At 37.0% G+C, this 72089-nt stretch overlaps 2 protein-coding genes across 5 annotated transcripts; one reads left to right on the plus strand and one right to left on the minus strand.

Annotated features, from left to right (window-relative positions):
- The first annotated feature begins 2186 nt into the window (after positions 1 to 2186).
- Positions 2187 to 2939, plus strand: LOC123886463. The gene has a single exon (XM_045935778.1). The coding sequence runs from the start codon at positions 2187 to 2189 to the stop codon at positions 2937 to 2939; it is 753 nt and encodes a 250-aa protein (XP_045791734.1).
- Positions 2940 to 21816: 18877 nt separating this feature from the next.
- Positions 21817 to 29463, minus strand: LOC123883380 (CTD small phosphatase-like protein 2). Of its 4 annotated transcripts, none has more exons than XM_045932159.1 (7): positions 29230 to 29463; positions 28008 to 28265; positions 27199 to 27299; positions 25360 to 25453; positions 23804 to 24253; positions 23024 to 23361; positions 21817 to 22309 (listed from the first exon to the last, which is right to left on the minus strand). In XM_045932159.1, exons 2-7 carry the CDS (start codon positions 28174 to 28176, stop codon positions 22151 to 22153), a joined length of 1311 nt encoding a protein of 436 aa, XP_045788115.1. In that variant the 5' UTR covers positions 28177 to 28265; positions 29230 to 29463; the 3' UTR covers positions 21817 to 22150. The 4 variants fall into 4 exon arrangements, with proteins under 4 accessions (XP_045788115.1, XP_045788114.1, XP_045788113.1 ...); XM_045932158.1 differs by having other exon boundaries at positions 25354 to 25453; positions 29230 to 29461; XM_045932157.1 differs by having other exon boundaries at positions 23735 to 24253; positions 29230 to 29456.
- Positions 29464 to 72089: the final 42626 nt, after the last annotated feature.

Here is a 72089-nt window from a genome sequence, read left to right on the forward strand (position 1 = left end):
TCAGATGATGAAGTCTTCAGAACTTCTCGAGTGACTAAAGCTTCATCAACCTCTGAAGATCTTTTTGAAAGCTGTAAAGATTCCCTTTGCAAGTCAACTCTTCTACCAATGAAGAAAAGGACCTTTCAAGCCTGATCAGAACAGCTAATCTCGTTTTGTCTGTCCTTACTTGAGAACGTGGGTCTTCAGACTTGTTAGCTGAATAAGGAAAGTCTACTCTGCAGTAGTCAAAGTATCTGAAACTCTTACTCAGTTTAGATACAAACAAACTGCATCAAGACAGGCTGCTTGAAGACAAAAGATTATCAACTCCAACGGTTCTTTTTGCAACGACTCTTTTCTGGTGGTATATATACTAGAAGGATCAGTTGCATAAAAATAACAATTATTAAGGATTGAACGTGCGCTGAACAAACTCTGAATTCTGTGTATACAAGCTCTGAACCTCTTATCAAGTGTTTTTGCACTTTAGTCAAATACTCTGTACTCTTTGTATTTGCTCTCGTTAGGTTCTTCTAAGAGCATCTGTATACTTTCATATACTTTACAATTACTTGAGGAAACTTAAGCTTGTGTGCTTAAGTGTGAAGTCTTAAGCTTGTGTGCTTGAGCATTGTTGTGAAGTCTTAAGCTTGTGTGCTTGAGCATTGTTGAGAAGTCTTAAGCTTGTGTGCTTGAGCATTGTTGAGAAGTCTCTTGCTTGTGTGCTTGAGCAGGTGTAATCTTGTGTGATTATAGTGAAATCCCTTGGAAGTGCAAGGGGACTGGACTACTCTCGTTTTGTGAGAGGAACCAGTATAAATTGCTTGTGTGATCTCTCTCTCTCTCTCTCTCTTAACTTGTTTTATTGTGTTATTTATCCGCTGCTATTGTAGTTAAGTTAAGAACTTGAAAAAGTTTTAAACTTGGCTAAAACACAATTCAACCCCCCCCCCTTCTTGTGTTTTCACACCTTCACCAACAATGAGTCAGTCCAAGTGATAAGAATTTTGATCCCTTAAGCACGTGGTCATAGGTTTGATTCATAATTCATGGTATAGAGAAAATTCAGTTGGGAAGAGAAAACCTAACCGCGGTGAAAACTTTGTGTCAATAACAACTTTGTGCACCATGGTTATTAGTTATCGACACGTTGATTAAATTGTTGTTGATGAAAAAAATTAAATTAACTATTATACACAATGAACAAGTTGTTGCTAATGAAAATTTTATTTAAACTATTATACATTAGCGGGCCAGACAGGTGCGTTCCACGTCTGCCTGTGTCTAACTTATGTAAAAAAAAAAAAAAAACTCTTATGTTATGAAATTAAAAATCAGAGATTAATAAAGTTTTGCAATTAAAAAATGTACCTTATTTAAATTTCTGCAAGAATTGTGATAGTTGGAAGACCTTAATAAAAAAGAACTATTGTGTTATTTGAATTTAAAATGAAGGGTAATTTGGACAATATAAAAAATCCAGCCTAAACTCACCCATCCTTTTTATATATTGTTATAGATGAAGAACAAATTGTTGCCGGTGAAAATTTTAAATAACTACACACAAGGAACAAATTGTTACAGGTGAAAAATTTAAATAACTAATAGATCAATTTTTTAATTATAAACAAAAATATTTCTTAATTAAATTGTCAATTTATTTTTTAATAAAGTAGCTTAATCATTTTTTTAATAAATAACGTAGCTGTGTATATTAAATAATTTTTGAAGTAATTTTTCTAAACAAGAATTTATAATATAGCAACAAGAATTTTCTTAAGACACATGCTAAGGATATATATAACTAAATTAATATAAGTTCATCTGAGCTTAACTCAATTAATAGAGATATTTTATTATATATGTAAAAGTCAGTTTGAATTTTAAGAGTAATATTTCTAACCACTAAACTACTTAAAGAAAATAAATATTAAAATTTGGAAACAAATAGTCACCAACCTTTACCTTTCGTTTGCTATGATGGAAAGAAAGTGGAAGGAAAGAAAATTACGCAAACCAATGAACGAATTTCGACAAAAGTATATAGTACATACAAATATTAGCATATAAGAGATTGTTTGATTTGTATTTTCAAAATATATGATTTTTATAATTTTTAATAATAAATAATTAAAAATATTAACGATCAAAGTTGTACATCGACAAATATAATGGTGATCAAACATGTCATTTATTTTATTAATATGTTAGTGGAGGATGAGCAGAAGGGGGAGTGGAGGTTAACATGTTATTATGGATATCCGGAGCGTAGTAGACGGAGACATGCATGGAATCTTTTGCGAGAGTTAGTTAATGTGTCCCTTGTACCCTGGTGTATAATTGGTGATTTTAATTATCTACTTTCACAGGAGGATAAAAAGGGCATTCACCCACATCCCAATTGGTTGTGTATGGGATTTAGACAAGCTATCGCTGACTGTAATTTAATCGATATTCCTCTTGCAGGACACCCATTTACTTGGATCAAAAGCCGAGGTACACCTCATGTTATTGAAGAGCGGTTGGATAGAGCTATGGCTAGTACGAGTTGGCTGCATCTCTTTCCTGACGTAAGACTATCTAACCTCTTGGCCTCACATTCAGATCATAGTCCAATTTTACTTCAATGCTCTCCTACTATAACAGTCCGCTTCAATGGCTCCTTTCGGTTTGAGAATAAATGGCTGAAGGAACCGGATTTGGAAGAGACGGTGATTGATGGTTGGGGTGTGAATGACAATGTTGCGATAGTTGATCGTGTTGCTCGGTGTGCTAACAAGTTACAAAGGTGGGGCAAAAGGAAAAGAGTGAAGTTTAAACAGGAGATTGCAGAATGTGTCCGTGAGATGGAGGCGTTGAGGGATAATCAGGGGGAGGTAGAGAGTAGGAGGTTTCAGGAATGCTCTAATAAGCATGCTACTTTACTGGTTCAGGAGGAAGGGTACTGGAAGCAGTGAGCCAAGATGCATTGGCCTCAAGAGGGTGACTTGAATACTCGATTTTTTCATATGTCCGCTTCAGCTCGTAGTAAGAAAAAAAAGATTACCAAACTTATGGATGACGCAGGTACTACAGTTCATACTCAAGAGGATTTTTGCGGGGTAGCTAAGAATTATTTTAATGCTCTCTTCAGAAATATAAGTGGTATTCATGAACCTGTGCTTAATCTTATCCAGCAAAGGGTGACAGAGGAGGATAATCATTTACTTATGGCACCCCTGACCAAAATTGAATTACAGCAAGCTTTATTTCAGATGCACCCGGATAAATCACCAGGTCCTGATGGTTTCAACCCAGCTTTCTACCAAAGGTTCTAGGAACATTGCGGAGATGATATTTTTGTAGCCGCATCTTCCTGGTTAGATATGGGGTATTTTCCTTCTAGCCTTAATGAAACTAATATTTGTCTCATCCCTAAATGTGATAATCCTACTTCGATGAAAGATTTGAGACCTATCTCTCTCTGTAATGTCCTCTACAAGATAGTCTCTAAAGTACTTGCTAATAGGTTGAAGCTTTGTCTGGATAAATGTGTTTCCCAGGAGCAGTCAGCTTTTGTTGAAGGTAGGTCGATCCTTGATAATGCCCTTATTGCTATTGAAGTTATACATGCTATGAAGAGAAAGACTAGAGGATATAGAGGTGAGTTAGCATTAAAAATTGATATTAGTAAGGCTTATGACAAGGTGGATTGGGGTTTCCTTCGTGGTATATTAGTCAAAATGGGGTTTGGAGAGAAGTGGATACAATGGATGATGATGTGTGTGAGTTCTGTTAACTATTCAGTGCTTATGAATTTTGACAAAGTTGGTCCTATTACTCCGGGAAGAGGTTTACGGCAGGGAGATCCATTGTCCCCTTATTTATTTATTCTTGTGGCGGAATGACTGACCGCTCTAATACACCAAGCTGTTAGTAAAGGAGACATTCATGGTGTGCGAGTTTGTTGAGGCGCCCCTGAAGTGTCTCATCTCTTGTTTGCAGATGACTGTTTCTTATTTTGCAGAGCTAATGTAGCTGAGGTGACCCAACTTTTAAGTATTCTACAAACTTATGAACGGGCCTCGGGGCAGGAAATTAACCTATCTAAGTCTGAAGTGTTCATTAGTCGCAATATGTCACAGGCGGCTCAAGCAGATTTAGCCGGTATACTTGGTGTGCGACATGTGTTGGGCACAAGTATTTATCTCGGCCTACCGTATATGGTAGGTAGAAGTAAGAAGGCAATTTTTTCCTATATTAAAGACCGTATCTGGAAGAGGATAAATTCATGGAGAGGACGAGCCTTATCGAAAGCTGGAAAAGAGATTATGATAAAGTTAGTGCTTCAAGCCATCCCAGCTTATGTTATGAGTATGTTTATCCTCCCTTCTTCTTTTAACGATGATATTGAAAAAATGATAAATTCCTTTTGGTGGGGAGGTGGTAATGGTAATAGTAAAGGTATTCATTGGTTAGCATGGGAGAGACTTGCTTGCCCCAAAGATAAAGGGGGTTTGGGTTTTCGGAATTTTGAAGCCTTTAATATGGCTATGGTAGCGAAACAAGCATGGAAAATTTTACAAAATCCAGATACATTGGTGGCTAGACTTATTAAAGCAAGGTATTTTCCACGATCTACTTTGTTGGAGGCGTCCCTGGGCTCTAATCCTAGTTTTGCATGGCGTAGTATCTGGAAAGCTAGACAGGTTCTGTTACTTGGGTGTAGGTGGAGGATTGGTGGTGGTGACAAGATACACGTAATGTCAGACCCTTGGTTACGTGGGAATGGAGAACGCTGGATTCCTTCGCCTCAACCTGAAGGAATGTATAACTTATTTGTTAGGGACCTGATGATAGATAATTATAAAGCTTGGAATGTGACTAAAATTCGCATGTTATTCCCAGTCCAGGTGGCAGAGAGGATTATTGCGACACCTCTCATTGGGTCGGTTTATGTGGATAAAATGGTTTGGGAGGAGGAACGAAATGGGTGTTACTCTGTCAAATCCGGGTACAAGCTTGCTATGAAGTGTATTTTCCGTAATGATAAATACCATGTGAAAGGTAATTGGAAAGAAATATGGAAAGCGCATGCTCCACATAAAGCGCGTCATCTTCTTTGGCGATTATGTAGGGGATGTATTCCAACGAGGCGTCGGTTATTAGAACGTCATGTTGATTGTGATGTTCATTGTCCATTATGTGAAGATGAGGTAGAAGATGATGTACACGCTTTTTTCACCTGCGCTTCTGCTCAATCCAGTTGGCAAGAAGTTGGACTGTCATCTGTCTTGGGTTCCACAGCTTGTCAGCAAGGTAGAGCGGCAGATAGAGTGTTTGCCTTGTGTCGGAATGAGGATTACGCTACTATAGGTAGAGTGGCTATGCTGTTATGGAGTATATGGCATAACCGGAATGATAAAATTTGGAACGATAATGTTAGAAGCCTAAACCAAATTGGTCGGGCTGCGTTTGATCAGTGGAATGAGTGGATTGCCTTCCATAAGTTGCGAAGTAACGATGATCATGATGTTCCGGTTGTCAGCACCATTCGGTGGGAAAAGCCTCGTATAGGATGGTTAAAGTGAAATGTAGATGCAGCATTTTTTGTCGGTGCAGGTAGGACCACGATGGGTGCTTGTTTTCGTGATAATTTTGGTGAGTTTATGGCTGGGATTACGCAGTGACAGCAACTGACTTTATCAACAGAGGAGGGTGAAGCATGGACACTATTGCAAGCTTTGAATGACTCTCAAGTGTTGGTTGAAGCTATTCGCACCAAACGGCGAGACAATTCAGAGTTTCTTTCAATCGTTAATGAAATCATTCTTGTTATGTTATCATGTGTGAACTTTGAAGTTAAGTTTATTAGGAGACAAGTGAATTCGGTTGCTCACACTTTAGCTAGGGCGGCCAATTCCTGGACTAGTTTCCATAGATTTGAGATTATTCCTTCATGTATTAAACTTTTGATAATTAATGAAATGCAGTAAGTTTATTTGATTGAAAAAAAAAACATGTCATTTATTTTTGGAGATATTACTAAATACATAGTAGTACTACTGTAGTTTAAGGTAAATAATGCAATTTTCTGCAACCAAAAAGCCTACCTACTCTGGGACCCACTCAAAGACTTGTCTCTTTCAATTCAATATTCCTATACAATTCACCTTTAGTTTTTTCATTTAAAAATAAATAAATAAATAAAACAGGTTGAAACGTATTATAACAGGTCATTTAATTGGTGCAAGATACACCAATGGTCCGTTTGGTTTGAGTAATGAAAAATGAGAGGAAAGAAAATTACGCAAATTAATGAATGGACCTAAACTAATTTTAGTCCAAATTTATTCATTAATTTGCGTAATTTTCTTTCATCTCACTTTCTTTCCTTCATACCAAACAAACCCCAAAAAATAGAATCATTCCATACTAAACGGACCCTTTTCGGGATGTCCTTTGCCAAGGTCTAGTCTAGAATAAAGCTTGTTTCAAATCAAGTTATACAAAACTAAAAATAAATAAACATCACCAAACGTTTGGAAAATAAATAAATAAATAAATAACAACAGACTTTTAAATGGCTAATGTTTCATTCATATTTTGTTTTTATACAAATGTTTCATTCAATTTAAAGAAGACAATATGAGATTGTGTAGTATTGAAAGACAACTTGTTTGTTGTACACAGCACAACATAAATTTAAGCGAAAACAGTGGAAATAAACTTTTAATAATGCTAGACATTTTCAATCATGATAATTTTTTTTTCCTCCATGTACAGTAATTTTTCTCCTTGTACAGTAATTTTTTCTCCTTGGAGAAATACTTTTTCTCCAAAAGTATTTCCTCTAGCATTTCTACAAGATGATGTTTCAGATCCTTTTGGATAAATGAGCTTTATATCTTGCAATTTGAAAGCGCAACATGGGTTGCTTTGGCTGCAATCAAATTTGATAGCTGATCTTAACTGTTGATCAGAACAGGTGGAAGGCCAGCTGGAAGTCCGTTGAGCAGGTGGTAGGCAGCAGGTCCGAGCAGATGGTCCACGGAGGGGGGGGGGGGTTGTACCTGCAGGTGCTCCGATGCCTAAGTCAGTAAAGGAAGAGAGCAAAAGAGATACTAGAGAGAAGTTAGAGAGAGAGAGTAATTGCAATAATGAATAGTGTCTACCTTGCTCTCCCATGAGGGAGAGTATTTATAGCCCCCAGCTCTGGGCCAAAGGTGCTCTTAGTGGGCTGAACTAGCCAAGGCCCATTAAGAGGGACTGCCAAGATATTACCCTTAGATAATGGGTAGAGTAGTAATTTTACCCTATCTTGGTGGAGAGGTTGTGCCATGCTGACATGGAGGTGGTTGGGCAAGCCATGTGGACTTTGTGAGGGTCTAGGTGGACTAGCATTAATCTAGTCCAGAACAGGAGCCCCCCAAGTCGTTGCTCCTAGGCATAGGAGTGATGACTTTAGATGTCTGCCCAAGTGCAGAAGGAAATCTCCTTGCAACCTCTCTTGAACAAAAGTGGACGAGGAAGTTGCTCGTCAAAGCCTTGCTCGTAGCAAGCATCTGCAATGTTTTGCTCGAATCGATTTTTCGAGGATGTTTAATATCTTGCTCGTAATTATGGTTACGAGGAAGTATGTGTTGCTCGTATCTCCTGCGAGGAGATATTGCACAAGATGGAATAGTTGCTCGTTGCTATAGCGAAGAGATAACAACGAGAAGTATTGTTGCTCGCAACGATGACGAGGAGATGATTTTCAAGAAAGAATTGTTACTTGTTGATATGTTGCTCGTTGCTCTGGCGAAGAGATAGCAGCGAGGAAGTTTTATCGCTCGTTGCTATGACGAAGAGGCTAGCAACGAGGAGGCTTTATTGCTCGTTACTATGACGAGGAGGTTAGTAACGAGGAGGACTGTTTGTTGGGAATGTGAAAGGGCGCATTTACTGCTTTGATTTTTACGAGGGAGTGTAAGGACCATTGGATCAAAGCGTCTCTTCACTTTCCTGGCTTGATCTATATAATAGAGGAGAGTGAATTTCATTTTCACTTTTCACTCTCTCTCTTCAATTATGATTCTGGATATTCTCTCTGAAGTTTCAACTTGCTTGTCAGATCGTTCTTCAGATTTTCTTCATATTCAAGGTAATTCTTCCAAATTTTGTTACTTAGATCCATTTTTTGTTGTTCCTGCCCAGTTTTGGGCGTTTTTTTTTTTTTTTTTATATGAATTTATGAACATTAGGATGAATGTGCCGGGCACCGTATGAATTTAGTGCCGGGGAGCTTTCCTCCCTTTTGAAACTCTAAGTTAGATAACTAGTGACGGGGAGCTTCCCTCCCCGTTTCGAACTTTGATGGTTTGTTAGGTGATGGGGAGCTTCTCTCCCCGTTTCAAACTTTGGATAGTTTATTAAGTGACGGGGAGCCTATCTCCCCGTTTCAAACTTTAGATAGTTTGAATATGCCGGGGAGCTTTCCTCCCCTTTTTAACTTAGAGAATTTTGCTGAAAATTTGTTGTTTAAATTTCATGCCGGGGAGCTTTCCTCCCCGTCTTTGTCTTAGAGAATTTGCACGAAATTTGCTGTTAAAACTTTAGTGCCGGGGAGCTTACCTCCCCGTTTTGCCTGCCTTACCCTCCTCGGTTTGATTTTGATTGCCATTTGAAAAGGGCTTTGGTCGGGGACAGCGTCCTCGTCCTATCTTGCGCCCTTTCACTTGAATTGCGGTGAAAGGGTGGATTTGATCATCGAATTCACTTTGTTTTTACTGCATTTCAGGTTTTAAAATGTCAGAATCCGAGGAGGTTGTGGAAGTGCAGGGTGCGGAGAAATATACGCTGGTCGACTGTATAACTGATCCTGCACTGGATTGGGTTGCTCCTGAGCCCCGGGGAATAGCTTCGGTGCTTACTCCCGAGGATCCTAAATTGCATACCACTGTCGAGCAGAGGAGAGCAAACGAGCCCAAACACTGGTCGACCCGTCTACCCGGGGAGGATGAACGGGTGTGCTCGTCTTTTGACGGGCACGATTTTGCTATGTACGAGTTCGTCTTTAAAGAGATGGGGCTTAGACTGCCGTTCAGCCCTTTCGCGGCGAGTGTTCTCAAAGCCTTGCAAGTGGCTCTGTCACAGCTGCATCCTAACTCCTGGTCGTTTATAATGGCGTTCGAGCATCTCTGCGTGTATAAAGATGTTCGTCCCAGCGTTCCCCTCTTTTTTAGGATCTTCAAAATTCAACGCAAGCCGACGAAGGAAGTAGGACGAGCACCTCGTCAAAACTGGGTTTCGTTGAAGCATCACGAGGATGTCAAACTTTTTAAGATGTTCGTGGACTCCATTAAGGATTTTAAGGGGAGGTATTATATCATCCGGCCAGAGTCTCCTTCTGCCCGGGAGAGTTTATTGGAACTTGAGGAAGATACAGACGAGCAAGGTGTTGCTCGTAAGGATGCCAGCGGGCAAGTCAGACTTCGAGCAGTTCCTAAGTTCCCGTTGAGCTGGTCGTACACCCACTTCCAGAAGGAGCCTAAGGAGTATACAACCGGGGACGCAGATTTGTCTCCCGAGGACAGGGCTGCCTTCGAGAGTTTGAAGGCCATTGTGGCCGGTTTTACTCCAGGGGTCTGGACGACTCGTAAGGAAGTTATAATAAGGGACGAACACGGGAAGCCGAGGGCCTCTCCTCGATATATTAATACTAGGACCCTCCTCAAGTGCAAAAATGCCGGGGAGGTTAAATTGTGTTTGGGTATTGTTTCCTTTCTTTTTAACTTAGAAAAATTTCTGTTATTGTTGTATGTATTCCTTGTCCCTTATTAACTTGCTCGTCGTTTGTTTGCAGACGAAATGGAAACCATTGCTGAGCGAATGTTGAAGGCCAAGCAGGATGAGAAGGCGAGCAGATCTGGCTGAGGAAAGAAGAAGATTGTTGGGAGCCCTTCCGTGCAAGTGAGGCCGGGGACCCCTTCCGTGCAGATTGTTGGGAGCTCGATGGGTGGTTCGGGCACTCCTACCTCAGCTGCCCGGCCTCCTCCAGTGAAGAGGATGAGAGAAGAAGATCCCCCGGTTGAGGAGACGGGCATGGGAGGATGCAGCAAGTTTCCAGTTCCCCGGTGCTATACGGTGGAAAAAAATTTTGAAAAATATCCTCCTGAAGTCTTTGATGCCGAGCGGTCAGCAATTCTTGACCAGGAGCCAGAGGTCCGTAAGCAGCAGCATGCTCGTGACATGGCTGCTGTGGTGCGAATGATCTCGAGCTCCCTTGTCCTTGGTGACGAGCGGGAATCTTTACTCGAGCAGCTGAACAATGCCCAGGCCAGGCACGAGCGGGCTAAAAGTCGGATCAACCAGCTCAAGATTGATGTGGATGACCTCAAGGAGAAGCAGAAACGCTGGGGTGACCAGGTGGAGGAGCACCGTAAAAGGAGAGAGGAGTTGGATGCTGCTCGGGCTGAGATTGAAAGGCTTACTGCTGCTATGGCGCCGGGCGAGAACGAGCACAAGGCTGTCGAGGGCTTGACTACCCGAGCAGACTTGGTCAAGGTGATTGCTCAGTTGTCCCATGACTTTGTAGAGGGCACTGAGTACGCCTTTGAGAATGCCGTGCAGCAGATTAAGTGCCTTAATCCTGATGTGGAATTGGTGACCCGGGGAATGCATATGAACGGGGAAGTCAAAGATGGCCAGATTGTTATCCCTGCTGGCCTAGACGTCTCTGATGACGAGGAGGATGATGCTGAAGTGGTGCACGAGGAGGATCATGAAGACGAGCAGGAAGATAGGTGCGAGGAGTAGTTGTCCCTGGTTTTTCTATTTGTAATTTGTTTTGTCTTTTTGAATTTTGGGGCCTTTGAGCCATGGTTTGTAATATTGGAACAAGTGGGCTTTTGTCCCCGTCTTTTATTTTTATGACAATTCCGGGCAGGTGCCCGTTTATTTATCTATGCTTGTTTATAACTGCTCGTCTATACCTGCTCGCATGTATGTTTCCTCGTCTTTTAACTTAGAAAATTTTACGAAATTTCGTTGTTTTAAAATTTCAACCGGGGAGCCTCCCCGTCTAATAACTTAGAAGATTTTGAGGAAATTTCGTTGTTTAAAATTTCAACCGGGGAGGTCTGGTCCCTACTTTTAACTTAGCAAAATTTTATGCTAATTTTTTGCTCAGAATCTGAGCCGGGGAGCTTGTCCCCATTTTAAACTTAACGAAATTTGCTGTTTAAACTTCGTGACGGGGAATTTCTCTCCCCATTATTGAGGTGCTCGTCTGGGTATGCTGGTATGCTCATTCGAGCAAGTTGGTGTGCTAAGTTTTGCCTGTTTATTTTTATGCCTGTTTTGTATACTTATCATATTTTTGCATGTATGAATGCTGCGCTCGTTGTTATTTTGCCGGGGAGGTTTCCCCTGCTTGATACTGAGCATGTTTTATTGAGGGTAGTTTCCTCTGTTTTGACTTAAACAGTTTAGGGAACTGTATAAGCACTTAGAGTTGTTTCTAAGTTACGCGAATACGAGCACGCTAGTGTACCTTTCTTCGCAACCTGAACCTCCCATCGCGAGCTGGGTGCTAGGTCGTGGCACGGGGACGATGGGCTCGTTTCGAGAGTTATCCTCGTCTAGCAGGAGTTCCATTTCCCTTATGGTGAATTAGTTCCCCTGCTATGGTTTTAGATGAGCACGTGTGCCATGGTGCCCTCCGTTGTTTAAGGTGTTCGACTCGTTGTGTTCTGAAGTGCGAGCAGCCTTTTTTGGTGTGGCAATAACTTAGCTGTAATATTGTTTCAATTTCTGGGCATTCCAAGGTCGAGGAAGTTTCTTTCCTCGAAGGTCCTCGAGATAGTATGCACCATTTTCTGTTTTGTCAATGACGCAGTATGGTCCTTCCCAATTGGGTGCAAGTTTGCCATCCTGGGAGTCTGCATTGCGTCTTAGGACGAGGCTGCCCACCTCGAATTCTCTTTTGATGACTTTGGTGTCATGACGGGCAGCTATTTTCTGCTTCAGGGTGGCCTCTTTTAAGGAAGCTCCCGTTCGAATTTCTTCGACGAGGTCAAGCTCCTCTCGAAGTGCTTCGTCATTTTTCTCCTCGTCTAGAGGTTGCTCAGTCCGACGAGATGGTTCCCCAATCTCTACGGGGATAACTGCCTCCGTTCCATATACCATTCGGAAGGGGGTCTCTCCGGTTGTGGAGTGTGGGGTTGTTCGATAGGCCCAGAGTACATTGTCAAGCTCTTCGACCCATTTCTTTTTGTTTTAGTCGAGTCTTCTTCGTAACCCTCTCAGGATTACTCTGTTGGCTGCTTCAGCTTGCCCGTTGGTTTGGGGGTGCTCGACCGATGTGAAGTGCTGCTTGGTGCCCAGGGCAACAAGGAATGCTTGAAAATCTTTGTCTGTAAACTGTGTTCCGTTGTCTGTGACTACCACTTGTGGTATTCCGAATCTAGCTAGCACATTTCTTTTGAAGAAGCGCAGGATTCTGAGTGATGTGATGTCGGAGAGGGGTTCGGCTTCCACCCACTTTGTGAAGTAGTCTACTGCTACTATTAGGTAGCGATTTTGATAAAGTCCTTTGGTAAAAGGACCAAGTAAGTCAATGCCCCACCAGGCGAAGGGCCAGGGGGAAGACAAAGATTTTAGTTCTCGAGGGGGAGCTAAGTGCATATCCCCATGCCTTTGGCATTTGTCACATTTTTTTTACGTGGTCTTTGGCGTCCTGTTGCATAGTAGGCCAATAGTACCCCGCTCGTAAAGCTTTCCTGGCAAGTGACCTTCCTCCTAGGTGTTGGGCGTTAATACCCTCGTGGACTTCGCGCAGGATGTAATCTGCTGTGTCCTCGTCCACACATTTTAGGAGAGGAATGGAAAATCCTCTCCTGTATAATTTTCCATCAAGGATGACATAGGAGCAGGCTCTTCGTCTGACTATAGCTGCTTGTTTCTGGTCGTCAGGGAGAGTTCCGTGCTCGAGGAAGTTGTATACTGGAGTCATCCAACAGTCTTTGTCGCCAATGACGTTTACGTCCACAACCTTGCTTGGTTTTTCTATGCTTGGACGAGGGAGTATCTCTTGGATGACAGATTTGTTTCCGCCTTTCCTTTTTGTGCTTGCCAGCTTGGACAGGATATCTGCCCTTTTGTTATGCTCGCGGGGAACATGTAATATTTCAACAGAGTTGAACTTGGTGATCTTTTCCTTTACTAGCACTAGATATTCAGAGAGGTTATCATTCTTGGTCTGGTATTCTCCTAGCACCTGTGAGGCGACCAGTTGTGAATCTGTGTAGATTTTTATCTCCTTGGCTTGTACGTCCTCGGCCAAACGTAGTCCAGCAAGGAATGCTTCATATTCTGCTTGGTTGTTTGAAGTTGGGAAGGATAGTGCTAGGGACACCTCGATTAGTAAGCCATTCTCATTTTCAAGAATGATGCCTGCACCTGCTCCTGTGGCGCTTGATGCTCCGTCCACAAAGATTGTCCATTTATCTGCTCCGTCCACTGTAGGGGAGGAGCTCGTCATCTCTGCGACGAAGTCAGCTAGGACTTGGGCTTTTAGAGCTTTTCTGCTCTCGTAACGAATGTCGAATTCTGAGAGTTCGAGGGACCATTTGAGCATCCTGCCCGCCATATCTGGTCGGCCAAGCAAAGATTTGATTGGTTGGTCTGTTCGGACCACAATTGTATGAGCCAAGAAATAATGTCTTAGTCTCCTCGCAGCATAAACTAGTGCAAGGGCTATTTTTTCAATTTGTTGGTATCTTAGTTCAGGACCTTGCAAGGCTTTGCTCGTAAAGTATACTGGTTTCTGCCCTTCGTTTGTCTCACGAATAAGAGCTGCACTTACAGCCTCTGAGGCGACGGAAAGGTACAGGTATAATACCTCCTCGTCATTTGGTCGTGAGAGGACAGGTGGCTCTGATAAGGCCTTTTTCAAATGTTGGAGAGCTTGCTCGCACTCATCTGTCCATTCGAAGACTGCTTCTTTCTTTAGTAATTTGAAAAAGGGAAGTGCATGTTGTGCTGATTTGGATACAAATCTGGAAAGCGATGTCAGCATTCCATTAAGAGTTTGTATGGACTTCTTATCGCTCGGAGTGGGGAGCTCGGCAAAAGCTCTGCACTTGTCAGGGTTAGCTTCAATTCCTCGCTCGGTTAGGTAAAACCCCAGGAATTTTCCTGCTCGGACCCCGAAGGTGCACTTCTCTGGATTAAATCTCATGTTGTATTTCCTGGCCTGCTCGAACACCTTTCGAAGGTGCACGACATGGTCGAGTTCCTCGGGGGATTTTACGATCATGTCGTCCATGTATACCTCGAGCATGTCTCCTATTTGTCCTCGGAAGACTTTGTTCATCATTCGCTGGTATGTGGCTCCTGCATTTTTGAGACCGAAGGGCATTACGTTGTAGTAATAGTTGCCCGACTCAGTCATGAAAGCTGTTTTTTCTCTATCTGCCACTGCCATTGGAATTTGGTTATAACCTGAATAAGCATCCATAAAAGACAATAATTTAAAGCCAGAAGAATTATCAACAAGTCTATCAATGCAAGGTAAGGGATAAGAGTCTTTAGGGCAAGCCCTGTTAAGATCGGTATAGTCACAACACATCCTCCACTTCCCATTAGATTTTTTGACGAGTACAACGTTGGACAGCCAGGTTGTATACCTGGCCTCCGAAATGAAATTTGCCTCTAAGAGGTCTTTTACACATTTTTCTGCAGCCTCCGATTTCTCAGGAGACTGCCTACGCCTACGTTGTACAATGGGAAGTGCAGTAAGATCAATAGTCAGCTGGTGACATGCTACGTTGGGGTCCAAGCCGGGCATTTCGGAAGCGTGTCAGGCGAACAGATCAGCATTTTCCTTCAAGCAGGCTTCAAGCTGCTTCCTAGCAAGTTCGGGGAGCCCAGTCCCAATCTTTACTGCCCTGCCCGGGTCTTCTCCGAAGGGCATCAGCTCGAACTCCCCGTCTGGAACTGGACGACGGTGCTCTTGGCTTGCCTCGTCGTCTTCCTTCTTCTCTTTGCGGAGCTTCTTCTCATCCTTGTTTTCTTGTTTGGAAAAGCGGCTGTCGAGGTCGATGGAGCTGATTTCTGGCAAGGGCAGGGAAGTTGTTGCCTTGGACTTCTTGGACTCGGGGAGCTGCCCGATATATTCATTTCCTTTGGAGGAGGCATTGAAGACTCTCCTTGCAGCTTCAATGTCTCCATGCAGTGTCGCAACTTGGCCTTTATGAGTATAATACTTCATCTTGAGGTGGGCAGTTGAAGGGACAGCCATTAAGTCAGCAATAGCTGTCCGGCCCAGGATGCACTGGTAGAGAGAAGGGCAGTCTACTACCAGGAATTTCACTTTGATGGTTTTTGAAGTTTCTTCAGAGCCAACGGTGACTAGCAGGTCTACATAGCCCCATGGCTTAGTTGTTGCTCCATTAAATCCGGAGAGATCAGATCCAAAGTAAGGAGTGAGGTAGGTCTCATCTAGTTGCAGAGTCTTGAAAAGTTGGGAATACATGATATCACAGGAGCTTCCTTGGTCGACCAGTACCCTGCGGACGTCCATATTTGCCATGTCCACTCTGATGAGCAGGGGTATCTGGGAGTTTGCAGTTCCACCGGGCAGCTCTTCCATATAGAAGGCTAAGGGCTTTGATTGCCCTTTCGGTTTATCCAAAGTTGCATTCAGGTTGGAGGAGCCATCTATCAATTCTTCAAATTTTCTCTTGATGGATCCCACAGTTTGTTTGTCAAAACCTCCACCAGAGATAACCATAGCTTGGGCAAGTGCGTCCCATTTGTTCAGTGTGGGAGCAACATAGGTGTCGTCCAAGTAGTCAGGGACAAAGAAGTCTTCAGGTCTGGAGATGGCAAGAGCAACTGGCTTGTGCCCGGATGTTTCTGGTGCAGCTTCTTCAGTGTTGCTGGTCTCAGCAGCTTCTGCCCGGGGAGCATTGCCCCTCTTCACGTATTGTTTGATTTGCCCATTTCTAATCAAAATTTCAATGGCGTCTTTCAATTGGATGCAGTCGTCAGTCAGATGGCCGTAGCCTTTGTGGTACTTGCAGTATTTGCTCTTGTCTTGGCCAGGCTTTGTGGGTTGTTGTCTTGGAAATTTAATTCCTGCTTTAGTGAACTCAGCTGAGTTGCACTCTTTCCAAATTTCGTCCCGAGTTTTACTAAGGGGAGTATAGTTGCTGAATGTGCTGGGAGGTCCACGGGGTTCTCTAGGCCTTTCGCCTCTTCGTCTTCCTCCTCCCCGGCTGGACTGTTCAGCATTTGAACGAGGAGCAGGCTGGTTGTTTCCTGCTCGCCCATAACGGGCAGCATCTGCAGCTTGTTGCTCCTCATATTGGATGTAGGCTTGAGATTTAAGGAGGAGGTCGCTAAAGGTGCGCGGTTTTTCAATTCCAACGGCTCTTGCAAAGTCACTGTTTGGCCTAAGGCCCCTTTGGAGCAGGTACTTCTTCATGTCATCGGTTGTTTCTACCTGGACGGCTTCTCTGTTGAACCTCTCTATGAAACTGCGGAGAGATTCATTATCAGCTTGGAAGATGGCCTCCAGAACTGCCTCGGTTTTTGGTTGCTTGCGGGAAGCAGTGAAGTGCCTGCAGAATTGGTCGGTCAGATCCATCCATGAGATTACGGAGCGAGGAGCTAGGCTGTGGTACCAGGCCATAGCTCCCTTTCTCAGAGTAGTTGGGAAGATTCTGCATCTAATTGCTCCGCTGACCCTTAAGAAGTTCAGGGTAGCATTGATTGATGCGATGTGTTCATCTGGGTCAGTAAGTCCATCATAAGCTGGGAGAGCAGGTGGTCGTTCAAATCCCTTTGGAACGGGTGCTTGAAGGATGTCGTGAGATAAAGGGCAGCGGGGATCCTCCTCGTCGCTCTCTTGTGAGTTTAGGGGAGGTGAGCCCTCACGATTAGGAGTTGGGCTCCTGGAGAATTGGTCAGTGTGATGGCTTCGGCTTACTGGCTGCCCTTGTTTGGTCATCAAGCTGAGTCCCTGGGGAGAATGACGACGAGGAGGTGTTCGGTCCACAATTTTTCCTTTTTTCACATTTGGAGAAGATATACCCTCGCGGGGAGGGGAGACATGGTCTCTTTTCTTGCCAGGTTGCTCAATCCTCTCGAGGGCAGGTCGTCGTTATCTGACAGTTTCTTGACGAGGAGGGGATTGAGAAGTAGGAGTTCTCCTCGGGGGAGAGTTGTTCCTTGAGAGTCGCTGATTCCTTTCCAAGCGATCGAGTCTCAGATTCTGCTCGTCCATTCGGCGATTCTGGCCTTGGAGAGCTTCGGTGGTTTGTTTCAGGGCAGCTATGAGTGTTGCTAGATCAGCATTGGTAACTGAAGCAGCGGACAAGTCGGTCTCTGCTGATTTGCCCTGCTCGGACTGAGGGCGTTTGCCTGCCTGCTTCTCAGTCAAGACGACCAAGTCGCCATCCTCAGAAGTCCAGGAAGTGGCCTGCCCGTCTCTAGGGTCTGACTCGGGGAGGGCCTGGAGGTCAGTGATGAGAGCAGGAGACAGACGGGGAGAAGATGGAGGAGCAGCGTCCTCAACGTCATTGTTGAAATGAGATGAACTGGCCATGACGAAGAAGTGATTGATTGGTTTTGTTCTTTAGTTTTCTTGTTCGAAATAAAGAAGGGGAGAACTCAGATCCCCATAGTCGGCGCCACTGATCTTAACTGTTGATCAGAATAGGTGGAAGGCCAGCTGGAAGTCCGTTGAGCAGGTGGTAGGCAGCAGGTCCGAGCAGATGGTCCACGGAGGGGGGGGGTTGTACCTGCAGGTGCTCCGATGCCTAAGTCAGTAAAGGAAGAGAGCAAAAGAGATACTAGAGAGAAGTTAGAGAGAGAGAGTAATTGCAATAATGAATAGTGTCTACCTTGCTCTCCCATGAGGGAGAGTATTTATAGCCCCCAGCTCTGGGCCAAAGGTCCTCTTAGTGGGCTGAACTAGCCAAGGCCCATTAAGAGGGACTGCCAAGATATTAACCCTTAGATAGTGGGTAGAGTAGTAATTTTACCCTATCTTGGTGGAGAGGTTGTGCCATGCTGACATGGAGGTGGTTGGGCAAGCCATGTGGACTTTGTGAGGGTCTAGGTGGACTAGCATTAATCTAGTCCAGAACAATAGCTATTGGACTTGCTGAAGTTCCTTTTATGTGTTCATATGATACACCGCTTATCTTCAGAACTCTGTTTTCAAATATTATATTTTATACACAATAAATAAAACAGAGGTACAATAAATATTATATTTTATACTTCAAATATTCTTGCAAGAAGGTACCCATAACGGGACCTGGATTCCCTATAGTAAACTTTTAACACAGATTCCTGCTGTAATAAATCCGGACCGTTCATTTATGATCGGACGATACATATTTCATACACAGTTTCATACATCAAAATAATCTGAACCGTCAATTTCAGATCGAACGGTGCAGATTTGTTACAGCAGGGTGCTGTTACAACATCAAATCCGTGTCCCTGATAACGTGCACACATACAAAAAATGGAACAAAGTTGGACACATAGGTAAATTCTCTCCTTTCAAATTTTCCTTTTTTAAAGGTTTTATTGTATTTTTAATGTTCCAAATTTTATAATTGTGCAATTTTGATCCCTCAAATTCAAAATGTGTAATTTTGGCATATTATACATATAAGAAGAAAATTGATACAAAAGTACAACGTGTATCAGAACTGAAGTACTCAAATATGAAATCACATAAGCAAAAGAAAAAAAAAAAAGAAGAGAAAGACAACAAATAAACAAACAAGGAGAAGGAAAGAAAACCAGTGAAGCCAATAAGGAACCAACCGAACAACAACTAAACCAACCTATTCAGATTTATCAAGTGTGAGTTAAGTCTCACATTGGTTGGAAGAGTCGAGATTGAACACTTTATAAGTAAGAGGACCAATAAACCTAATGTTTTATGATTTTGGGTGAAAATGTGGTGTTATAGTCATTTGTGTGGTTGCTCTTAATTATAAACAAAAATTGATCATAGATATATTTGGTTCAAAATTTGGAGCTAATACATCAATTATCTTTAAGACAAATAAATCTTATGTCAATGAAACATATTTCAGTCTATATAAAACTGTAGGCATAAGATAATTTGATTTCTAAAATTAACAACATTTAAAAATGGTTATTGAATTAAAATTTGTCAATGAGTCAGTTTAGTTTCTAAAATTGTAACACCTGGTGAGGACATTCCCTTTTGGAGCAGTATCTTTGATCAATAATGATGGGATTATAAACATTTTGCATGATGAGGTTCCTAAACTCAATGTCTCTTGCATATCCATGGTGGCCATTCGTTCAATTTACAGCTCTATTAACTATAGCCTAAATAAAACAATATCTGGTATACCACAGTATATCATTATAGCCATCATCACAAATAACAAATGCGCAAAACCGAAAATTGTAAAGGATTGTACACTTCAGGTAGGTGTTTACAATTTTTGCATCAACTTGCTTAAGGTTTTGAAGGTGAAACGTGTAAAATATTATGGCAGCCTAATTAACAAATACTTGCCAAACTCCTAGGCTAAGTAATAAAATTTTACATACCTACCGGATAGCCAAGAGAGGGATAATCTAATAAAAAAAATCCTTCACAGACCTGCAGACAACGGATGCAAAATCATAAAAGGATGATAGCGAGAACAAGCACACAATCATAAAATCAGTGATAGCCAGCTATTTTATAGTACAGGTTAAGTCCAAATAATTTTAACAAAAACTACTGCTCTTCAATTCTAGAAGGAACCATATCATCATCACAATGTATCCTTGTAGCAAACCTACTTGCCTCCATATCTTTACATTTGCTCACATACAGTCGCAATTCTAAGTTTCATATTGATATGCAGGTCTACTCAAATTAATCAACAATACTAGTTATGTCACCAGACACCACGATCAGGGAAGATAAAAATAAGTTTATGGCTTATAAAGAGCATAGCAGTATAGTCAGTTCTTGAACCAGAAGTCAAAAATGATAATCTTAAATAGAAAATATATAAACTAGTTAGTTTGTTCAAAGTTTAGGAATAGAAGTTAAAGCAAAAGAAGCTAGTTTACCTCTCAGATTGATATTGACAGCTCATTAGAAGTTATAAAGGAGGAAGACTTCCAACTCGGACAGAATAGATGGCCAAACTACTTTATGAATACAAAAGCTGATGAAGACGACAATATGTTTAAACAATACAAATGTAAATATCATGTACAGAGATTCAAACATTTGTGTTTCTCACAAACACATCGCACTTTTATTGAACACATGTAGAAACAATGTACTCCCTCCATTCCTTTTTACTTGTCATTTTAAGATTATTTGCACAAATCAATGAAATCAATAAATTTTGTTACTTTAGAAAAAATTATTTTCCTTTTCCTATAACACCCTTGATTATTTATTATCTACTTCCACATATTTCTCTATCTGCAATAAATATCCAAGGGTATTATTGAGAAAACAACAATTAATGCTTCATTAAAATTTGAAAATGACAAGTACATAGGAACAAATATTATCTATAAAAGCGACAAGTAAAACGGGAGTATTTCAAAGCACGCCATCCATTTTATCAAAAACAAATTTCCATCCATAAATGCCCAACATGAAATGGAAGAGAAAAAATGTATTAAAAGCATGATGAAATGATAATTAGTTTCTCACGATTGTTGACCTAGGTACTTCTTGTATCTAGTCATACTAGGAGACAGCTATTCACTAAATCATGTGGAAGATTTATACTAGGATATGGGTTGAAGCATCAGAAATTTAATCAACCAGATATTAATCAAGCTTCAAAGCTTCCGAGACTCCTTAATGATGAGAATATGGGAGCCTGGTGGCCGAGGGATATCCTTAAGAAATGCTAACACACTCTTTTGGACACACTATTTGTGATTGCTCAACTTTAAAGAAGTCAAATTAGTTTCCTCCTAATCCTAAATTGACCACAGATGGACCAATCACAAAGAGTGCGTTAAAAGAATGTTTCTAACATTGTCGATCCTTACAACAACAACTAAGCACTTTTTCTCCACTAGATGGAATTGGCTACCAACGCCTTAAAATGCTGTCATGTATTGGGTCAAGAGATTTATCATTTGCCCTATAGTTTTACTTGGTAGTCCTCTATCTAAAACTATTGGACTATCCATCTGCTATACCTTCTTTAATGGTGCTTCTATAGGTCTTATCTACACATACACAAACCACTCTCTAAATTATGATTGTAACTAATTTCACATTCATCTTCTGAATTCTCTTTTGCATGCATCAGAAAGGTTGAAACCTAAAATGAAATAAGATTATCATTATGAAAATACTCAATACTACACTATTCAGTTATTCTCATAACATGTCGATGTTTCATACCTATGACTGTGATCATATATTTCATCACAGTGCTTAATGTTTCAAATTTGTTACTAAGGATAATAGCCATTGCCTGAAAGAGCTATACACATGCTATTCATTCTTATCCATGCAACTGTTCTTGATTTTTGTAGTTTCAGTTATCTTTAGACTCCCTTCAATTTGTTGTACTTCCTCACAAGGTTTTTCCTAGTATTGTTACAATTGTTGAACAATGTGTTCAATAGTTTCTGGATGGTTAGCTAATTTTTGCCTCCTTAACCACACATGCATTAATGATACACATAATAATACTTGGATCACAATTTTAGATGATTGTATGGCAGCAAAATGTCAATAAACAACAACGACCAAGAAAAATTAATGACATAACAGTTTCCATTTCTATTAGCAGACAAGTTGTTGTCTCTTGATATGCAAGATAGAAAACGAAATATGTAACTTCCAGAACTGTATTCCATAATATGATAAATTTCATGTACACCAGCACATAATATTCAAGATTCAACTGTACAAAGACTAGACGGAAAGAAGAAAAGGAGATGGTTGCTACAACTACCTTTCAAGAGAAATAGAGAAATCCAGATCTGTTAACTGAGAGAAGAAAAGAGAACAAACTGTGGACTCAACAATAAGACAACCAATAGTTTATTGTATAGGTTAATGCATCTCAACTCGAATGGAAAGGAGCTTTAGCAACTAATTAGAGGCTAAATTTCCTAAACCTAGAGAAAGAAAAAGTTGCTAAATTTGGTCTAAGGAGAAACCTTATTCTTTGTTACCGTATCTCTTTGCAATGATAGGACGCACATCATCGGCATCAGCCAATGTGTCTAGAAACGGAAGTAATGACATCAGCGCACAATCTAATGGATCATCAAACCAACTCTTTATGGGGATACCATTATTCACTTGCAACCGGAATACCTGAAATGGATTATGAGAGTGAAAGGATTAAACATCAAATGATATTATTTTTCTTCCCATCCCCCATCAAGGCCAGACAGTAGTAGCCTATGGATGTTTTGTGCGGGAAAAGGGACAGGGGAAATAAAGATAGTTATTTCCTTTTTTTTATTGTTGAAGTGAGCATAGAGCATTATTTTCCCTTTAAATTTAAAATAAGTCTTAAAACCTGGGCCAAAGTTGAGTGGGAATTTTTTTGAAGATTTGTAGGGGAAGGAGGATGAATACTTTCCCCTCCTTCCCTTCTCCCATTTTAGAGTTCCAAACAAGGGTTGAGTCGACTTCTCTTCCTTTCCCTTTCTTCACCTCTCATCCAACCTTATGAAGTTATTAGTACTCATTGTAGGAATCTCAGGTCTATTCCCTTTCTTTTTCAGAATTGGGAGAAGTCAAAGCCTAGTGCTCATTGCAGGATTCCAAAGATAATAGTTATGATTATTTTACCATACCTAAGTTTTATCAATACTTTTTATGTATGTATCTAGATGTGTGAGAGAGTGTGTGTAACACTATCGGGAAAATGAATACTTGCTAAGTCCCCAGAAATTCAAAATAATATTGTCATGAGACTTCAATACTTTAACAGAAATTTAAAACTTCTTATAATTAGGGAATTAAAAGAAAGATATTTAGTTGAAAGCTTGAACCAACAAAAGAGATAGATAGATTGTATACCTGAGGTGAATTATCAATTATGACAACTTTTGCAAGATCAACACCCAATATAGTAAGATCTTTTGTGTAGTTTCCATCTGAAAACAGGCACGATTCTCGATACACACGGCGAGAAATAAATTTTTCATCTGGATCCAATATATCAAGTAGTTGCTTTGCATATATGCTTTGGCTGGCAGTAAAAATAACTACTTCAAACATCTCTGATACTCTCTCCAAGAATGTGTGCAGGAAAGGCCTCTGTTTTACGTATACTGTGTAATCTTTCATATTGAAGAAAATGTTAAAAGTGAAATCTGCATCGTCACAATGTTCCAGTGTAGAATGAACAAGGGTCTCTGCACATAACAAAGCGTGACAGATGGCTAAGGTGAATAGGATTTTCAACCGTAAATATTTAGGAAATAAAACATCAAGGAAAAATGAAAAATCTCTTCTTCAAAGCAACAATGATATATATCCATCCAGTAGAGATGCTGAAAGTTGTTAGTTGAGCTAAGTGAGTTTTAAATTAATGCAATGAATTCAATAAAAATTAGTTGTGTCTACTGCACACATCAGGGAAAAGTGAAAAAATGAATTCATAAATGGTGGACTTGACCTATGACACAGACAGCATTTATATAAATGGTATCAGTTTATGCCAATGCTACTTTAAGTAATTATAGATTATTAGTAACCACTAGTAAAAATGCTAAGATAATTTATTACCATCTAAATCAAGCACTAGAGTTACTGTCTTTCTTCTTAGAGATTGCTTAGGAATTAGTGTGTGCTGACCATTTAATTCTACTTCTGATAGTTCCGGTAATTTCTTGATAAATGATTGTGGATCAAAGCACTCTGCCTTATCCAAATCACCTTTAACATCAGAGTCCTGGTTGCAGGATCTTATCTGAGCTATAGCGGAATACAAGCGAGCACTTTCATGAACCATAATGGTTTCTTCACATGACATGGTATCTGTAGTACAGCCAACTTTAGCATCATCTTCACGAGCAGGCAGGATCATGTACTGCTCAGAAGAACAAAACTCGGATGGCTCGGTGGATCCATATGCAGATAAGTAGTTGGTTTCACCAACATCATCCAAGGAACTTCCATAAAAAGGTAAGCTTGTAATGATCATGTCAGAAATGTAAAAATCGGATACATCACATGTTTCAAAGTGACATATGTTTTTTCCCTCATCAGCTCCCACTCCTGCCATGTTAGCATCACCAAAGCTCCCTATAAGACAGTCGAAGTTGTCAGAATATAAGCAATAACAATGAGATAGGCATAAAGTAGCCGTACATTGTGATGCCGTCAATTAAATCTAAAAGACACTGGATTGCTGTAAAAGCTTAAGATATTATGTGAAAACACATGAATGGTTATATCTAGCAAGCCCCCTAACACGTGATCCTTTTGGGCTTAAATCGTGGACAACACACAAGTTCATCCAAGCTTGTGCTGAAATTTAAGTTTTATTCAGTTAAGAGGCTCTGATACTGTATTATGAACCCAACCAACTATCCTAAAAAGTCTAAGCTATTAGGTGAAAGCATGTGAATGGTTTTATATGTAGCAGCCATGAGGTTGAAAACCAAACATATTAATTTGGTCTACTATGGAAACCGGGCTGAATTGTAAATCACATACTTCAAGATTTAAATATTTTGTTTTAAAAGAATGATATTTTTAATCGTAGTGGTATTTTACTATTTATCTATTGGTGTCTTAAAGTTAATTTCAGTCAATCCTGTGTACAGAGTTTTGCGAGATTTTATTAATTTGTACTAGATTTTCCATTGCTAGTTTTGTTCTGTACTGATTTATTGCTTGCGTTTAAGACTACTTGTCCCTATGTTTTGACTAGTCCCATTTTAAAATATGACAATCAGCTCATAAATCCCCAACCACCAAGCTATTATTGACCATCATGCATAATTTTCTTTGGCTACAATCATGATATGGAAATTTAAACACAATCTCCAACAAACTGCAGTGACCCTTTTTATTCTCGTATTTTTCTTGGAAACCAGCCATTCCACCACATAATAAAATCTTTGAAGAATTTCAAGACACCCTCTTTTAATTCACAAAGCAAGAGTCGGATAGGAAAGAAATTAATATAGTGCAAGTTTAGGTTATATGCAGAGTCAACTAATAAAAGTTATTAAGAAACAATAAAAAAAATCATGATTTATTAAGAAACAATAAAAAAAATCATGATAAATCTTGTTTTAAAAGAAAAAAGAAAGCATTGCCAATCATGTTCTATTAGAGTGCCGGCAGGAAAGAAGAACACACACACACACACAGCACAAATAACAGACATTTCGTACCTGTACCTTTTTCGGTATAATGTGGTGAACGGACATCAGTGGGCTCAAAAGCAGGAGAAAAAATTGTTTCTAAGTTTTCTGGACAGGGATTGTTCAGTTCCTAGAAAAAAGAAAATGAGTTATGACAATTGTTATAGAGATGAGATTATATAATAACATTTCAATAGAAAAGTTAAAACTTATACTTGAAGCATCTACAAGCATCTATCTATTTGAGAAATGGGTAATTTTCTTTTATTTACGAGAATATAAATCTCATAGCTATGTTTATCAGTGTATGCCCAAAATTAGTTAACAGTGGTGTTTGGCAACCTTCAAAAGGCAGATAACCGTGTGATAGGCTGGTTTTAAAATCCTGCTCTTTGATATTTTCTAAAAATTTGATTCTTATTTAATTAATTTAAAATTCAAACTAGATTAAAACAAATAAAGTTAAAAAGTTAATTTTAAAATAACCACTGTTTTAAAATCCTGCACTTGGATAATTTTTTTTATTTACAAGAGAATATAAATCTCATAGCTATGTTTATTATTATTAGTGTATGTCCAAAATTAGTTAACAATGGGGTTTGGAAACCTTCAGAAGGCACATAACCGTGTACAGTAGGCTGGTTTTAAAATCCCTCTCTTTGATATTCCGTAAAATTTGATTCTTATTCAATTAATATAAAATTTAAACTAGATTTAAACAAATAAAGTTAAAAAGTTGGCTTTAAAATAACCAGTGTATATATTGAACTATAAGTTATATGATTTCTGCCTCCTTTTAATTTATTTGAAATTTAAAAGAAAGATAAAAACAGACACTTATTTATTTGAAAATATTTACTACTAGTACTAACTTAGTCCGTGCAAAAACAGACACATTCATGCATGCATTAAATTATGGTCATTCTCCTTTTAAGTGTAGATATGAGAGGGGGAGTATTTCTTAGCTCTTACTTGATTATGTTCTGTTAATGCCGAAAAACAATGACACTCAGACACTCACTGCAAAAATATATCTTTTAATATGCTTAATTAAAAATATTTTGTCAAGTGCTAGAGTGAACAACTAAAAGAATAACAGCACTGAAGAAAATATTGAGCAGAGCTATATAAATTAAGGGAAAATTATATCTTCAACCCCATGGCAGTTTTAAGTTTTCCACAAAGTTAATAAAGCTCATGAAATCTTCAGATTTGACTGTTGATTTCTCGCATCAAGTTTGTAAATTCTAAAAGATGAGATTTTTAAACAACTGAATTTATGACATGAAAACATATCCAGAACAATTCAACCAGCTACTCTCTCTGACACATAGAAACAAAAATCAACTTATAGACTCACATATAACTAAATTCAAACTAATTTTGCCATATTTAATTTATCATTTTCAAAATAGCCTTTAGTTAATATTCTCAGGAAATAAGTTTCATAGAAATTTAAATGGAGAGATAGTGAATACAATGATGTTTTTTATTAGACCAAGTAAATTAAATGATTTAACTAACAGTGTTAATTAGTGTTGTACCAAAAAAAAAAGTGCAATTAGTAATTTTTTCCTTATATAATGTGTCCAAAGGGAGTACTTCAATAAGGATAGTAAGTAATGTGGCATTTAAGAAAGGCAAGGCCTAGGCCTAGCAAACTGTGAATGCATTAAATCCAGGATAACATGTATAGAGGGGTCATATTAAACAAGACTCCTCTGTTTTTGACTAACGTTAGTTGTCTTGATTGTTGCAGTAATTAATACGAAGGTATTAGTAGCACACAAGAAAAGGTAAACTTCCAATAAATAAATATCATGTAAATCAAATACAACCAAACTCTAACATTCTTTACAGGACAGAGGAACATACAGAAAATTGGTGTTGGGATTCAGTATTTTCATGATCCAGAAATTCTTTGCTGTCAGTAGATTGATCACTTGCAATGTCTTTGGGCAGCGACCTTGAAGAAACTATAGAGAAATAATAATAATTATCAAATTGATGGGATTAAAATAATTTCAATTTAGACACACCCATAAATCAAGGAAGATTGTAAGCGACAGAAAGTGATACTACCTAGAGAAGAAAAAAAATTAAATAAAAAAATAGATCATGAAAAAACATTTCAAAGTTCAGAGCAGTAACAAAATTTGAAAATTCCACTCGATGATCAATCAATAATAAGATCACATTACAGACAGTTCTTTTACCGGATAAAGCAAAGACTAATAAACCATTTCGTCTATGCGAGAATTTTATTTTCTTTTTATTATATCATGCATTCATGCTTCTGTATTTTTCTCTCTGCCCTCTGATGTGTGTCATGTAGTGAGAGATTGACATTAAGACCTTTAATAGAACAATTTGTGAGTAAGTGTAGAATGTCATAAGGCATGTATATCATAGATCAGTCTTCCTTTAATTAAGATACAAATTAAGACTATATGAGCCGAGCAAATCACCAATAAAGATTCTATTGCTTGCTTAAAATCAATGATGAAAGGTCAAAAGCAGAAGAACGTTATATATTATATATGTTGAAAAGCTCCAAAAAGAAACCGAAAAAGAAGCAAAAACATGGATCCTTCTTAAAGGCACTGGTAAGGAAAAACATTTACATATATACTTTAAGTCTTTGACAGAAACATCAAATTTAAGCAATTAAAGTAGCTTCTTACCATCTATACAATTTTGAATAGTTGCATCGATCTCTACTTCTTGTGCAGAAATCATGATTTTAGAACATGAGGTTTTGGAAATTACTTTTGATTTTGGACAGATTTGAATATCCTTTCTCTCTGTCAAACAGCTCACACTTACTTTGCTCTTCATTTTTAGGGATGGCATTTGAATTGTGCTTGTAATAGGTACAGCAATGTTGCCTTCGGCACATCTGTGGTGAACCAAGGTCCTTCTTGACAGTCAAAGCAACGAGGCTATTGCATAAGAAGAGAACAAAAATACCAAAATATGAATTACATAATCAGCAGACGTAAAATATTGATTGCAGAAATTTTAAAAGAAAAAGAACTGGTACACAAGTAGCAACTAGCAAGCAATAAATTAATACTCGCAATAAGAAATGTGCATTTAAGAACAGGAAACTGAAAATCCAAGTCTTTCCTTCTTTAGGTTATAAAAGATGATGATATCGTTAAGCAAGAGGTACAAGAAAGTACATAAGTATCCATTTCTTGCCATTAATTAGAACAAATTACTCAAACATAGAAGACACGTCCAAAGACAACAAAAAAAAATGTAGAAAAGTAAAATTCAAGACCTAATAATTATTTTACCAGGAAGCAAAGAAGCCTAAAGGAAAAATCCATTCAACCAGTAATTTTATCAAATACTACAAATTCAATCAACTAGCTTATCCGCTATAAACTAACTTATCAACTATCCACTATTTTTTGCCAAACAGAAACAGAGCCATAGAAGGCTCAATTAAAAGATACCCTTTCACAACCATAACATTATCCAAGTAACATATGTAAAAAAAAATTATGTATGGGTATCATCGACTGATTTTGTTTTATCGATGTTACTTCTGTTTTGACTCTTATAATTTTTTGTAGTATATCTTAACACACCTTGTGCTAAGGAGATTACTCGGTTATCCTTAATATATAAAATTAAAAAAAAACACAAACACCTAACTTGTATTAAAAAATTTGCAGAGCTTCAAAATCAGATATGCATAAAAACTGACGAATTGACGCACAAAATCTGAAGTCAACCTATAAAATTATATCATAACAAACCGAACCGAAAACTATTCTCAAAATCAAAATATGAACAAACAGTTCAGATTCAAAGTAAAAAAAAAAAACTGTAATTTTGCTGAACAATTTTACTAAGTCAATGAAACACAGTGAAATTCGAGTTGAGATTGATTACCTTTGGTAGTAACTGGACCAATCCCTTTCTCTCTCTAAAATTCCATTTATTTTCTTTCCGCGAGTCAGAGAGAGAAAGAGTGTAAGAAATGGTGTTCGTAAGTATGCGTTGTTGGGCGATGTTTCTGACGGCTGGGATGATTTCTATGGCGTCGACCGATAGGAATGTGCCACGTGGAGTGTGGAACCAGCTAAGGAAGACGCGTCAACACGTGCTGCTTCGTGGAAAGAGAACTGAACATGGGTTCGCCTTTTGGGTATTACTCTCGCCCTCCATTCAGGAAATTTTTTTTTCTACCCCAACATTTAACTCTTTACCCCTACAAACAACCCATTATTCCCATTTTACCCTCTTTTATTATTTCTCTTCACCCCGATTAAGTGTTTCGGTAAAAAAATTACAATCCAGAACAGTTGAATAAAGTATTCCGATAACTCTAAAAAAGAGCAGCCTCAAGTGTTCCGGTAAAAAATAGTATTCCGGTAAATTACAAACTTAATTTAATTACATATTGGTGAAAGGAAAGGTAAAAAGTGACGGCATACAATCATGAATGAAAGGTGCCCATGTTTTTACAAGAAACAATCACCCATATAGTATCTGTCACTGACATATAGATGCATACACATGAGATTGAATGGAAAAATCCTCATTTCCAACTAGCCATTGTACATGAGATTGAAGGGAAAAATCGTGGATTCATGTATGCATATGCAGCACCATAGCACTTTATTGTTTATCGGAATAGATGGATATACATTATCCGCAACACCGGATCACTTTTTGTTAACCAGAACACTTGAATGCAGATCACTTTTTTGTTTACCGGAATAGATAGATACCACAACACCGGAACACTGTTTGTTAACCGGAACACTTGAGTGCAGAGCACTTTTTTGTTTATCAGAATAGATGGATACACATGATCTGCAACACCGGAACACTTTTTGTTAACCGGAACACTTGAACCCACTAACAATTTTTTTCTTCTTGTTAGAGTTATAAAGTTACCAGAACACTTTATTTAATGGTTCCGGTTTGTAATTTTTTTTTAACCGGAACACTTATATGAAAGTGTTCCGGTATGTATTTCGACACATTCTCACACCGGAACACTTTTTCTGAAATGGATAGAAAATGATTTTTTTTTTACAATTTTATCTTATATATGAGGGTATATTCGTCCATTCAATTGTAAATGTTGGGGTAAAGAGATAAATGTAGGGGTAGAAAAAAAAAATTTCCTCCATTCAACTTGGTTGTGGCCCGTGGGTTGCTTCGGCCTTGGAAGTCCAACAAGTAGAACTGAACATGGTAGTTCGCCTTTTGGACGGCTAACCGTGAAACAATGTTCGTTTACCGGGTAAACGAGCATAGCTGAAAAATAAGTTGTTCGCTTCCCGGTATGCGAACCTGTATTCTACTGATTTTTTGTTTTGTTGTCATTTGATTTGCCGGTGGCAGAACAAATTGCTTTGTTTTTTTGTGATGTTTAGATATGGGAAATACATCTAAATATGATGATAAAGGGAAACGTGTCACTAAGGCGAGTGCATCTGCCAGAGGAAAAAGGTGGCTCGGAACCCTTCGAAAAAGCGGTCACGAAAAGCTCTGACTCAGTCATATGCTGCTGAGGATGAGGATACGAAGATGGAGATTCAGGGCAACGATGTAGTGCGTGATGTGGAGGATGGGGACATGGTGCGGGAAGGTGATGAAGGTCCGTTTAAGGTCTGTTGTCCGGCTTGGGTAAATCCTTATGAGGGTCGCCATGAGTCTGAGGTGTTTTCCAAGGGAACGTCTGATAAGACGGTATTGTATGATTATAGAGCGCTGCATATTGTGAGATGCGTGTATGACGACAAAGTAAGTAAAAATTTCATTTTGTATGTTAAATTTATGAATTGTAATTTCACGTTAATTAATTACTTATTGATTTATTAATAAGACTGTGAGATGATTATGCATGTCAACAATGGGGGAAAGATGACCAAGGTTACTCGTGATATTTTTATTAGTTGGACTGGTGGCCCGCAGCCATGGAGGCTACAGGAATGATTGGGCTTGACCAAACGGGATACTCGTTCCTTGATCCCATGATGTTGTCTACTCTTGCGGAGAGATGGCACGGAGAGATCAGCAGCTTCCATATGTCGAGCGGGGAGATGACAGTCACGCTGGATGACGTGCACCGTCTTCTGCATCTTCCCATTAAGGAACGTCATCTAGACCATACATGTATCCCGATCAAAGCTGAGGGTGTTGAGCTAATGATGTCATATAGTCAACAGGAAATGAAGTTGTGTATGAGGTTAAAACAACAAAGGGTGCACATGTAAGGTTCGTATATTTGAGGGACCTCATTAAAAAACACACATCAGTATTCAAGCAAGCTGACAAGGATGGTGATAAGGTCACCTTTGAGAGGTATAAGGGATATATGCTGAGGGTGTACCTGTTGTTGTTGGTTGGAACCACTATCTTCTCCTACAAGGCAAAGAACAATGTGGACCTGACATACTTGAAGTATTTTAGGGAGCTGTGTAACCACCCTAACCCAATATTCAATTATTTTAATAAAAGAATGATTTTTCAAAATTTACACAGCGGAATAAAAATACTTTAAAATTCTAAGTCAAAATAAATTATAAAATATTGGTTCAAGGTGTTTCATTCTTCATTAAAAACTCTACTAATAAAATTAATTAGTAATCATCACTTATACAAAAATCATTAACTAAAAGATACAACTTTATTTTAAATAAAACAACAACAAATAAAGACTCTATGAACTCTTCCCCGTGTTACAATTAGAGTGGAGCTTTCACCAACAACTCGCACACCGACAAAACATACAACCCGAGAACCTGAACCGTAGTTAGTTATGAAATTCATGTAAAATACAAACATATCGAATACTATGCACTTTGAATAATAATTAAAGACATGAAGTCTATAAATAAACATTTCTATTCTAACATCATTAGCATCGGCATAAAGAGAAATTCTTAGGTGAGTCCTCACCTAAGCATTAATGATTAGGCACAATCAATCACATAATTACAACTCATTAAATAATTATATATAATTATATAAAGAGTTGTAATTATGTGATTGATTGTGCTTAATCATTAATGCTTAGTGAGAACTCACCTAAGAATTTCTCCGGCATAAATACATTCATCACACCATTAAATATCTCCAATTAAACAAGATAACAAATCCATAATTATGACAACAATCATGTTACTTATAAATAGCAAGTAGTGATTAATGCACAAACATCAATGTCATAATGCTCCTTAGAATTTGCTAAATGGATGCAGTACCTTATCACCAATTTTTGGACCAACTGAATTCATATATTTTAGCCACCGCTAAAATATCTGTTACACTTTAGCCAGCACTAAAGTATTTGCTCATCATACAATATGAATGCATGAATGCAGAACTCATATATTTTAGTCACTACTAAAATATCTCTTATACCTTAGTCATTACTAAAGTATGTGCTCATCATATAATATTCACATCCTCATCGAATAATAATTACTTTAATACCATTGATATTTTTATAATATTAAACCTCTATATATATATATATATATATATATATATATATATATATATATATATATATATATATATATATATATATATATTTGTTTGCACACTTACAATAAAAAAAGTCACGCATAGCCCTGTGGTTGTGACATGAAGGCATCACGCCCTTGTTTCCTGGGGTCATGAGTTTGATTCTTGTTGACCCTAGTTTTGATTTTTTGTTCGTTATTTTTGATCTTTTAAAAAAAGTATGTTCAATACCCAAAGATTCGAACCCAGTGTCCAAATCATTTCTCACGCCACTAAACCCAGTATTTTATAGAAAATATATAAAATATAAAATACTAATAATATAAATGATATATCAATACAAACAATAGATAATTTCTATTTTTTTCTCCAAAAAACAAGCCAACTATTTTCAAATAAAAACAATCATTCTCTTTTAAGTATTATGATGAAATATATCAATTTTTTATGATTAATTTTGTGCAAGTATTAGTTCAAAATATATCATTGATAATTTCAAGTCACGTGGCACACGTAAAAAATTATTTACGGTATGCAATTTAATATTTTTATGATCAAATTTGTATTATATTACTTAAACTTTTGTAAGAAATATAATTTTTTTAACGCCCTCCTAATTTAATTTTCTGGTTCCGCCACTATTTACATCATATAAAATAGACAATTCACATTATCATCATCTTTAATTAAATATTCATCTCTCATTAAAGACAACAATTTGCAAGCATATACATAATAATTTAATCATAAACCTCAGTTTAAAACCATGTAAGTATACTCAAATTACGTCTTTAATGGTAACAATTAAATTCATCCTTTTTTTTTTGAAGAAGCTAAATTAGCCCACCCAAATTAGCACCAAAGATAATCGAACCTCAGACCTCAAGAAGAGCACACTCCCAGGTCCCAAGTCAATACCAATGCACCAACCCAAGTGGGTTAATTCATCCACTTAAGTATAGGAACTTCATAATATACATGTAAAAACTACGCCAATTAGAATCAAATTGTATAAACTAAGTGTCATCTCAAAAAACGGGTTTCGGAATCAGAATCTACGCGAAAAAATGTGAAAAATAGGTTCGGGTGCATAAGTCAACAAAAAGTCCAAAACGTCAACAAACGGGGTAGCGTCGGTCGTAGCGACGACCAGGGTTCGACGCAAAGCTGCCGAATTGCAGCAAACGCGATTTGGACGCGGAATTACTCAAATAATCATTTAAAATACACAAAATCACTTATTTAAGCCCAGAAAAACACACCAAGCATATATTATGGTTACCCATATCCAAAATCACTTAAAAACAACTTATTAACACATATAATCACTTACCGTAAAAAAAAACATATAATCACTTATTTCATGAATTCAACAACAAGTATGCATTTTTCTCAAATTGAATCATTCAACAATCATGGATGTTACGATATATTGTGATTCTCTTATTATTATACTTTATATTGTAATTATGTTAGGATCAATTAGCATTTATGTGTAATTAATTTATTTGTCTCTTTGTCTCCATTCCTATAATATAAATAGGAGCATTTGCTTGTACTCAAAATATACAATGAATACTGGGCTTAGGCCCTCATCATTATAAAAAAAAAAAATACAATGAATACACAAATATTATTCATATCTTCCTGAGTTTCTACATGGTATCAAAGAGCTTAGGTTTTTTGTTAACCTTTTTTTTTTCTCTCGAGTTTTTTTTCCTTTCCCGTAGCAATATTCCTGCCGTTTTCTAAAGACCAGATTATCACTTTATCACTTACTCACTTGTTAACCAACATTTATATTTGTGACATCGTTAATCACAATTGAAATCCCACCAACGTATCACTTGCAAATTGCAATTGCATCACACTTGACCTTGTCTCCACCACAAAAATTGGTGGATTTGCACCAAACGGCGGAATCGCTTGACTGTGTCGAATTGTAAACGATGGGAGTCCTACCTGTGTTTTATTTTCGGTCAACTTTTATTGTGTTACAATGGAGAAATCTGAGGTTACTCGTCCAATTACCATAATTCTTGATGGCTCCAAATCCAATTACAATCAGTGGAGTGAAGCAATAAGCGGATTCTTGAAAGGTCGTCGACTGTGGCGATATGTGACAGGCGATAAAAAGTGTCCGACGAGAAGTGTCGGTGAAACCGACGAGACCTATGCGGATAAATTAGAGGAATGGGACAGCAAGAATCATCAAATCATTACTTGGTTTCGGAACACTTCCATTCAGAGTATTCATCTTCAGTTTGGTCGTTTCGAGACTGCCAAAGAGGTATGGGATCATTTAAAACAACGTTATACTATCTCTGATTTATCTCATCAATATCAATTGTTGAAGGATCTTAGTAATTTGAAACAACAATCTGGTCAACCTGTTTATGAGTTTTTAGCACAGATGGAAGTTATTTGGAATCAGTTAGCGTCATGTGAGCCTTCTTTAAAAGATGCTACTGACCTAAAAACATATGAGACACATCGTAATCGTATTCGCCTTATTCAATTTCTGATGGCTCTCACTGATTATTATGAACCTGTCCGAGCTTCATTGTTGCACCAAAACCCTTTGCCTACACTAGAGAATGCTCTTCCATGCCTGAAGTATGAAGAAACAAGATTGGGACTTGTTCGCCAACAAGTTGATCATGCATTTGCAGTCACAAACAAGCCTACCAAATATTGTCTCCGTTGTCGTAAGTCTGATCATTCTTTTTTTGATTGTCCCATGGTTGAATGTCATAACTGCAATAAAAAGGGTCATATTGCTACAAATTGTTGTCGATATTGCAAGACACGCGAACACTTGATTCATAATTGTCCCACTCGTCCTCCGCGTTCTGATCAGAATAGGAATCAACCTAGTTCCAACTCTTCAAGGCCTGCACTTGCTACTGCTGCTGCTACCAATGTATCTGTAGAGTCCTCTCAAGCTGCCTTCTCTGTCACAGACCTTGAGTCTCTTCTTAGACAACTTCTTCCTTCTGGTAATACTCTTGTTGCTCTTTCCACCACACCAGGTAATGCTAAATGGTACTTTGATTCTGCATGTTGTAACCACATGACATCCACATCTAATTTATTTTCTTCACTGTCTAAAAATGACATTACCCGTTCCATTCACACGGCTGATGGATCTCTTATGAATGTAAGCCACAAAGGTTTTATCTCCATGTCTAATTTAAGCCTACCTAACACATATCTCATTCCTAAATTAAATTTTAACCTTATCTCTGTTGGCCAATTATGTGATCTTGGTTATGAACTTACTTTTTCTTCCTCTGGATGTCGTGTGCAGGATACACAGACGGGACATCTCATAGGGACTGGATGTATGATCGGAAGGCTATTTGAGCTCACTCAACTGCATGTTCCTCATGAGTCCAACATTTGTGCTGCTTCCATAGACTCTTCCATTCAACTTTGGCATCGACGTCTTGCCCATAGTTCTATTAGCAAATTACGTCCTTTAGTGTCTCAAGGTTATTTAGGATCTATCAATAATGAGTCCTTGGATTGTACTGCTTGTCAAACTGCTAAACAACCAGCTTTATCTTTTAATAAAAGTGCTTCTATTTCAGCTTCACCTTTTGATCTTGTGCATTCTGATATTTGGGGTCCGGCTCCCACACCTTCTATGGGAGGTTCTCGGTATTTTGTTTTATTTATTGATGATTATTCTCGTTTTACATGGATATACATGATGAAAAATAGGCACGAGCTTCCTCAAATTTATATAAATTTTTCCAAAATGATTCAAACACAGTTTTCTAAAGTCATTAAAGTTTTTCGACGAGATAATGCAATGGAATATCGTGATTCTAAACTCTTGTCTTTTCTTAGTGAGCGGGGTACTTTGTCTGAATTTTCATGTCCATACACATCTCAACAAAATGGTCGCGCTGAGAGAAAGCATCGTCACATTCTTGACTCTGTCCGTGCCATGCTTATCTCAGCCTCTTGTCCAGAATGCGCTTGGGGTGAAGCTACTCTTACTGCTGTCCATTGTTGAGGCAATATCCTAATTTGATGTTTTAAAGATAACAAACATCTTAATTATATTTTAAGTGAATTCTGATCTTTTTGTGATCTAACAAGTGCTCTTGAGTGATTAATATAGACAGGAACAAAAGCTCATTCATTATATATGACTACACTTAAATTGATTGAAAACTGCAAGTTTATGAGAATGATCAGAGAACATTCTCCAGTCTGCACTTTTTCTCACGTGCAAAGCTATACATCAACAATAAGCACTTAATTGATATCATCTGAACAAGAGACAAATAAGCACTTTTGCAAAGGACTTTATTGAAGAGAATCTCTGTTGGAACAAAATTGATTTGAAAATATTAGCCCCTAAATCTATAAAGGTTTTGATGATAACAAAGTATTAATAAACAATTGGATGGACTAAAAATTTATTTTAAGTGCGCAGATATAAGCATCAGACAAGCTCTGAGTGAAGCTCAGAGGATGTGAATTCAGAAGTTCATAAGCACTCAGAAGATGTTGGACTTCAGAAGTTACAACATTCAGAGGATGAAGACTTCAGAACTTCTTGACTGACTACAAGCTTCATCAAACTCTGAAGATCTCTTTGAAAGCTGTGAAGATTCCCTTTGCTTGTCAACTCTTCTACCAATGAAGAAAAGGACATTTCAAGCCTGATCAGTTCAGCTACTCTCGTGTTGTCTGTCCTATCTTGAGAACGTGGGTCTTCAGTTTTGTTAGCTGAATAAGGAAAGTCCACTCTGCAGTAGTCAAAGTAACTGAAACTCTTTCTTAGTTTTGGATACAACCAAACTGCATCAAGACAGACTGCTTGAAGACAAAAGATTATCAACTCCAACGGTTCTTTTTGCAACGACTCTTTTCTGGTGGTATATATACTAGAAGAATCAACTACAACAAATATAAGATTATCAAGAATTGAACGTGCGCTGAACAATCTCTGAATTCTGTGTATACAAGCTCTGAACCTCTTATCAAGTGTTTTTTGCACTTTAGTCAAATACTCTGTACAATTTGTATTTGCTCTCTTTAGGTTCATCTAAGAGCACTTGTATATTTTCATATACTTTTCTATTACTTGAGGAAACTTAAGCTTGTGTGCTTAAGTGTGAAGTCTTAAGCTTGTGTGCTTGAGCATTGTTGAGAAGTCTCTTGCTTGTGTGCTTGAGCAGGTGTAATCTTGTGTGATTATAGTGAAATCCCTTGGAAGTGCAAGGGGACTGGACTACTCTCGTTTTGTGAGAGGAACCAGTATAAATTGCTTGTGTGATCTCTCTCTCTCTCTTGTTATTATTTGTGTTATTTATCCGCTGCTAACGTAGTTGAGTTAAGAACTTGAAAAAGTTTTAACTTAGCTAAAACACAATTCAACCCCCCCTTCTTGTGTTTTCACACCTTCAATTGGTATCTAGAGCTCTGGTCTGTTACTTTCACTTAACAGTGAGACAGTAAAGATCTTGTGAGAACACTATGTCTGGAGGAGACGATAGTAGCACTAGAACAACCGGTGAACCCAGTGATGTCAGTGGTGCTGGTGGTGGTCCTAGAAATGCTTTTGGTTATGACTACTTGAGTAATGAATCACATGAACATAGTGGCAATAGAAAAGCCCCTATATTCAATGGTGATGCATCATTATTTGAGTGGTGGAAGGAAAGACTGTATAGCAATATTACTGCTATTGATCATGAGCTGTGGGATTTGGTTGAGCTGGGAGTAACTTTTGAAAACTTAAATGAACATGGAAGATTGTCCATTGAGCATAGAAAGTTACTCACACCAGCTAACTTAAAGACCTACACTAAGCATCATAGAGTAAAGGACATTGTTGTTGGTGCTATTAGACATGAGGATTATGTCAGAATAGAGAACAAGTCTACTGCTAAATCTATCTTTGATTCTATGTGTGCTACCTATGATGGTAATGAAAAGGTTCAAGAGGCTAAAGCTAGTCTTTTGATAAGGCAATATGAACTATTCACTATGCAACAAGATGAAAACATTGAGACTATGTTTACAAGGTTTCAAATCCTTGTATCTGGTCTTAAAGCTCTTAAGAGAAGTTATTCCACCTATGACCATGTTCAGAAGATTCTGAGAAGTCTTCCTATTGCTTGGAGACCCAAGGTCACTGCAATAGAGGAAGCTCAAAATCTCAAGACTCTGAGTCTTGAAGCTCTGATAAGCAATCTCAGAAGCCATGAGATGGTTCTGGATGCTGACTCAGAAACTAAGAAGAAGTCCAAGTCAGTGGCTTTACAGTCAACTAGGACTACTTCTAAGGCTCTTAAGACTCAGCTTCTTGATATTGAAGAAGAATCTTCTGCTGATGGTCAAGAGGATGAGATGAATGAGGATGAGTTTGCTTTATTTACCAAGTTTCAGCAATGGAACAGGTTTAACAAAAGAAATTTCAGAGGTAACAGCTCCAGAAATTTTGTCAGCAAAAAGGATGATCAGAAGAACTGCTTCAACTGTAAGAAGCCAGGACACTTTATTGCTGATTGTCCAGAAATGTCTGCTAAAGACAAAAGCAAAAGATACAGCTCAAAGAAGCAACAATTCAAGAGTAAATTGAGAAAGAGTCTGATGGCTACCTTTGAAGAGCTATCATCTGAGGAAGAAGTTGAGGAAGAAGAAGAGGCAAATCTAGCCCTGATGGCTTCAACTGACTCAGATGCAGACTCAGACGATGAATCAGAATCAGAATCAGATTCTGAAGTAACTGATGAGGTATTTTCTGACTGCTCTAAATCTCAACTTATAACTGCACTTAACAAGGTCATTGAGAAACATCTCAGAGTGTTAAGTAAACAAAAAGTTTTACAAGAAAAGCTTAACACTCTGACTGAACAAGCAGAACACTTTCAAGGTCTGTATCAAGAAACTCTGAATAGAGTAAATGACTTTGAAAAGGGCTGTGCTGTTTGTCACAAACCTATTGATGAGCAGGAAATAGCTCTTCAACAGTTTGTGCATCTCAACCTTGGTAAGAGCAAAGCTGCTAATCTTGTTTATAATGTCATGAGACATAGAGGAGAGGGACTTGGCTATGAATATGGTAGAACATATTCAAAGCTGAAGACCTCTGCTAAAAAGGTTGGAAAATCTTGGGTTTATTATGTTGTTCCACAAAGTGAAGAGGGAAAGAATCTTGGTAATGTTGAAAATGACAAAGATGATCTGAGCATTTTAGAAGCTGACAGCTCAGAGGAACCTAGTTCCTCAGGATCTGGAAAGAAAAGTTCAGAAGATAGAAGTTGTTCAGAACCTGAGAACATCAGTTCAGAAGCTCTGAAAGCTTCAACATCTAAAACTTCAAATTCTGAATCCAAAGGAACTTCAGTACCTGAAGCTAGTCAATCTAAAAGATCAGAAGTTTTTAAAAGAAAAAATTCAAATTACAAATCTCAGATGAAGTACAAGACTCAGATTATTTATGATTCTAGAGTAAGTAGATATAATCAATCAGAACATGGGATTGGTGATAAATACAAACCCTGGAATCATAAACAATCCAAATCCTGGAATAATAACAGATTTCAAAAGAAAAGGTTTCAAAAAGGTCATTATTCCAAACCAAGATCTTTCTCTAACACTAGACAACATAGTAAGCATGTGTGGACTAACAAGCGTGGACCCAGAAGATGGGTACCAAAAGCTGAAATAATGTATCATTCAGATTTACCAACTAGGAAAGGATATGTCCTACCTAAAGTATGGAAACAAGTCCTATGCAAAGGAAGAAGGGCTTATGTCCTAGACCAATGGCTGACAAGTTCTCAAGTTAACAATCAGAATTTGATAAATGAAGAGGAAGAATATTGGGATGACTTTATCATTAACCTTGATGAAGAGTTCTATCGCAATGATTAAAGTTGTTTCTCATACAGCCTGCCACTCAAAGAAGTATCATGAAACACTCATGGTATCTGGATAGTGGATGTTCAAGGCATATGACTGGTGACAAACAACTATTTTCTAAGCTGACTATGAAAGAAGGAGGATCTGTTGGCTTTGGAGGCAATCAAAAAGGAAAGATAATAGGTACAGGTACAGTAGGTAATTCCTCCCTATCTATTAATGATGTTTGGTTAGTTGATGGACTCAAACATAACCTATTGAGCATAAGTCAATTTTGCGACAATGGTTATGTAGTTGTCTTTAATAAGGAATCATGTACTGTATCTAAACAATCTGATAACTCCATTATATTCAAAGGTCTAAGAAAGAACAATGTTTATAAAATTAATCTTTCTGATTTGAATGAACAAAAAGTGATGTGTCTTTTGACCTTGAGTGAAGAAAAATGGATCTGGCATAAGAGGTTAGGCCATGCTAACTGGAGGTTAATCTCTAAGCTTAGCAAGCTTGACCTTGTCAGAGGTTTACCTAAAATCAAATATCACTCAAACACACTTTGTGGTTCATGTCAAAAAGGAAAGATTACAAAATCTTCTTTTAAACCTAAGAACATTGTCTCTACCTCAAGACCATTGGAACTTCTTCACATTGATCTTTTTGGGCCAGTTCAAACTGAAGGGATTTAAGAGGTTTTTTTTTAAAAAAAATTAATCCTCTTAGCGGAATAATCCCGATGAACGGATCTTGATTAAACCATTAATCACAAATCAAAGAACACAAAACCACAAGTTTATGTGTTTACCTCTTGAAGTGCAGAACCTTTGAGGTAGAAACGGTTTCTGATCACGAGCAAAGCAAAGAAGCGATGCATCTACTCAGTCCACACGAACAGACCTTCTCCGATGACCGGTGCTAGCCAATTCCACCAGAGATTCAGAGAGAACCGGGTTTAGAGAGTGGCGGCTAGGTTTCACTTTGTAAATTAGGTTAAGCTTATGAAACTTCATCACAAGGGTTCTATTTATAGAACCACTTGTGTGGTCATCAAGCCAAGCACTGCACCGTACCTTACGGTGAACCGCATTTCTCTATTTTCATAAATTAAATAATAAGTCCTACTTAATTATTTAATTACTAATAAGTCCTACTTATTATTTTATAAATAAGTCTTACTTATTTATTTCTCTCATCTATCTGTCCTTTGTGTGTGACCCTATAGGTTCTCGTAACGTTGGCAATAATATTAAATCACATACTTAATATTATAAACAATGAGCGGTATCTAGCAACACATCACTGCTACCCAAGTGACGAGAATGTCATGTGATCTGACGAAACCTTTCCGTGATAACGATCGTGTGTATAATTACCCCTTTGCACTTATATCTATATTGAACACAAGGCATAGATCGTGTCACCCTTGTATGGTTCAATATATTATTTCTTGATCCCAGAATATACTGAGCAACGAATAAGCTCAATATCTCACATTGACTTAGTTCGGCGTGGCCACGCTTTTTATCAGTCATATTCCATCAAGAGGCCTACAGATATTGCTCCTATTATGTAGGAGGGGCAAATTCCATCTAGGTCACTCATGTCCCTCAGCATGATTTGTGGAGTACCCATCAACCGACTTTATAGTCATCCTGTTACGGACAATGTTTGAACGGCAACTAAGTACTCTACTCCACATCTAGGGTCCACAGTGGTTTCAGGTCGAAGGGTGGTATACACCATTATCACTATGAGAATAACTTATGACACTTTTCATAACATACTATGTAGCATTCTCATGGCGGGTCAATCCAATATAAATATTACTCCTAATATTTATATCTATGTGAAGACTTGATATCTCATATCCATGACTCGTGAGATGAGGTCATCAGTCTACTCACATAATAGTCTCTATGTTTTATCGTTATCCCACATCACAGTAAAACTTGACTATGGATACTTTAAGAATAGTGTCCTTATGTTTAATGGAGTCTCACTATTAAGTCACACTTAATGTTCCATTAATTAGACTAACTATTCTAGGGACTTTATTAGTTTCAAATAAACATAATAAAGAAATGCCTTATTATATATATTAAATATATAAATCAAAGTCATCATACAAAAGACGATTCTATCAAAATAGATTGGCTTTTAGGGCTTACTCCAACAATCTCCCACTAGCACTAAAGCCAATCAGATATTAACTCAACATCTATTGGACTAGCGTCATCATCAAGCATCTTCTATGCAAGATTTTCTATTAGTGGATAAGGAACTCTTTCCTATGTTGGTACCTGGTACATCTTCCAATTTACACTTTTGATCTTCTATCAAAAGAAATAAAGTGTCAAAAATTGTATTTGAATCGTTGGTGAGATCTGGTTTTCCGTTGCTTTCAAGATTAAACCATTACCATCTTTAATGAGGTCAAGGGGATCTGCAACGTAAGGAAAACAATTTTCTGCCTCATCTTATGAGACAAACGATTCAAATCATATATTTGACCTTTGTAATAGATATATCAATCTTCTGAAGCTTGTAAGCTTTTTAACATCCGAGCATAAAGTTATTCCAGACTACAATCTAGGTATACTGTTCTTCGGTTTTGGACAATCAGTATCATTGTAACTCATTTACAATGATCATTTCCAGATCCAATCAAGAAGTCATCCTTAGTGATTTTAAGATATCCATGGATATTCTTGATGGTGATCTAATGACAATCACTATAAATAATTGGTACATATTGTTTATGCTAATAGCATATAGTACATCTGGTCTAGTACATATCATGATATACATGATCAACCCAATTGCCAAAGCATTTGGATACTTCTCATGCATCCCTTTCTCATCCAATGAGGTTGGATATTGTCTTTGAGACAAAAATACATCATGTGACGTATGCAATAATTTCAATAAAATTAAGCACATGAGGTGTCTGTACACTTCATCAAATTTGTACATAGGTTAAGGTTGAGATATGTCAACAATCTATCTCTATAGATCTTGATTCCTATCTTTTAGGAAGTCTCACCTAAGCATTTAATCAAGAAACAATTACCTAATCATGTCTTACATGTGTAGTGTATGAAAATTGTCTTGATGATCAGTATGTCATCCACATACAATACCAGATTAATTTAAATACTCCCACTGACTTTCTTGTGTGCACAAGATTTCCTTTATTAATCTTTGTTTTCATAAAACTTGATCAATAAAATTGATAATTCAACTTTGAGAAATTTGAACAAATTCACAAATGAATTTTGTAATTTATATACTTTTCTAGCATCCTTTAGATTAACAAAACCCTATCCATATGTCAAATACATATGTAATGTCATTCCAATTAAGGAATAGAACCTCGTTATCTATCCGCCAGAAGTGTTATGGTGAGGCCATGTCCTTCAACTTTTGATAGGACATATTAGACTCATCTAGTTCTTGTGCTACTCGAACCGGTAGTCCAACAACAACCTTGTGGAATTGATTCGTGTTCCAATTTTGAAAGGACATGTGTTTTGTGTTACTTGAATTTACTCAAGTTTTACGTCACTCCCACTGTCTCTTTTAGAGACATATTTCTTCTAAAGAAATATTTCAGTTCATGTAATAAAACAACTTTTATCCTAGAGAGTGTCGTAAAATTAGTATCCCTTAGGTACTTCCACAAATACACATTCATTCAATTTGTGATTAAGTTTATCTAATAAACCTTACAATCTCAAACTATCATAAAGTCAAATAAGGTACTCTTACCTCCATATCGAATATGGTGTCTTTATGATTTGATTTATTGGAACTTGTTGTGGGTAAAGAATAACTGTAATTAAAATAATTTTTCAAAAAAGAGTCGTAAGAGATATAAATGAACTATCTTATATGTAAACATGTCAAACATGATGTAATATAAATAGTTATTATTATACTTCTTATTTAAGCATTTACCATCACGACATGTTCGTATGGTCTAAATACTTTTCAAAATTTCCTTTACTTCATTCATTCATGAATCCTTTGAACAAATTCAAAGAATCATAGTTTGTGTCAAATACACATATTCACATCTATTAAACTTATTAGCAATGTAAATGAAGTAAGAGAAATGAAACAAGTAGTCCTTTTGTTGTCAATACAAGGTTTAGGCTCAATGCTTCTATTATTAAATGAAACTTAATAACAATTATTTGGTTCCATGTTAAACTCAACTTATATGATCAATGAAACTATTTCATTCTAAACGTAAGTTGACTTTATCTATAGTCAAATTTTTACTTCTTTAAAACAATTTCATATTTCAACAAATATGAAATTTGCATCTAGTATCATATACCTTAGATGTAAAAGTAAATAATTTAACTTTCTATAACAAGATGTATGAAGAAGTCTTACTTCCATTTTGACTCTTTCAAAACTATTAGTAGTTTTTCTCGTATTTGAGAACAATTCTCAATATATGTACCAATTCAGAAACTCTTTTCCGAACCTTATGTCCTTCGTAAGGACCTTTAGTGAAATATAAACTATATGCCAAATATATCTAATTATGAAGATAAGAATATTTGTATCATGATTAAAACATATTTAACTAGGTCTTTAATTAAATATGCTCCCACTATTTTACTCAAAACAAATGACCCTCGACATTTGATTCGGAAAATCCCGTTGAAAATTTTCTAGTGGGAATGAGATCCATATTTCACTTTGTTTTAAGTCAGCGTTGGGCTGATTACACAAAACGTAGTTATTTAGGTAGGAAACTGTTTCCAATTGTATCTCATACAACTCTCATATCCTTTCCGTTGGGTGAATAACACTTATTTTAATCCATCATATGGAATAACCCAACATTTGCTTCTAAAGTCATATAATCATATTATATATTTCTTTAGTTAAGTTAAACCCAATAAATAGCAATCGGATAAACTGGTTATCTCACCGCAACTTATCAATATTGACAATGCACTTTACGTTGGCAAAACCTACATTAATCGATATTGATCTTGAAGGGTGCTATTCTTTGGAAAGCATAAAACTTAATATATACACATCTTACTAGTATAGAAAATGCACCTTGCGTTGGCAAGACCTACATCTTCAATATTAGTCTTTATGAGTACTTGAAGGATTTTTAATTAAATTTGATCTCACCGACATGTGTATCTTATACACGCGTTTCACTTTACATGACATTCATGTAAATATGCGTTTAATAATTATATAAAACATACATGGCAAATATAATTAAAACATACATCTCATGCATCACATACATAAAATAAAATAGACTAGGTAGTATGGTTATGACCTCCTAACGCACAAGAATTAAATAAACTACTTTATTACAATTATTTGACCCTCGAGCAAACTTCTCAAGCTTCTCCATCGGTATCATCATTTGGCGTTGTCTCTTTTGAACTCGAGCAATTACATTATTTAAGTAACTAAATAAATAAATAAATAAAATGCACGACACGCAGGCCGTATTTTAAAATAAACCACGACACGCAAGCCGTATAAATTAACGCACCAAATATTTAAGGTCATAACCATATACCATATATTTAATAAATAAATAAATAAATAAGTAATAATAACATCTTATTATTACTATTAATATTAAATTAATATTACATTGTTATGCCAATAACAACGTTTCAGATTTTTATGGAAACATAAAGTTAGATAAATTTTGTATCTTAACGAACTAGCGCCAAAAAAAAAAAAAAATTATTCTTTCTGTTTTATTGGCATAACAAACTAATATTATTTCAAAATAATATCGCATCACATGGATATATATCAAATAAAAGTAAAACTGATTCAAATCTTTTAATCTACAATCAAATCTTTTGATTCATAAAAAAAAAAAAATTATGCTAAATTTATGCTAAACTTTTAAATCAAATCTTTAACAATTAATCAAAACACTTTTGAATTAATTTAAATCAGAATCAAACCTTTTGATTCATCATCGCTTTAAAAGTACCAAATCAATTTTATTTGATTCAAATATTTTAATTCTAAATTAAATATTTTGAATCAAATCTTTAATGATTCTATAATCATCAAATATGGTAATTTAATTAATCAAAACTCCTTTTGAATAAACTTTAAATAGTTCAAATAATTAATTTAAAACGGATCGAATCAAACATTTTGAATCAATTGGATCACTTTAAAACACCAAACCAAATCTTAACTATTAAGAATCACTTGTAACAAATTACAGGCAATCGATTTGGAAATATCTTAACCATTAAGAAAATTCAAATTATTGTTTATTATTTGTCCCACAAATAATATTTTTTTGATTGTTTACCAACAATAACATCTTTAATTCCAAATTAAAAGTCAAAATTGGTTAATTTCAAAAAGACAAATTGGTTTCAAACTCACGCAATCCATATTACTGATGAGAACACTTGAATCAAATTCAAAATTAAAACCAATGAAACTAAGGTACTGGCCAATCACAAGAAATATTGTATAACCTGAATCATATATATTCAACTCATATCCGATATTTTAGAAATCAAATGAATTCAAAATCTGTTTTGAAAATAATGCGTAAATATCCAATTTTGATTTTGAATTAAATCTTTGACAATTCTCCAATTATCAAATATGAAGATTTATTTGATCAAAACTCTTTTGAATCAAATTATTTCCCAAAATTGGTAATATTATTTTTAAAACAATTTAAAAGATATTTCTTGAATTTTAAAACGATTTCAAAATTAAATTATATCTCTTTCAATTACTAACTAATTGTTGCATCAACACTTGATGCGTTTATACAATAATTATCGTTCCATTCAGAGGTAAGCAATTACTTGTTCAATCTGACTGACCGTAGTGACTTACACTTCACCAGAAAAGACGGTTCCGAAGCATAAACACTAATCATTCGAATGGACAATAATTACTTATTCTAGGCTGAATGAGCGAATTAATAAGTATATCATATATACTCGATTAGTGTACCAAATTAAAAGAAATCAATTATGTATCATATACATACTTATATCAATTATATATGACGGACAAAACAAACATATAAACCATATAAACATGCTTGAATCATGTAAACGCATTCCGACAATAATTATATCACCATATAATTATTGATATGCATTAGAGGTAATTGAATTAAATGATTTAATCACAACCGATGCTCTGATACCACTGAAGGGATTTAAGAGGTTTTTTTTTAAAAAAAATTAATCCTCTTAGCGGAATAATCCCGATGAACGGATCTTGATTAAACCATTAATCACAAATCAAAGAACACAAAACCACAAGTTTATGTGTTTACCTCTTGAAGTGCAGAACCTTTGAGGTAGAAACGGTTTCTGATCACGAGCAAAGCAAAGAAGCGATGCATCTACTCAGTCCACACGAACAGACCTTCTCCGATGACCGGTGCTAGCCAATTCCACCAGAGATTCAGAGAGAACCGGGTTTAGAGAGTGGCGGCTAGGTTTCACTTTGTAAATTAGGTTAAGCTTATGAAACTTCATCACAAGGGTTCTATTTATAGAACCACTTGTGTGGTCATCAAGCCAAGCACTGCACCGTACCTTACGGTGAACCGCATTTCTCTATTTTCATAAATTAAATAATAAGTCCTACTTAATTATTTAATTACTAATAAGTCCTACTTATTATTTTATAAATAAGTCTTACTTATTTATTTCTCTCATCTATCTGTCCTTTGTGTGTGACCCTATAGGTTCTCGTAACGTTGGCAATAATATTAAATCACATACTTAATATTATAAACAATGAGCGGTATCTAGCAACACATCACTGCTACCCAAGTGACGAGAATGTCATGTGATCTGACGAAACCTTTCCGTGATAACGATCGTGTGTATAATTACCCCTTTGCACTTATATCTATATTGAACACAAGGCATAGATCGTGTCACCCTTGTATGGTTCAATATATTATTTCTTGATCCCAGAATATACTGAGCAACGAATAAGCTCAATATCTCACATTGACTTAGTTCGGCGTGGCCACGCTTTTTATCAGTCATATTCCATCAAGAGGCCTACAGATATTGCTCCTATTATGTAGGAGGGGCAAATTCCATCTAGGTCACTCATGTCCCTCAGCATGATTTGTGGAGTACCCATCAACCGACTTTATAGTCATCCTGTTACGGACAATGTTTGAACGGCAACTAAGTACTCTACTCCACATCTAGGGTCCACAGTGGTTTCAGGTCGAAGGGTGGTATACACCATTATCACTATGAGAATAACTTATGACACTTTTCATAACATACTATGTAGCATTCTCATGGCGGGTCAATCCAATATAAATATTACTCCTAATATTTATATCTATGTGAAGACTTGATATCTCATATCCATGACTCGTGAGATGAGGTCATCAGTCTACTCACATAATAGTCTCTATGTTTTATCGTTATCCCACATCACAGTAAAACTTGACTATGGATACTTTAAGAATAGTGTCCTTATGTTTAATGGAGTCTCACTATTAAGTCACACTTAATGTTCCATTAATTAGACTAACTATTCTAGGGACTTTATTAGTTTCAAATAAACATAATAAAGAAATGCCTTATTATATATATTAAATATATAAATCAAAGTCATCATACAAAAGACGATTCTATCAAAATAGATTGGCTTTTAGGGCTTACTCCAACACAAACTGCCTCTATCAATGGAAAGAAGTATGGATTAGTAATTGTTGATGATTACAGTAGATGGACTTGGGTAAAATTCCTAAGAACAAAAGATGAAGCTTATGATGAGTTTAGCATCTTCTGCAAACAAATTCAAAATGAAAAAGGCTACACTATTTTAAAAGTTAGAAGTGATCATGGTGGAGAATTTGAAAATGAACCTTTTGAAAACTTTTGTGAAAAATATGGCATTCTGCATGAATTCTCTTCTCCTAGAACTCCTCAACAAAATGGGGTTGTGGAAAGGAAGAACAGAACTCTGCAAGAAATGGCCAGAACCATGATGCATGAAACTAATGTAGCAAAGTTTTTATGGGCAGAAGCTGTAAACACAGCATGTTATGTTCAAAATAGAATCTATATCAGATCTAAGTTGAACAAAACTGCTTATGAATTGTTCAAAGGAAGAAAACCTGATATTTCTTATTTTCATCAGTTTGGATGTACATGTTACATTTTAAACAACAAAGTCCATCTAAAGAAATTTGATGCTAGAGGTTACAAGGGTATCTTTATAGGATACTCTGAACGCTCAAAAGCATACAGACTGTATATCTCTGAAACACATACTGTGGAAGAAACTATGCATGTCAAATTTGATGACAAAGAGCCTGACCAAGTGTCAGAGCTTGTGGAAGGTTTGTCTAGATTTCAGGTATCAGAGGATCAATATTCAGATATTCCAAACTACACAGAACATCCATTCTCTGAAGAACCTCTGAATACAACAGTTCCTACAGACTCTGAACAACAAAGAGCTGAAGCAACTGCTGAACCTGATGTTGATGAGTCTGAAGATGATGAGCCCCCAAGAAACACCTTCAAATACAAATCATCACATCCAGAGGAACTGATATTAGGCAACAAGGATAGTCCAAGGAAGACAAGATCTCAACTAAGAAATGAGGAATCATTAGTTGGTCTTATCTCAATGATGGAACCTTCAAAGATTGATGAAGCTCTGAAGGATGATGCTTGGATTGTAGCAATGCAAGAAGAGCTGAATCAATTTCAAAGGAATGATGTGTGGACTCTAGTGCCTAAACCTTCACACAAGAACATTATTGGAACAAAATGGGTATTCAGAAACAAGCTGAATGAACAAGGTGAAGTGGTAAGAAACAAGGCTAGATTGGTTGCACAAGGTTATAGTCAACAAGAGGGGATTGACTATACTGAAACCTTTGCACCAGTTGCCAGACTTGAAGCAATCAGGTTACTTCTATCTTATGCTGTTAATCATGGGATAACTTTGTATCAGATGGATGTTAAGAGTGCCTTCTTAAATGGTTTCATTTCTGAAGAAGTGTATGTTAAGCAACCTCCTGGTTTTGAAGATGTCTCAAACCCAGAACATGTTTTTAAACTGAAGAAATCACTGTATGGTCTGAAACAAGCTCCAAGAGCTTGGTATGATAGACTCAGTAATTTCCTTCTTGAGAAAGGTTTTGAAAAAGGAAAGGTTGACTGCACACTCTTTAGAAAAACAACCAAAGAAGACATTTTAATCATTCAAATTTATGTTGATGATATTATTTTTGGTTCAACTAATGCTGCTTTGTGCAAGAATTTTTCTAAGATAATGCAGGATGAATTTGAAATGAGCATGATGGGAGAATTGAAATTCTTTCTTGGAATTCAAATCAATCAGAAGAAGGAAGGAACTTATGTTCATCAATCAAAATATACCAAGGAACTTCTGAAGAAGTTCAATCTAGATGACTGCAAGATAATGAACACTCCTATGCATTCAACTACCAACATGAGCAAGACAGATGATGAAGGAAAAGTAGATCAAAAGGTCTACAGAGGTATGATTGGTTCCTTACTCTATCTGACAGCCTCTAGACCAGATATTTTATTCAGTGTATGCTTATGTGCAAGATTCCAGTCAGATCCTAGAGAATCTCATCTTACAGCTGTAAAGAGAATTTTTAGGTATCTGAAAGGAACAACTAATCTTGGACTTCTCTATAAGAAATCCAATGATTATGTGCTAAATGGATTCTATGATGCTGACTATGCTGGAGATAAAATTGAAAGAAAATCCACAAGTGGCAATTGTCAATTTGTTGGTGAAAACCTTATCTCCTGGGCTAGTAAGAGACAAACTACTATAGCTTTGTCTACAGCAGAAGCAGAATACATTTCAGCAGCTAAGTGTTGTACACAACTACTCTGGTTAAAATATCAGTTAGAAGATTATCAGGTAAGCAGTAACAATATTCCTTTATATTGTGACAATACTGCAGCCATTCATTTATCTAAAAATCCTATCCTACACTCTAGAGCCAAACATATTGAAATTAAACACCATTTTATCAGAGATTATGTTCAGAAAGGCATTATAGATATTAAGTTTGTTGATACTGAAAATCAATGGGCTGACATATTTACTAAAGCCTTACCTATTGAAAGATTTGATTTTATTAAGAAACATCTGAACATGTTTTCAATCTCTGAATGAAAATTTTTTTTGGCAATTAAAGTGTAAGAGGTTATGTGTAACGACCCAAATTTATTATTCACTATTTAAGTGTTTAATTATTTGGTGATGTGGTTTTTAAGTAAGATAATAACTTTATGTTATTTATCGAGAGTTTTAGTTAACGCGCGAGTTAGTGGGAGTTAACGCGAGTTGGGCCAAGCTATTGGGCTTGAGGCCCAATGGGCCTTGTCTCATGAGTGGGGGGGCGCTACTTATGGCCATGAGAAGGAGAGAGAAATTCATTTCTCTTTTGTTCTTGTGAGATTGAGAGGAAGAAGAGGAGAGCTTGGGAGCTAGAGCAAGGGGAGAGCTAGGGATTCGAGATCTTCGTCGTGTTTTCTTCGAATCCAGGTAAGAGAGTAGATTTCATATTCGTGGGTGACTCGAGGAAGGGGAGAATGTCGATTTCTCCTCACCCGAACTTCCTCCACCCCATTTCCGTTTTAGTTTGGATGGATTTTCTTAATGGAAATCGATTCTAAGGTTCATAACATGTTTAACATGCTCTTATCATGATGTATGAACGAATTTAATGGTTAAAAACGAAGTTTATGATTGATTAAACTCAAGAACTTTGTGTTCTTGAGTGTTTTGAGTAAAAGTGTTAAATCTCTACTTTTTCGTAGTAAAAATGGTAGATCGGTGAAATGAACCGTCCTTTTGTGTTTAGATATGCTTGTTGCACTTGAATATAAACTTATTTGGGGTTTATAACATGAAAAATGGGATTTTTGGGTGAATTGGTGTGGAAATCGCAAGTTTTGAACTGTCCTGACAGGAAGGGTTCGCTCAGCGAACGTGTGGCGAACAGCTCGCCACAGCTCGCTGCAGCTCGCCATGAGCAGGGGACTTCCTGGTGAGGTTCGCTATGTCTCGCTGAGCCTTCGCTCAGCGAATAGTTCGCCGAAGCTCGCCAAAGCTCGCTATGAGCAGGTGACTTGCTGGTGAGGTTCGCCATGTCTCGCTAAGCCTTCGCTTAGCGAAGGCCTCTGTGACAGCAACTTTTTGATAGTTGTTTTAAGTGCAATTAGGCACTTGTAACATGGATTTAAGGTATCCTAACATGCAATTAGGTGTTTATAATCATGATAAATTGTATTGTGATGATAGTTGTTGATTATATTTGTGGAATATGATTGTGTTGTTGATGTTTGTTTAAATGTCAAAAGAAGTATATTAAGGTGTTAATCAACTTAATAAAGAAGGATATCGAATTATGTTATTCGATAAAGACGTATATTAAGGTATAGTGTTATCTTAATAAAGACGGAATGTTGGATAGTGTTCCACATTTATAAATGACGAGCTTAATGCTAATTAAAATGATTGTGAGTGAATTCATGAAAAACATATACATGCATTCATGAATTGTTGTTGTATATTGGCTTGTCCAATAAAGACGGATATCGAACTATATTTGTTCGATAAAGACGAATATTAGAGGTGAGATACTCTAATAAAGACGATGGTACCACATGCATTAGAGGTGTCTAGAGGACATAGCATGAATGTGAAGCATTAGATTGCATTAGGGATTATGTGTGCATTTTATGATAAATGATGTTTGACACATACTTGGAAATTGTTTATTGTTAATCCGTATGTGAGTAGCAGAGTCCGTCATGACTATAAAATGAACAACGCAGGGTCCGTCATGACCATAATCTGAACAATGTATTTGTGGTGTTAGATTACATTAGGAACTTTATGTGTATTCCTATTTGTAATTGAGTTATGTGATATTTGTTGATGTTTTGGTATTGTCCGAGACGACGTGAAACTATATGTTTGGTGTATCTTGTGGATGATTGATTAGGTGATAAATGAAGTATATGCATGATATATGAATATGCATGAATGATGGTGATGTATATGTATAATGTATGATTATGCATGTTTTTATGAAGAAGTGTTTAAGTACCATTTACTTACACTTATATTTTGAGTATGTTATCTAACTCTCTTTTATGTGTTATGTGCTGGACCGTTGGGGGTCCAGATTTACAGGTTTTGTGGTATTCGATGTCGAGTCGTCGGTGAAGCTCCGCTCTGATTGTGACACGGGAAAAAGGGTGTACTTAGGGTATAGAGTCTTTATGACATTCTTGTATTTATTTGTAAAATTATACATTTTGATAAAGAGGATTATTTTGTATAAACACTGTTTTTACTAATTAATTACATTAGTATTATTTTGATTGAAGAGTGTAATGCTCGAACCATGACTTTTATAATAACAAACTTTGATTTTCCGCCGCGTATTTTGAAAAAGATTTTATAAAGGTAGAAATATATAAATAATGGGTTTGGGTGTTACAATTGGTATCAGAGCAGGTCGTCTTCGGACTGTGTGGGTTATGTGTCGATCAGAGCAGGTCTGTGCAGTCAGACCAAGTGAGTATTGTGTGTCAGTCGTGTTTGTCTAACAATTTTGTTGTGTTTGTTTTGTGAAATCACTTATGTTGTTCATTTAGGAACTATGAGTGATGTGAATTGAATTAAATTATTCGTTCTTTTGTGAGTAATGGTGTAAGTGCTATACTCCTATGTTTATAATAGTTGTATATGCGTAGAGTTTAACCTTTTTGTAGTTTAAACTTGATGGATTGATGCTTATTGCTAATTGTTGATGATCCGGCATGATATAAAACTGCATGTGACGATCCGGCATGATATAAAACTGCATGTGACGATCCGGCATGATATAAAACTGTATGTGGTAATGATTTGAAATAATTTTAAAAACTAATATTATTTCTCGAAGATTTTGGTGAAAATATAGAGTTATTTTCTTTTGAGTAAGTGAAAATTAAATTTTCAAAATGGTGAGAAGAGTAGGATATTAATGTGTCCTGGTATGTGTTTGTTATATGTTTGTTTATAACATGTGCTAGATGATTACTAGGCATTTGAATTGCTATGCGTTTTATGAGTAAAAACATGAAGATCTCATAATCCTATATTGTAATTGTGATGCATGATTCTAATTGTGCTTTCAAGTCTATAATGATGTTATATGCTTGATGTTTTGGATTTTGTGGATTAGTGAGTCGAGAAAACGAGAGTTTAGTGAGCGTAAGTTCAAAACCGTAGCAGAGCACCCAGATTTTTGGATGTGCTCGCTAGGCGAAGAATGAACGTCGCTGAGTCTCGCTAAGTCTTGCTAAATCCTGTGAATGTTTTTGACTTGTCTCGCCGGGAGCTCGCTAGCTTTTGCTAAGCGAGGGAGCCAGACAAGAAATTTATTTTGTTGATGTCTTGTTCTGAGTTGATTGAATGTGAGTATGAATTATTGCTATGCAACGTTCATTTTTCTTGTGTTGTTTTGATTTCCTAACTTTGAGAAGTGAGGGAAGTATAGGTTACTTGAATGCTTGCATGAATTTGTGTTAGTGTTTAGGTATCGTGGGTTAGGTTTTGTCCCTTGTATGCGACATGCGTGTAAACGATGTCGATACTAGTTTCTTCTTAGGGAGAATATGTTTTAGAGACGATAGAACCGTTAGGTGTGAGCACCGGAAGTTCTAGTGGAAGAGTACGAGTGAGTTTGAGATAAGTGGGGGAGAAGGTTATATCCCTCAGAGATGTTTCGAACGTGAGAAGATTGGGTGAGTAGAGATGTTCTTGAAGCGGAGTATTCAGGAAGTGGTGACGTTGTTCGAAGTGGAATGGATGGGAACAACAAGTTGTGAGAAACTACTAGAAGAGGAGTTGTCGGACCAAGTGTTTCGCCGTGGGGCGTTAGTGAGATTGGTTAAGTAAGATGAAGAGCATTCGGGACGATCAAGGATTGTGTGTTGTACTAGAAGTATGGATATATGATTTGTGTGGAGCGAAGTTGAAGTACCTATTCGATTAGAAGAAGTTGAATATGTAGAAGTGGAAGTGACTAGGATTCTTGAGAGGTGATGATTTTGAAGTAAGTTGTCATCCAAGGGGATCGAATGTTGTACCGGATGTTGGAGTAAGAAGTTTTACGTGAGTCGTGCATATGGTAGTATGTTGAATTGGTTGAACAATTTGGAATTCTAAGTCTTGTGTGTGAAGTGATTTTCGGATGAGATTTGAGAAGCTTAGAGAAAGAGATGTGAAGATTAGTGAACCGTTGGTGTTAATTAATCGATGAAGGGAAGTAGGTTTTAAAGTAAATAAGAATGGAATTGAGAAATATTATAATAGGATTGGTATGTTTGTTGAATCGTTGGAAGTAAGGATTGTATGAGTAGTCGAGTTTATTCGAAGATGGAAGTAGGATAACAATTCGAAAGATTTTGTGAGAGGCTTGCCGAAGAAAGGGTAATTGGACTTGGATAATGACAGGGCAATTTGTGTCGAAGTTGAATGAGATCCTAGAGGTGGAGATGAAGCTAAAAGAGAGGTATCATTTTTGAATGATGAAGAGTAAGAAAGTTAGCCGTTGGAGAACGTGTTGAGAATGTGTAATGGAAGAGTCGGTAGAGACTAGTTTTGTTAGATGCATCGTGGATGTTGATGTAGTATGGTCTCATCGTGGACGACGGAATGATAGTGATTCGAGGAATAAACTTAAGATGTATTTTGGACGAGAATTTTTAGAAATTTTCTAGAAATGTCATGTTGGGAGTAGACAAGGAGTCGCTAGTAAGAATACTAAGACAAAGAGTTGGTATTGGAAGACCTTGTACCTTATATTAGAATTTAATGGATAGAGTTAGATCGTATGGCGAATATTTGGAGCTTTGTAGATTTAATTCAAGAGTTTGATTTTGGTATCGAATGTACTAAGGAGGAGTTTAAAGATAGCTATCCAAAGAGAGATGATGATTGGTAGAAGTCGGAGGTGAATAAGAATTCGATGAGTGAATAAATGAAGAAGATTATACTTGTTGCAATGCAAGATGATGAGGAACATGGATAGATGGATTATGGGCAAATTGAAGATGTCGTTTGGAATCAACGAGATAGAGGCTATGATTGTTCGGAGAACCAATTTTAGGCGGTAGCCTAATTTTAAAGTGGCGAATTGCTAAGGGATTAAGGAGAAGTGGTATTGGAAAATGTTTGCGTTAAGGAATGCAAATATTGGTTGAGAGATTACTTGGAAACAGAGTAGTCGTATTGAATTCGACTCAATGTGAGAAAAGGAATTTGACGGTTAGAGACGGTAGTTTTAGCATGTGTCGAGGAAGATTTGAGAATGTTGGTCATCAAGTGATTGTTGGAATTGAAATATCGAGTGATAAGTTGGAATAAGATTCGAATATGAATAAGTGATGTAACACAGTTAAGTGATTCATGAGGGAATCAATGATTTATGAGAATTATGGACTTGTGGAAGTATTCCACAGAAGTATCTTTCGGAGAGTTCGATTGTTTGTACCTGTTTTGGGGTAGAGTTGTGAGTACCGTAGAATGTGAGTCCGTGGATGTTTCGTGCGAAGTTGACGTTTTAGCGGTTTGATAAGAATGGTTTATGCCGATATCATGATTGTTGACTATCTATCGACAAATTGAGGAACTGGCCGTCCTTGATCTCTTGTTGATAAATGGACAAAAATTGTGTTGGATGGGATAAACTAATTTTGTCAAACTTAGTACTGTGTAGCGTTTTGAGCGTTTGGTTGGAGGGTCGGATACAGGAGTTATCCGGAGTTGTTTTAGTTGCGTAATTTTCGAGGGCGAAAATCTTTTAAGTGGGGGAGAGTTGTAACGACCCAAATTTATTATTCACTATTTAAGTGTTTAATTATTTGGTGATGTGGTTTTTAAGTAAGATAATAACTTTATGTTATTTATCGAGAGTTTTAGTTAACGCGCGAGTTAGTGGGAGTTAACGCGAGTTGGGCCAAGCTATTGGGCTTGAGGCCCAATGGGCCTTGTCTCATGAGTGGGGGGGCGCTACTTATGGCCATGAGAAGGAGAGAGAAATTCATTTCTCTTTTGTTCTTGTGAGATTGAGAGGAAGAAGAGGAGAGCTTGGGAGCTAGAGCTAGGGATTCGAGATCTTCGTCGTGTTTTCTTCGAATCCAGGTAAGAGAGTAGATTTCATATTCGTGGGTGACTCGAGGAAGGGGAGAATGTCGATTTCTCCTCACCCGAACTTCCTCCACCCCATTTCCGTTTTAGTTTGGATGGATTTTCTTAATGGAAATCGATTCTAAGGTTCATAACATGTTTAACATGCTCTTATCATGATGTATGAACGAATTTAATGGTTAAAAACGAAGTTTATGATTGATTAAACTCAAGAACTTTGTGTTCTTGAGTGTTTTGAGTAAAAGTGTTAAATCTCTACTTTTTCGTAGTAAAAATGGTAGATCGGTGAAATGAACCGTCCTTTTGTGTTTAGATATGCTTGTTGCACTTGAATATAAACTTATTTGGGGTTTATAACATGAAAAATGGGATTTTTGGGTGAATTGGTGTGGAAATCGCAAGTTTTGAACTGTCCTGACAGGAAGGGTTCGCTCAGCGAACGTGTGGCGAACAGCTCGCCACAGCTCGCTGCAGCTCGCCATGAGCAGGGGACTTCCTGGTGAGGTTCGCTATGTCTCGCTGAGCCTTCGCTCAGCGAATAGTTCGCCGAAGCTCGCCAAAGCTCGCTATGAGCAGGTGACTTGCTGGTGAGGTTCGCCATGTCTCGCTAAGCCTTCGCTTAGCGAAGGCCTCTGTGACAGCAACTTTTTGATAGTTGTTTTAAGTGCAATTAGGCACTTGTAACATGGATTTAAGGTATCCTAACATGCAATTAGGTGTTTATAATCATGATAAATTGTATTGTGATGATAGTTGTTGATTATATTTGTGGAATATGATTGTGTTGTTGATGTTTGTTTAAATGTCAAAAGAAGTATATTAAGGTGTTAATCAACTTAATAAAGAAGGATATCGAATTATGTTATTCGATAAAGACGTATATTAAGGTATAGTGTTATCTTAATAAAGACGGAATGTTGGATAGTGTTCCACATTTATAAATGACGAGCTTAATGCTAATTAAAATGATTGTGAGTGAATTCATGAAAAACATATACATGCATTCATGAATTGTTGTTGTATATTGGCTTGTCCAATAAAGACGGATATCGAACTATATTTGTTCGATAAAGACGAATATTAGAGGTGAGATACTCTAATAAAGACGATGGTACCACATGCATTAGAGGTGTCTAGAGGACATAGCATGAATGTGAAGCATTAGATTGCATTAGGGATTATGTGTGCATTTTATGATAAATGATGTTTGACACATACTTGGAAATTGTTTATTGTTAATCCGTATGTGAGTAGCAGAGTCCGTCATGACTATAAAATGAACAACGCAGGGTCCGTCATGACCATAATCTGAACAATGTATTTGTGGTGTTAGATTACATTAGGAACTTTATGTGTATTCCTATTTGTAATTGAGTTATGTGATATTTGTTGATGTTTTGGTATTGTCCGAGACGACGTGAAACTATATGTTTGGTGTATCTTGTGGATGATTGATTAGGTGATAAATGAAGTATATGCATGATATATGAATATGCATGAATGATGGTGATGTATATGTATAATGTATGATTATGCATGTTTTTATGAAGAAGTGTTTAAGTACCATTTACTTACACTTATATTTTGAGTATGTTATCTAACTCTCTTTTATGTGTTATGTGCTGGACCGTTGGGGGTCCAGATTTACAGGTTTTGTGGTATTCGATGTCGAGTCGTCGGTGAAGCTCCGCTCTGATTGTGACACGGGAAAAAGGGTGTACTTAGGGTATAGAGTCTTTATGACATTCTTGTATTTATTTGTAAAATTATACATTTTGATAAAGAGGATTATTTTGTATAAACACTGTTTTTACTAATTAATTACATTAGTATTATTTTGATTGAAGAGTGTAATGCTCGAACCATGACTTTTATAATAACAAACTTTGATTTTCCGCCGCGTATTTTGAAAAAGATTTTATAAAGGTAGAAATATATAAATAATGGGTTTGGGTGTTACATTATGTATATCAGAACTTATATCTCAGAACATCTGAAACATAAGCTCTGAAGTACTTAACTCTGATAGAGAATTTTAAATAACTCAGAGGCTCTGAACTATTTAAGTGGGAAACGTTTAGTATTCAAGTGCTGAACAGTTGTCCATTAAAATAGCAGTTACCGAGTAAATTTCTGCACGTGGTCTACGTGTGTCAGGTAGTGGGTGGTTAATGATGATTTTTGGTATTCAACTTTCTATTAATTAGCGTAACTTCCCAAATTTGCTATTTTCGTGTTAACTGTGTGCATTTAAATAAACTTACACAATACACTTGCACACTATTCACTTTCACAACCCACACTTTCTTTTCTCTCTAAACCTTCAACAAAATTTCTTTCTCTCTCATTAGTTCCTACCCTTCCCTAAACTTCATCATGGCCGGTTCATCTTCGTCTTCATCAAAGATTCCTCCGTTCATGTTTAGACATCTTCAGATTGTTGGGAATGAGATGGAATTCCCAGAATCACAACTAACGTTACTACCTGAGAAGATGGTCGACTTTGATAGCTTGAAAGAAAATGGGTATGATGTGAAGCCGTACTTCTCTGCTCAAGGATGGAACAAGTATTTCGATATGTTGAATGGTCCTATATATCCAGATTTGCTGAAGAAATTCTGGATGAAAGCAAGAGTTTTCTCTAAGTATGAAGCTAAGCAAGAAGAACTTGCCGCAATCGAAAGAAATCCTAGTCTGAAAGGAAAAACTAGGAAGGAGATGGGTCTTCTGAAATTCACTGGTACACAGATTAGGTCTAACATCTGTGGTATCAATCTTACTTTCTCTCCAATTCACTTCAATGCGTTGTTGGGTTTGGACAACTCTGGTTTGGTGCTGGATGATTTTGAAAAGGATACTAGATTCAGAGAAGAACTTCTGCACAGGATGTGCATTGATATGAAGTTGAAGGGAAAGGTTAAAGGTCTGACAGATGAGTGCAGAGTTTTATTCAAGATTATCTTGTCAACTATCAGTCCAAGAGTTGGTGGTACTGATACTATTTCATGGCCTCATCGTCATCTGATTTATTTTCTTCTGACTGAAAGGAAAGTAAATCTGGGTAAATACTTCTTTGAGAGGATCTGTGAAGCCATCTTCCAAAGCAAGTCTCAGAGGAGAACAACCATTGTTTATCCTAGATTACTTTCAGATCTTCTGTTCCAAGGTCACATCGTTCAGAATCTGAAGAAGTTCTATCCAGAACTTATGGCTCAGAAGCTCTCGCCAGAAGTTCTGAATGCAAGCTTCTTAACAAAGATGCACTTAATCAACACCAAGCTGGTTCAACCTAAACAAGAGTTTAGAGTCAGTCTGGAAGATCGCCTTTATGTGGATGGATATCCAGTTATCTCAGAAGCTGATGCTGAGCACATCATTCAGGACTATTTGGAAGTGCTCAGACAAGAAGGATTTGTTGTTGATAGAAGTATGGTTCCTCCAGCTCCTGTAAACATGTATAATCCTAAGAGGAAACCAAAGAGAAAGGCTGAAGCTCAAGATGATCTACCTAAGCCAGATCTTTTGGCTCAGAAGAAAGTTAAAGTTGAACAATCTATGGCTGAGCAAAGAACAAAGAAGAAACATGAAGAATCTGCTACCAAGGCTGCTGAAGGAGCTTCAAAAGAGCCTGTTGTTGTTGAAGTAGACAGTTCATCTGAAGAATCTACGTCAGAAGATGAGACTGAATCTGATGAAGAGACTCTGGCTGAACGTTTGAGGAAAAGACCTGCTCCTACTCCTAAAGGTAAAGGTAAGTCTACTAAGTACATCTTTAATGAAGCTGAAATTGGAATAGGTTATACTAAACCACTTAGGACTATACTTCCTGAACCCACAATTATTCCAACCTCTGACAACCCTCTTTCTGAACTAGAAAAACATCTGAGCCCTGACCCTCTCAATAATCAACCTCTTTCTCATGAAACCCACAAATCTAGCTCATCTCCTAAACCAAAATCACCTCTACCTCAACCACAACAACTATCACATGACATTCCACCATCTGAACCTCAACCAGATATTCCCAATGCTGAACCAACCTCTCCTATTAAACAATCTTCTCCTAACCCAACCCCTGCACAACTTGCTCCTGAACATATTTACCCTGAATCAACTTCTGACATCTCATCATCTGAACCATCCCCTGAACCCCATCCTAACCCAAGTGCTGAACAAGCTTCTCCTGAGCGTATTCACACTTGTGCTCCCAAGCCTACAGAGGCAGAAGTTGTGATTATTGACAACCCTGCTACTGAAACACCTAATCTCTCTACCATTCCCAATCCTTCACCCTCATCATCTAACCCTTTCTGTAATCTATCCAATCAGTTTCATGATGACTTACGTAGATTATCTAAGCTAAAGGACAGGTTCTTAGTTTGTCCATCTGATGTGGACCTAGAAGTGTCAAGCATTAAGGCAAGGATTTGCAATGCCTTGGATGATGCTGCTGAAGAAATTAAGGCTGTTGTTGGTAAGAGGGATTTGGATGTGATAGACTTCATGAGGGAAAGTTTGGCTAGGGCTGAGTTGAAGAGGATTACTACTTTTAATCATGATGAATCTGAACGTGCTAAGCTGGAAGCACTTGCTGCTGCTGAACAACGTCTGAACGCTTTCAAAGTCATCTGGATAGACTCCAAGCTGGTTCAGAGTCTTGAAGCTCAGAGGTCTGAATCTGAAAGGTTAGAAGAAGCTGCTGCAAGAGTTGCCCAGTTGGCAAATGAGTTGCAACCAGAGGACATCTCAGAGGATGATGTGCTTGCTTCTCAGAATCAAGAGGATGTGCTGATGATTGATTACCCAGAGGAAGGTGAACCCTCTGATAAAGGCAAGGCACCTTTGGTTGAAGAACAAGTGCCTATAGTTGAAGATCAAGCTCCTGTGGTGGTTAGTCAGTTGCAGATCTTTCACGAAGCCCTGAGGGAACAGCAAGAAGGTTTGGAAAGGCAAAGGACAGCTCACCTCAACTTGGAATCCAAAGTGGATGGTCTTGTTTCCAATGTGGGATCGCTGAATGACAAATTTGATCAACTCTTAGCCTACCTTAAGAAACCCTAGGATTCTATGCACATTTTCTTTATGTTTTTGTTTATGCTTTGCTTGATTATATCTTTTGTTTTCTGAACCTGTTATTCATATTTTGTCTAAACAATTTCTTTTGGTTTTTCAATTAATTATGTGGTTTGTTATATTTTTTTTATCTTTCTAGTTTGTTATTTTATTTGTGTGTGCAAATTTTCTATGTTAAATAAGACCATAAGAACACAAGATGCTATTAAAACGAAATTTTTTTATTAATGATCTCACCATGTTGCGTACATTGGTAAAAAGAAAAGGAAAAAGAAAACCTAATCCTAATCAGATGGATAGTACTCAGAAGAAATCTCAGATTTCTCCTCAGCATCCTCTGATGAAATTTCTATGGGATCTGGGTTTTGTTCTTCTTCTTCTTCTTCTTGTTCCTCTTCTGGAACATAGCTAGCCAAGAACTCAACATAGTCAGCATCATCTTCATTCTCTTCAGCTTCAGAATCTGATGAGATGATTATTATCTCAGCTTCTTGTGGTTTCTTGTCGTCTTTTTTATTTTTCTCATCTTCTTCGCGTTTTTCGTCGTCTTTCTTTCTCCTAAACTCTGCAATGCGTGTGCTGAATCTTCTCATTCTTCCTAATCTTTCTTGATTAACTCGTTTATTCTTGTTTTTACTTGAAGAAGGCATGTTAACTCGTTCACCTTTTTATAAACCTTTGAGCGCGTTGGTTTTCGTTTTTAAAATTAATTCACCTTTGTAACAACCACTCTTCTTCTTTGACTGTCTTGGTTATATAAATTTTTTTTTTACTTTTTGATAATGACAAAAGGGGGAGTAGTTACGCATTAATTGATAAGTGATATGTTCAAAACTGAAACCATGCTTTTATCTCGCTTTTATCCGTTAAGTTAAAAGTTGTTACTTTTAAGTTGTTTTACGTATTTCAAGGTGGAGACTAAGTTAGTTGAAACTGAAATAAATTTCATAAGTAAGGATAAGTTAAGAGTGCAATTTTAACTTAGCCTTATGAGACTTAGGGGGAGAGCTTGCAAACCTCTCGCTCTGAAGAAAGATATGAAATTTAGTTTATTTCAAATAATCTTAATCTTATACTAAATTAAATATCATGGATAGAACTTAAAGTTTTTGGCTTTAAGGAGTATCAATCTTAGGGGGAGCTTGCAAACCTCATAAACCTAAGAGAAACATGATAAGTTAATTTAACAACAATTGTCAATTAATACTTATGTTTGTCATCATCAAAAAGGGGGAGATTGTTGGAACAAAATTGATTTGAAAATATTAGCCCCTAAATCTATAAAGGTTTTGATGATAACAAAGTATTAATAAACAATTGGATGGACTAAAAATTTATTTTAAGTGCGCAGATATAAGCATCAGACAAGCTCTGAGTGAAGCTCAGAGGATGTGAATTCAGAAGTTCATAAGCACTCAGAAGATGTTGGACTTCAGAAGTTACAACATTCAGAGGATGAAGACTTCAGAACTTCTTGACTGACTACAAGCTTCATCAAACTCTGAAGATCTCTTTGAAAGCTGTGAAGATTCCCTTTGCTTGTCAACTCTTCTACCAATGAAGAAAAGGACCTTTCAAGCCTGATCAGTTCAGCTACTCTCGTGTTGTCTGTCCTATCTTGAGAACGTGGGTCTTCAGTTTTGTTAGCTGAATAAGGAAAGTCCACTCTGCAGTAGTCAAAGTAACTGAAACTCTTTCTTAGTTTTGGATACAACCAAACTGCATCAAGACAGACTGCTTGAAGACAAAAGATTATCAACTCCAACGGTTCTTTTTGCAACGACTCTTTTCTGGTGGTATATATACTAGAAGAATCAACTACAACAAATATAAGATTATCAAGAATTGAACGTGCGCTGAACAATCTCTGAATTCTGTGTATACAAGCTCTGAACCTCTTATCAAGTGTTTTTTGCACTTTAGTCAAATACTCTGTACAATTTGTATTTGCTCTCTTTAGGTTCATCTAAGAGCACTTGTATATTTTCATATACTTTTCTATTACTTGAGGAAACTTAAGCTTGTGTGCTTAAGTGTGAAGTCTTAAGCTTGTGTGCTTGAGCATTGTTGAGAAGTCTCTTGCTTGTGTGCTTGAGCAGGTGTAATCTTGTGTGATTATAGTGAAATCCCTTGGAAGTGCAAGGGGACTGGACTACTCTCGTTTTGTGAGAGGAACCAGTATAAATTGCTTGTGTGATCTCTCTCTCTCTCTTGTTATTATTTGTGTTATTTATCCGCTGCTAACGTAGTTGAGTTAAGAACTTGAAAAAGTTTTAACTTAGCTAAAACACAATTCAACCCCCCCCTTCTTGTGTTTTTAATTATATTTTAAGTGAATTCTGATCTTTTTGTGATCTAACAAGTGCTCTTGATTGATTAATATAGACAGGAACAAAAGCTCATTCATTATATATGACTACACTTAAATTGATTGAAAACTGCAAGTTTATGAGAATGATCAGAGAACATTCTCCAGTCTGCACTTTTTCTCACGTGCAAAGCTATACATCAACAATAAGCACTTAATTGATATCATCTGAACAAGAGACAAATAAGCACTTTTGCAAAGGACTTTATTGAAGAGAATCTCTACAGGATATAAGTCATTTAAAGCTAGGATTAAATGATAGCAAAAGAAAGCTTCCTATTTGGTCATGTTTAAGGAATAAACATGAACATGTCTTTGACAATTTATTTCTCAAGCTCACATGCTCTATTTAGAGATTATTTGAAGACATTTATGGACCAATGAAAAGGAGACAACAAGTTTGAAATAGTACTTCTCAAAGGACTTCATAAAATATATTTCACTATGATCTTGATCTACAATGGAAAGCTACTTGTACTTTTAGAAGTACACATGAATAGTAAAAGGATAAGAAGACCAGCTATCATCATATGATCATCATGAATATCTTGAGGCCCACAAAATCAAAACAAGCAATGCAAACCCACTTGGGGTTGGTCGAGTGGTGTTGGCTTGGGCCCTTGGAGTATGCTCCTCTCAAGGTCTCAGGTTCGATTCCCACTGGTGCCAATTTCGGTGGGCTAAGTCCATACAGAGCAAAAAAACTCTGGCTTTAAATGGGGCCTCCGCAAGTGGGCGGTGGGATTGGTCCCCTTGGATTAGTCGGTCCTAAGGCCGGATACCAAGTTTTCAAAAAAAAAAAAACAAGCAATGCACATCTCTCTATTTGATCTAGGCCAAGAATCAGAAAATACTCTTGGAGAACGATCTAAGAACGTTCCAGAATCAAGCAGACTTTCTGCTCTTGATCGAAAGATTCTCTCCAACTGTATCCAGCTGTTGTAATTGATCTTCCAAGGCTTCAGCAGTGCTTGTTCTTGTTGAACAAGTTCATACAGCTCAAAGATGCTCAACCTCACGCTCCTCATGACATCATCATTCTAAGAATGTTCTCAAGAAGCATCTTCTCTCTCATCAAATATTATTTGAATAATATTTGATCTGATTTTTTAAAAGACCACGAAACAAAGGACAAACAACATCTATAAATAGCACACTTGGGTGCTTTGAAGATTCAAGAGTTTCAACTACAAATTTCAACATCTACACTTATCTTTTTCGACCAAGTCATTAAAATCTTCCACTCTCACTCCAGCTCTCTATCATCACATACTTGGATCAGTATATCATTGAATGAACTGAGTGTATTCTTCTATTAGCTTCTCAACTTGATTTTCTCTTCATTTGAAAGCTTGTGATCCGAACAATTCATTGTAAAAGATTGGCTCAAGTCAATACGTAACTATTGATTGAGTGACACCTTAGTTTGTAGGACTAAGGTAGATATTAAGCTTGTAGGGATTAAGGTTATTGATCTTGGTTTAGATCAAGGAGGTTTGTAATTTGAGATTACTAGTATCTCAAGATTATAGTGGATACTCACCGAGCGTGAGGGACTGGACGTAACCCATACTATTAGGGGGTGAACTAGTATAATTGTTGTGTGTTGATTCTGTTGGAACAAAATTGATTTAAAAATGTTTGCCCCTAAATCTATTAAGGTTTTGATGATAACAAAGTATTAATATACAATTGGAAATACTAAAAATTTATTTTAAGTGTGCAGAACATAGTTTCAGACAAGCTCTGAAGAAAGATCAGAAGTTAAGTTCTCAGAAGTTCGCAAGAACTCAGAAGATAAGAATCTTCAGAAGTTACATGCATCAGAGGATGAAGACATCAGAACTTGCTAAAGTCTGAAGTGAATCAAACTCTGATGAATATCTTGGATTGTGTGAAGATTCATATTTGAAGGTCAACTCTTTTACCAATGAAGAAAAGGACCTCTCAACCTTGATCAGAACAGCTACTTACATTTTGTCTGTCCATAATGGAGAACGTGACTTATCTGACTCCGTAGCTGAATAAGGAAAGTCTTCTCTGCACATAGTCAAAGTTACTGAAACTCTTACTCTGTTTTGGAAACGACCAAACTGCATCAAGACAAGTTGCTTGAAGACAAAAGGTTATCTTCAACAACGGTCATCTTTGCAACGACTCTTTCTTAGTCCTATATATACTAGAAGAATCAGTTTGCAAGTAATCAACTATTACAACAACGCGCTCGAATATTTCATACTTACGAATACAAACTCTGAACCTCTGAACAAGTGTTTTTCACTCTTAGTCCAAATACTTTGTACTCACTGTATTTGATCTTTAAGGTTCTCTTAAGAGCAGTTGTATTTTATTCAACGAACTTATTTACTTTGTTTGTTTGAGAAGTCTCTTGCTTGTGTGCTTGAGCATTGTGGTGAAGTCTCTTGCTTGTGTGCTTGAGCAATTGTAATCTTGTGTATTTATAGTGAAATCCCTTGGAAGTGCAAGGGGACTGGACTACTCTCGTTTTGTGAGAGGAACCAGTATAAATTGGTTGTGTGCTTTTCTCTCTCTCTGATCTTGTTATTATTTATGTTGTTTATCCGCTGCTAACTTAGTTAAGTTAAGAACTTTGAAAAAGTTTTAACTTGGCTAAAACACAATTCAACCCCCCCTTCTTGTGTTTTCACACCTTCACTTAACAGTGAGACAATAAAGATCTTGTGAAAACATTATGTCTGGAGAAGAAAGTACTAGAACTGGTGCTAGTGCTGCTGGTGAAAGCAGTAGAGGAGCTGCCTTTGGTCATGACTATTTGAATAATGAATCATATGAACATAGTGGCAATAGAAAAGCCCCTATATTCAATGGTGATGCTTCATTATTTGAATGGTGGAAGGAAATACTTTATAGTAATATCACTGCTATTGATCATGAGTTGTGGGATTTGGTTGAGTTGGGAGTAACTTTCGAAAACTTGAATGAACATGGAAGGTTGTCCATTGAGCACAAAAAGTTACTCACACCAGCTAACCTAAAAACCTATACTAAGCATCACAAAGTAAAGGATATTGTTGTTGGTGCTATAAGGCATGAGGACTATGTCAGAATTGAGAACAAATCCTCTGCTAAATCCATTTTTGATTCTATGTGCGCAACTTATGATGGCAATGAGAAAGTTCAAGAGGCTAAGGCTAGTCTCTTGATAAGACAGTATGAACTTTTCACCATGAAACAAGATGAAGATATTGAAACCATGTTCACAAGGTTTCAAACTCTTGTATCTGGTCTCAAAGTTCTGAAGAGAAGTTACACCACCTATAACCATGTTCAGAAGATTCTGAGAAGTCTTCCTCTTGCATGGAGACCCAAAGTCACTGCAATTGAGGAAGCTCAAAATCTCAAGACTCTGAGTCTTGAGGCTCTGATAAGCAATCTCAGAAGCCATGAGATGGTTCTGGACGCTGACTCAGAAGCTAAGAAGAAGTCCAAGTCTGTGGCTTTACAGTCAACTAGGATTTCTTCCAAAGCTCTTAAGACTCAGCTTCTTGACATTGAGGAGGAATCTTCTGCAGATGGTCAAGAGGAAGAGATGGGTGAAGATGAGTTTGCTCTGTTCACTAAGTTTCAACAGTGGAACAGATTCAACAAAAAGACTTTCAGAGGAAATAATTCAAGGAATTTTGTGAGCAAGAAAGAAGATCAAAAGAATTGCTTCAACTGTAAGAAGGCAGGACATTTCATTGCTGATTGTCCAGAGATGTCTTCAAAAGACAAGAGTAAAAGGTACAACTCAAAGAAGCAACAATTCAAAAGTAAGCTGAAGAAGAGTCTGATGGCTACAATTGAAGAGCTATCATCTGAAGAAGAAGTTGAAGAGGATGAAGAAGCCAACCTAGCACTTATGGCTTCAACAGACTCAGATGTAGACTCAGATGATGAGCCAAAGATAGATTCATAAGTTGCTGATGAGCTCACCACTCAAGGAGGAATCATGAATCATTCATGGTATCTGGACAGTGGATGCTCAAGGCATATGACTGGTGAAAAGCGACTATTTTCAAAGCTAACTCTTAAAGAAGGAGGTTCTGTTGGCTTTGGTGGAAACCAAAAAGGGAAAATCATAGGTACACGTACAATAGGTAATTCTTCCTTATCTATTAATGATGTTTGGTTAGTAGATGGACTTAAACATAACCTATTGAGCATAAGTCAATTTTGCGACAATGGTTATGTAGTTGTCTTTGATAAGGAATCATGTACTGTGTCTAAACAATCTGACAACTCCATAGTATTCAAAGGAATGAGAAAGAACAATGTTTATAAAATTAATCTTTCTGACTTGAATGAACAAAAAGTGGTTTGTCTTCTGACATTGAGTGAAGAAAAATGGATCTGGCATAAGAGGTTAGGCCGTGCTAACTGGAGGTTAATCTCTAAGCTTAGCAAGCTTGACCTTGTCAGAGGTTTACCGAAAATTAAATATCACTCAAACACACTTTGTGGTCCATGCCAAAAAGGAAAGATTACTAAATCCTCTTTTAAACCTAAGAACATTGTCTCTACATCAATGGTAAGAAGTATGGATTAGTAATTGTGGATGATTACGGTAGATGGACTTGGGTGAAATTCCTAAGAACTAAAAATGAAGCTTATGATGAGTTTAGCATCTTCTGCAAACAAATTCAAAATGAAAAAGGCTACACCATTTTAAAAGTTAGAAGTGATCATGGTGGGGAGTTTGAAAATGAACCTTTTGAAACCTTTTGTGAAAATTATGGCATATTGCATGAATTCTCTTCTCCTAGAACTCCTCAACAAAATGCGGTTGTTGAAAGGAAGAATAGAACTCTGCAAGAAATGGCCAGAACCATGATGCACGAAACAAAAGTAGCAAAGTTTTTATGGGCAGAAGCTGTATACACAGCATGTTATGTTTAAAATAGAATCTATATCAGATCTAAGTTGAACAAAACAGCTTATGAGTTGTTCAAGGGAAGAAAACCTGACATTTCTTATTTTCATCAGTTTGGATGTACTTGTTACATTCTAAACAATAAAGTCCATCTAAAGAAATTTGATGCTAGAGGTTATAAGGGTATCTTTATAGGATACTCTGAACGCTCAAAAGCATACAGACTGTATATTTCTGAAACACATACTGTGGAAGAAACTATGCATGTGATCGCTGTCGTTTCGCGATCAAAATAAGTTTTAATTAAGAAAAGTAGTAACAAGGTAGTTAACCTTGGTCGTCTCACAAGGACCTCTAATTTAATAATTAGTAAAAATAAGAACAATGAATAACACAATTAAATATGGGGTTTTGGGTTTGTTTAGATCGAAAGAGTATTAGAAATTCAATTGATAAAAAGACGATCAATCCATTGGTTTTAGGAAAACTTCGTTATGATTCTATCCTCGGTTCACATAAAATATTGTTTATATATTCATGCCTTGGTTGGTTTATAAGACCGATTATACAAGCGATAAACAGTTTATACGAATTCATTCGATTAAGCAAAGAATGTGTTCAACTAACCATGAGTAGTGAACAAGCGTCACTTAGAACACGGTTTGTATCATGACAGATTTCGACCAACCCTTTTTTGCTAAGCGCGAAAAAAACCTATATCAATTCCTATTCGAACTAGTCATACAAGCGATGAATCAATCCGAAAAGTCTCACAATATATAACTCAAAATAGAGATTAAGCATCACTATATTCGAGTTTCATAAATAAATAAAGAGCATGAATTGATAAGAGAAGACAATAAATAAATAAACTGAATTACTATTAAGAATTGAACCTCAAGAAGTCATGAACGATGTTCCCGTATACCAATGGATCAACCTAGGGTTGCTAGTTCTCCATGAGAATGTAGCAGCCTTTCTTTTCTATTTTTTTGCGTGAAATCAGAATTATGAACCCTAGGCTGCGTTTTTTGGCTTTTATAATACATGGGAAACGGGCTCTAAAAGTATCGGGCCGAAAATTAGAAGTTTAACCCGAAATTACATTATTATCACTAAGTCTGGAACATAAATGTGAATAAACGACTCCTTTTAGCTCTGAACTGGATTTCGACATCAACATGAAAGTTGTAGCTCTTTATCTTAGCTTTCCAACACATCTTCCCGCGCCTCAATCCGATATCCGTAGCTCAAGTTATGGTCTGCGCAATGAGAAGGTGTCAATATGTCATTAAATACGAAAATTGGTCAAATAAATTCATTAAGGCTCAATTGTGACCCAAAACTTAGAAACATAATAAAAACTCGATATTATTGTAGAAAGACTACTAATATGCTAAATTATAATACTAGAAAATATGTGCCAAAATGCACTGATCAGCATGTCAAATTTGATGACAAAGAGCCTGACCAAGTGTCAGAGCTTGTGGAAGGTTTCTCTAAATTTCAGGTATCAGAGGATCAGTATTCAGACATTCCAAACTACTCAGAACATCCATTTTCTGAAGAACCTTTGAACATGATAGTTCCAACAGACTCTGAACATCAAAGTAATGAAGCAGTTTCTGAACCTGCTGTTGATGAGTCTGAAGATGATGAACCCCCAAGAAATACTTTCAAATACAAATCATCTCATCCAGAGGAACTGATCTTAGGCAACAAAGATAGTCCAAGAAAAACAAGATCACAACTTAGAAGTGAGGAATCCTTGGTTGGTCTTATCTCAATGATGGAACCCTCAAAAGT

The sequence above is a fragment of the Trifolium pratense genome, linkage group LG5 (assembly GCF_020283565.1).
Source record: "Trifolium pratense cultivar HEN17-A07 linkage group LG5, ARS_RC_1.1, whole genome shotgun sequence".
Lineage (NCBI taxonomy): Eukaryota > Viridiplantae > Streptophyta > Magnoliopsida > Fabales > Fabaceae > Trifolium > Trifolium pratense.

What these genes read in the sequence shown, in the direction of transcription:
- LOC123886463 (XM_045935778.1), top strand. Translation starts at nt 2,187, where the DNA reads ATGTTAGTGGAGGATGAGCAGAAGGGGGAGTGGAGGTTAACATGTTAT.
- LOC123883380 (XM_045932156.1), bottom strand. Translation starts at nt 28,176, where the DNA reads ATGCCATCCCTAAAAATGAAGAGCAAAGTAAGTGTGAGCTGTTTGACA. An exon ending in AATCCCAACACCAATTTTCT is followed by an intron (nt 25,454 to 27,198) that starts GTATGTTCCTCT and finishes TCTTTTTTCTAG; the next exon opens with GAACTGAACAATCCCTGTCC. An exon ending in TTATACCGAAAAAGGTACAG is followed by an intron (nt 24,254 to 25,353) that starts GTACGAAATGTC and finishes ACTGTCTTATAG; the next exon opens with GGAGCTTTGGTGATGCTAAC.